We start from the raw sequence: 72,089 nt of genomic DNA, 5'->3' as shown, positions 1-72,089 counted from the left end.
CATAACTAAACAAAACATGATCACAGACATGACAGCTACAAAGTAAAGAAAAACAGAATGCTGGACGACAGCAAAGACTTGACAATGTACATCCAAACATGACATGACAATCAACAATGTCCCCACAAAGAAGGGTAAAAACAACTGAAATATTCTTGATTGCTAAAACAAAGTAGATGTGGGAAATATCGCTCAAAGGAAGACATTAAACTGCTACAGGAAAATACCAAAAAAAGAGAAAAAGCCACCAAAATAGGAGCGCAAGACAAGAACTAAAACACTACACACAGGAAAACGGCAAAAAACTCAAAATAAGTCACGGCTTGATGTGACAGGTCGCTGATGTGTTGGACTTTTACAATATTATGTCAGACCCACTCGACATCCATTGCTGTCGGTCTCCCCTAGAGGGGGGGGGGGGGGGGGGGGGGGTTACCCACATATGCGGTCCTCTCCATGGTTTCTCATAGTCATTCACATTGACGTCCCACTGGGGTGAGTTTTCCTTGCCCGTATGTGGGCTCTGTACCGAGGATGTCGTTGTGGCTTGTACAGCCCTTTGAGACACTTGTGATTTAGGGCTATATAAATAAACATTGATTGATTGATTGATTGAACAGTGCACCTACTTTGAGACAAGAGCTATAGTGATGCATGCTTGGTTATGGTTTAAAGTCATATCCAACAATTGCGACAACCACTTTTTACTGTCTACTGAGTTTTGTTTTTTAATGATTTCTGCTGGTGGTGTGCCTCCGGATTTTTTTCAACGCAAAAAATGTGCCTTGGCTCAAAAAAGGTTGAAAAACACTGGTGTAAATAACTAAGGTAAAAACCGGACTTGATTTGGCATGCCATCCCCGACTTTATTTACCCGGTGGAGCTGTGAGCTGCAGTAATTAGACGGACGCCATAAGGCCCTGCCTCCTGACAAGTGATCAACAAACAATGATTTATGGCACCATCTTGTATCAGGGGGATGACCATTGATTTAAACACACAAAGAAAGCACACACACACACGCGAACGCACGCCACCGATGACCACGCGCATAAATCAAAAAGCGCAGCTATATATTCACTTGTGTTGCTTTATGCTGACCTGTCCCTTTTACCTGCCATTCACTTTGAATAAACATCAAAATTCTGTTTGATGCGCGCTGTGACGCTGTTTCATGCCCCTGCGAAGGAATCATCCGCAAATCAATGCCGTCGTTTTTTTTTTTTCACTCCGTAGATGCTGATTCCACATATTTACAATATTGATTGTCACAGAAGCGGGTAAACATGGCGACGTGACCGTTGCACTGACTTGTGACGGTATGCCTAAGCAAGCTTTCTTGACAGGCAATGTGCATACTTTATCACCACGCCGGCCGCTGGGTCAAAATACATCCTCTCCGAGTCTGAAATCATCGGATCGTATTCCCGCACGTCGCGGAAAAGCCGCGGCTTTTTTGGCTCCTGATTAATGAGTTATGAAACGACTTTTAGTTATTGCAGGGACGAAAACATTAATATGAGATATGCTGAGTGAGACGAACGGCGCTTTTATTATGTTACCAGTCGGTCTCGTCATGTGATTGATCTGTCGCAAGTGCGCCGGCGTCATATGCATAACCCGACCGCGTTCATCATCAGGCAATGGAGCAGTGACAGAAAGAGGACGAGAGTTCCGAAATAGTTTAATTGATACTGATTTATTTAGTACGGTGCAGCAGGAAATGCTTGTTAGTTTCGACGGTGAACGTTAAGTGCCCGGAAGACATTGGACAGTGTGCGGGGATGAACTCTGCATTATTGTCTTCCCTTACCGCCGATTGATCGCCACTGCAGTCAGGTCGATATGTGTCCAAACATGACGTTAATAAGGTGACTTGCCTGATTGTCTGCACCGCAGCGACTGGGCGGTATGATGGTGCGCAACCCATTGGTATGCTTGGTTCCTTTTTGTTTTTATGTACTGTCGTCGTCATTGTAGTCATCCATCCATCCATTTATTTTGTACCGCTTTTTCGCTCTCGGGTGTTGCCGGTGATATCTGTTGGTCACTGGCTTCTGATCACAAGCGGAAGATTCATCCGTCCATCCATTTTCTACCGCTTTTCCCGATCGGGGTCGCAGGAGGTGCTGGAGCCTATCTCAGCTGCATTCGGGCGGACGGCGGCGTACACCCTGGACACGTCGCCACCTCATCGCAGGGCCAACACAGATAGACAGACAACATTCACACACTAGGGCCAATTTTAGTGTTACCAATCAACCTATCCGCAGGTGCATGTCTTTGAAAGTAGGAGGAAGCCGGAGTACCCGGAGGGAACCCACGCAGTCACGGGTAGAACATGCAAACTCAAAAAGATCCCGAGCCCAGGATCGAACCTAGGACCTTCGTATTGTGAGGCACACGCACTAACCCCTGTCCACTGTGCTAACCCCTGAAGTTTCATATACAATTTTTTTTTTGGACAATAAGCCGCTCATTTTTTCCCAAGCTTTGAACCCTGCGGCTCATAAAACGGTGCGGCTAAATTCTGGATTTTGATTCGCAAATGGCCATAATTGTTTTCTATTTAACACACTGAGAGAGAGACACTGAAAAGGGGTGTTATTGTTTGTACTATAGCGCCATCTTTTAAAGTTAAAGTACCACTGATTGTCACATACCCTTGTTCCACCCCCTGGGAGCTGAGGGGAGCAGTGAGCAGCAGCGGTGACCGCGCTCGGGAATCATTTTGGTGATTTAACCCCCAAATCCAACCCTTGATGCTGAGTTAATGGGTCCCATTTCTATAGTCTTTGGTATGACTCGGCCGGGGTTTGAACTCACGACCTACCGATCTCATGGCGGACACTCTAACCACAAGGCCACTGAGCAGGCTTTTGGACGAGTTTACTCACTGCAGCTGCTGCAGGTTGAAAATGTACTTCCTGTTTCGTTCCTTGAACCGGAAGTATAACCCTCCGTAGCTAAAACGTGAAGGTCAAGGTTTCTTTAATGGTACCCAGAGGTAAAATAGTTGTGCAGACTTTTTGGACAATAATCCGCTAATTTTTTCCCAAGCTTTGAACCCTGCGGCTCATAAAACGGTGCAGCTAAATTCTGGATTTTGTTTCGCAAATGGCCATAATTGTTTTGTATTTAACACACAGTTTTCATACAACACCGAGAGAGAGACACTGAAAAGGGGTGTTATTGTTTGTGCTATAGTACTATCTTTTGAACGAGTTTGCTCACTGCAGGTGCTGGAGGTTGAAAATGTACTTACTGTTTCATGCTTTGAACCGGAAGTGTAACCCTCCGTAGGTAAGACGTCAAGGTCAAGGTCGAGGTTTTTTTAATGGTACCCAGAGGTAAAATAGTTGTGCAGACATTTTGTAATTCAGCGTCAAGACAGAATGAAGCAAGCATACACAAATCATATAAAACATTAAAACATTTTGAAAATCCACAAACGATCACCAGTATACAGGCACAATGTAGAAAAAAAATATATAATACCTAATAAACCTAATAAAAATTGAGTCTGTTTAGCTGATTGGAGAGCATCTAGTGCAGGGGTCCCCAAACTTTTTGACTCGGGGGCCGCATTGGGTTAAAATATTGTATTATATATATATATATATATATATATATATATATATATATATATATATATATATATATATATATATATATATATATATATATATATATTTATATATATATATATATATATATATATATATATATATATATATATATATATATATATATATATATATATATATATATATATATATTCCGAGCGCAATGATGTCACAGTATCGATGGGCAAATGCATTTTTAGACAATATGATTTTCCTTAGCAGCTAGGAGACACTGAGAGTAACAAGCAGTAGAAAATGGATTAGAAAGGTCAAATTAAAAAAAAAAAAAAAATTAACACAAATAATTTAAAAAAATAAAAATAAAAATATATATGTATATGTATATTTATATACAGTATATATACATATATATATTTTTATTTTATTATTATTATTATTTTTATATATATATATATATATATATAAATTATAAATGGGTTATACTTGTATAGCGCTTTTCTACCTTCAAGGTACTCAAAGCGCTTTGACAGTATTTCCACATTCACCCATTCACACACACATTCACACACTGATGGCGGGAGCTGCCATGCAAGGCGCTAACCAGCAGCCATCAGGAGCAAGGGTGAAGTGTCTTGCCCAAGGACACAACGGGTGTGACTAGGATGGTAGAAGGTGGGGATTGAACCCCAGTAACCAGCAACCCTCCGATTGCTGGCCCGGCCACTCTACCAACTTCGCCATATTATTATTATTTTTTTTAAGTTGGGACTTCCCGCGGGCCAGATTTTGGATGCTGGCGGGCCTGATCTAGTGGGTCCAAGACGATTCCTTTTTTTTTTTTTTTTGATCATCCGTTTTTACTGCCGTGACACAGGCACTCAAATAAACATATACAATAGTAAATTATAGTCCAGTGCGGCTAATGTATGTAAAAATATTTATTTATTCTAAAATTTGACGGGTGCGGCTTGAATACCGGTGCGCTCCAAAAGCCTATAGATACTGTAGATGTACTGCCCTTTTTCACTGTCACTGTCCTGTATGAACAGTATCGGCACAAAATGGGGAGAAGAAATTGCTTCAGTAATGTTCATTTTGTCAGAGGTGGTGTTACTCCGGATTTCCACAAGATGCGGGATCATACTTGCCAAACTTGAAACCTCTAAATTTGGGGGCGGGTCCGGGGCGGGGATAAGGGGGAGGAGTATATTTATAGCTAGAATTCACTGAAATTCAAGTATTTCTAATATATATATATATATATATATATATACCGTATATATATATATATATATATATATATATATATATATATATATATATATATATATATATATATATATATATATATATATATATATATAAATAAAATAAATACTTGACTTTCAGTGAATTCTAGCTATATACTGTATGTATATATATGCATATGTATTTTATTATACATATTTACATATAAATAAAATAAATACTTGAATTTCAGTGTTCATTTATTTACACATACACACACATAACACTCCTCTCTACTCATTGTTGTATTTGAAAGTGCAATGCTTTGCAGCCAGTAGCACAGCCTTTGAAGGAGCATAGGTATGGGCAGTGTAATATTCTGGGTTGGAGTCAATAACCAGGCGAGGTGATGAAGTTACGTCTCTTTACTTCATACTTCAGAACCGACTCTCACACTTGCCGTCAGGGTGCGCATTATAACGTAAACCGTTGGTTGGCCAAGCGGACGTGACGACAGGCTGTCCTCACTCAGGTCCGCACGGACCTGGAGGGGGCGTGCCTTAAGTCCGGCTGGAAATCGGGAGAAATTCGGGAGAATGGTTGTCCCGGGAGAATTTCGGGAGAGGCACTGAAATTCGGGAGTCTCCCGGAAAATTCGGGAGGGTTGGCAAGTATGTGCGGGATGTCTCCGTGCTTTACAGTCCGTCACTACCCACCGGCGGGAGTCTGTGACGGCACTGACTTGACTTGACTCAGAGACAAGACGAAAGCTTTGCCTTGCAGATCGACAACTTCATTTTTTTATTTACAGCAAGCAACAAAACAACAGCAACAACATTCCTTCTCTTTCAACTCCTGCCCCTGTGTCAGGTCAGAGTTCACACAGGCCCCCAAAATAGCTATCTAGGTTATGCCTGTAACATGATTCTGCAGTTTTGGACCTTCAAAATCAGCATCTCCTTATCCATTGTGTCAGTGGGGTAAATAACATTGGAAAAACTTTGACTTCAGCAGACTTCAGGTCTGTCCCTGCCCATTAGGACGTTTCGAGGTGTAAAATACAATATGCGGTATTTTATTTAGAAAATAAACCAGGTAATTTTTTTTGGTGTTTGTGCCGCTGTCCATAATATAATCTCCGCGTAAATGTGGCACAGGGCTTCGGGCTGGCAGAGCCGTGCTGGTGCTGTGCACCTGTCGTCCACCGGCAGTAGAAACTGCCACGTTGACTAGAATGGAAACATTTCATGACCCTCCATGACAGTTTTTTTTACAGTTTTTTCTGTGTGATGTTAACGCTCGTGTTTTCATGTTTCCACTTCCTGTTCACTTTTGATTTCCTGCCAGTTCTCCTCTGGCCTGAGCACTGCGTAGCTCATCTGTCCTTGATTGGTAATCAGAACACACTTGTATCTGGTTGCCAGCAGGATGCTTTATATTTCTGCCCTGTCCATTGTTACTTGGCTGGATCGTTGTCTTATTGCTTTCCTCTGTTTCGTGTTTGTTGATACCTAAACAAGTGCACTTCCTAGCTACATCAATTCTCCTAGCTGCACTTGTGATCAATAAACAATGTTTTACCTGTGCTAGGGTTGTACGATATACCGGTATTAGTATAGTACCGCAATACTAATGAATAATTCGATACTATACCGTCTCTGAAAAGCACCTTGACCCCACCCCTCCCGCGCCCCCATCGCCGTCACGTCGTGTTATTGCTGGTTTACGAGCAGACGAGCATTTCGGTAGCGCACAATCACGGAGTACTTACAAGCAGACACAGTGTGTAGACAGAAAAGGGAGAACAAACGCATTTCGGCTTAAAAACTAACGATAAAGGTGAAGTTAGAACACTGAAATGCCCTCAGGAAAAGGTGGTTTAAGACATGGCTAGCTAGCTAGCGGCTAAAGTCGATCCGCATGGCAGTGTTTTAGCTACTTCTAAAACCCTAAACCTCGCCTCCATGGCGACAAATAAAGTAAGTTTCTTACAAGTATCTTCCCTGTAGGGCAAGGAATAGCTAAACATGCTTCACTACACACTGAAGCTCACCGGCGTCAAAATGTGAACAAACTCCATTGGTGCATCCACACCTAACATCCACTGTAATGATAGCAAGTACTTGAGCGTATCTAGTCAATACTACAATGATTACGTCAATATTTTTAGGCATCACAACATCTTCTTTTGTTTTTAAAAAATTCATATTATGTTTATAAACTCAGGAAATATGTCCCTGGACACATGGTGACTTTGAATATGACCAATGTATGATCCTGTAACTACTTGGTATTGGATTGATACCCACATGTGTGGTATCATCCAAAAATAATGTAAAGCATCCAAACAACACACAAATAAATTATTATTACATTTTAACAGAAGTGTAGATAGAACATGTTAAAAGAGAACGTAAGCAGATATTAACAGTAAATGAACAAGTAGATTAATAATTCATTTTCTACAACATGTCCTTAATAATTTTGACAAAATAATAGAATGATAAATGACACAATATGTTACTGCATATGTCAGCAGACTAATTGGGAGCATTTGTTTGCTTACTTACTACTAAAAGACAAATTGTCTAGTATGTTCTGTATTTTATTTAAGGACAAACTTGCAATAGGAAACATATGTTTAATGTACCCTAAGATGTTTTGTTAAAATAAAGAAAATAATAAAAACATTTTAGTGGTCCCCTTTATTTAGAAATGTATCAAAAAGTACCGACAAGTAACTAAATAATATTAGTACCAGTACCGGTACCAAAATATTGGTATTGGGACAACACTAACCTGTGCTATGCCTGCCGTCTCTGCATCATGGGGTCACGGTTGCAGCTCCACTTGCCCCAACCTGACATCGGGTTAGCCAATGCAGCAGCCATTAAGCATCTTGTGGAAATCCGGAGTCAGAGCTTTAATAGAAGCAAGAGGTCACCTGTGTGTACCGTTGGGTGAAGTTCAACATCTGAGAGTCAATTGTTCAGAGTTCGGTGCAAAAGACTCTTTCACGCAGAGATGGTGCAAAATTAGTGCATTGGAGCAATGATAGTAGACTCATGATTCATTAGCTTGTGTCTTTCACACAGACCCCAGAAATGCGGGACATTTATACAGTGACACAGCTTCCTTCAATTCAATCAATCAATCAATCAATGTTTATTTATATAGCCCTAAATCACAAGTGTCTCAAAGGGCTGCACAAGCCACAACGACATCCTCGGTACAGAGCCCACATACGGGCAAGGAAAAACTCACCCCAATGGGACGTCGATGTGAATGACTATGAGAAACCTTGGAGAGGACCGCATATGTGGGTAACCCCCCCCTCTAGGGGAGACCGAAAGCAATGGATGTCGAGTGGGTCTGACATAGTATTGTGAAAGTCCAGTCCACAGTGGATCCAACACATCAGCGAGAGTCCAGTCCATAGTGGGGCCAGCAGGAAACCGTCCCGAGCGGAGACGGGTCAGCAGCGCAGAGATGTCCCCATCCAATTCACAGGCTAGCGGTCCACCCGGGGTCCTGACTCTGGACAGCCAGCACTTCATCCATGGTCACCGGACCTGTGCAACTCCCCCTCCCCAAGGGAGAGGGGAGCAGAGGAGAGAAGAAAAGAAACGGCAGATCAACTGGGGTCTATTTAAAGGCTAGAGTATACAAATGAGTTTTAAGATGGGACTTAAATGCTTCTACTAACATCTCTGACTGTTACCGGGAGGGCATTCCATAGTACTGGAGCCCGAATAGAAAACGCTCTATAGCCCGCAAACTTTTTTGGGGCTCTGGGAATCACTAATAAGCCGGAGTTCTTTGAACGCAGATTTCTTGCCGGGACATATGGTACAATACAATCGGCAAGATAGGCTGGAGATAGACCGTGTAGTATTTTATACGTAAGTAGTAAAAGATAATTAGATCCAGGCAATGTCCCTGCTAATGTGTGGTGTGACTGACAACTGCTTTCAACAATCAGCGATCTCAGGTGCCCTAGTCCGAGCAAACCGGATCACCCTGTCAAACAGACATGAGAAGCAGAGAAGCAGATTTATTCAATTCTGTGGTTTTCACACCGATCAAAAAGAGGGAAAACCCACAAGGCTTTAAGACGAATAAAGATGTGGTCATTTTTGCAGGATCTCTCTTAGAAAGAGGCTTCCAGAGTTAGAACCATCGACTGACCTCTCCCTTCCGTTATCTGTGTAGTGCAATAATTGAGTATGCAGTATGAATTCACTATCAGACTCCGCCTCACTCACCCTCAACCCCTTTCAGATGAAGGATGATTGAAAAGCCTCTGGTGTCTTCCCAGCTCTACATGGATAAGCAGTTGTCATAGGAAATATCAATACGTGAATAGATAGACGGTTTTATCCATTGATTAAACACTAAACACATGCACAAACACTCACCCTTTACATCCACACCCAGCCAGTAACTACGCCCTCCTCCATTTTTGTGATTTAGGGTACATTTATGCAATGATCTCTAAGTGCGGTGTCATTCCCCGCATAGCTCGCCATATTTGCGAGAGCATAATCAATAGCTCTCATTTGATGTCCAATACATGTGGATGGAGAAGCGAGGTAGTGAGGAAAGCAATGCTTTACGCTGTTTAATAAGGTCAAGCCCATGTTTCTCCGGTTCGGTGAGCGGGCTCTGGCAATAGCCGTATCAACATTGATAAAGCAATGACGTGTAGGAATTGTGTTTTGACAGGTCAAAAATGAACACTTGGAAAAATAATAATCATTAACAATCAATCAGTCAATGGACAATGGTCAAATTTTGAGCAAGGGCATGTTTAATAGCCTGGGCTTTTGTGAGGATTTAAACATGTATTTATTTCATTCAAATAATTTTGTTTTAAACAATTAAGGTAACAAAAATGTTGCTGTCAAAGTTCAATAATAAGGTTGTTTGAATCAATTTAGAAGAATGTATTACTACCTACTAGTGTTGTCGCAATACCATTATTTTGGTACCGGTACCGGTACCAAAATGTATTTCGATATTTTCCGATACTTTTCTAAATAAAGGGGACCACAAAAATTACTATTGGCTTTATTTTAACAAAAAAATCTTACAATACATTAAACATATGTTTATTATTGCAAGTTTGTCCTTAAATAAAATAGTGCACATACAAGACAACTTGTCTCTCAGTAGTAAGTACGCAAACAAGGGCTCCTAATTTATCTGCTGACGTATGCAGTAACATATTGTATCATTTTCCATTATATTATTTTGTCAAAATTATTAAGGACAAGTGGTAAAAAATGAATTATTAATCTACTTGTTCATTTACTGTTAATATCTCCTTCGTTCTCGTTTAACATGTTCTATCTACACTTATGTTAAAATGAAATAATCCCTTATTCTTCTGTTGTTTGGATGCTTCACATTAGTTTTGGATGATACCACAAATGTGGGTATCAATCTGATACCAAGTAGTTAAAGGATCATACATTGGTCATATTTAAAGAACTCATGTGTCCAGGGACATATTTCCTGAGTTTATAAACATAATATACATTTTTTTTAAAGGAACGAAGATGTTGTGATGCGATGTGTGGCGGGGGGCGGAGGACCGGTACTTTTTAGATGCGGTATAGTACCGGTATACTGTACAACCCTACTACCTACACCCTCAAAAATGCTAAATGGTTCCTTCCTCCCAGTAACGGAAAACCAGGCATCTAACACACAACACAGAAATCTTAATGTCATCAACCTTAATTAACCTTTCTTTATGCATTCACACACAGTGCCGACATTTAGGAACCAGGGTGATGTGATAGAATAAAGGAAAAAATATAAAATATGTATTTGTGGCAGCATCGAAGAAAGTTTCACTTTTCCATCTCGTAGCACATAACTGTGGTGTATTCAAAGACCCTTAATTAAAGATTTACAATCACAAAATCTAGATATGTTAATCTAATCTTTAAAAAGTCAAAACTCAAAATGATGTTTTACATCTGTATTAAAAAACAAGTGCCAACCAAACTAAGTCAATAGTTAGTTATTGTATGTACCTAGTGGTTAGAGTGCCCGCCTTGAGATCGGTAAGTTGTGAGTTCAAACCCCAGACAAGTCATACCAAAGACTATAAAAATGGGACCCATTACCTCCCTGCTTGGCACTCGATCAAGGGTTGGAATTGGGGGTTAAATCACCAAAAATGATTCCCGGGCGCGGCCACCGCTGCTGCCCACTGCTCCCAGGGGGTGAACAAGGGGATGGGTCAAATGCAGAGGACAAATTTCACCACACCTAGAGTGTGTGTGACAATCATTGGTACTTTAACTTTACTTTAAAGATATTGAGTGTATGTACTGTGTGTGGGGTGATGACATGAGGTTTAGGGTGTAAGCCCTCCAGGAGTCTAATAATATAGAATAAGTAATAATGAAGACTTAAATCTTGCCTGATGGTGACATATTTGCGTTGATATTTTTGCACAACAGTGTCCAAAATAATCGGGAGCATGCAGTAATAATCAAAAATCATTATAAAGCCAAAGAAATAGAGCTTGACTGACACTTGGGACTACTATAGGCCGTGGTCAAATAGAACTCCTATTATGGGAGACGCAATCTCATTTTGATGGCTTTTAGACAATCAAATGAGAATAATCTGCCCGAATCTCAATTAGAGACAAAGCTAATTCTCCGGGTGCTCCGATGGCCTTTCAGAGATGAGCGCCGATACTTACCAGGTGTGTTATACTCCCGATGGTGCCTGGGGAGATTTGACGAGGTGTGAATGATCTTTATGATGGCAGTGTAAAATGCCAAAGGCAAATGTTTTGGTCACGAATAAGGGATGTGAAGGGCACCATTTGTATGACTTACAGACACTTCTTAATTAGGCGTTATCTTATAATTAATGCATATGTTTTAATTAGTGGTGTCAACTTTTTTTACTCAGATGATTTAGTCTTTTGAAAATGGATTAATCGTGATTAATCTTAGGTTTATTACTTTCTTGCATATTTTAAAATGACTTTAAAAAAGACCCCGATATTTGGATACACATCCAAATGTGTTACTTGAATGCATGTCATTTATTTGCTTAGGACTTGATAACAGTTTTATCCAAAGTCCAGTCAGGGTGTCTTTCAGCGTTGGGGTCATCATCTTTGTACCGGCGTACGTATGTATCTACCTGATCACTGACCATATAGCAAACGGTGCCGCCTTTCAGGTAACCCGCCGCGGTTAAAATAAATTGTGTGATAAATCTGCATATATCTACATGATTACATGATGTGTCATTTTTGACAGCCCTATTTTTAATTTGTGCTGTCAAATGATAGCATGTTTGCTTAGCATTTGGATTATTATTGATTAATTTAATCTGTAATAATTAGTGTTGTTCCGATAGCAATATTTTAGTAAATCATTTTTGATATTTTTCGGTACTTTTAAATAAAGTTGACCACAAAAAATTGCATTATTGGCTTTATTTTAACAAAAAATCTTAGTGTACATTAAACATATGTTTCTTATTGCAAGTTTGTCCTTAAATAAAATAGTGAACATACAAGACAACTTGTGGTGGTGTTGGGGGGCGGGGGGGGAGACTAATGAATAATTTTCGGTACTATACGGCCTCTGAAAAGTAACGGTCCGCCACCCCCCACCCATTCCCCCCGGGCCCCCGTCGTCGTCACGTCGTGTCATTGCTGGTTTACGAGCAGATGAGCATGTTCGGCAGTGCACAATCACGGAGTACTTACAAACAGACACAGTGTGTAGACAGAAAAGGGAGAACGGATGCATTTTGGCTTAAAAACTAACCATAAAGGTGAAGTTATAACACTGAAACGCCCGCCGGAAGAGGTGCTTTAAGACATGGCTAGCTAGCGACTGAAATCCAGCCCCAGTCGGCAGTGTTTTAGCTACTTCTAAATCCCTAATCCTGGTCTCCATAGCGACAAATAACGTACGTTTCTTACAAGTATCATCCCTGCAGGACGAGGAATAGCTAAACATGCTTCACTACACACCGTAGCTCACCGGCGTCAAAATGTAAACAAACGCCATTGGTGGATCTACACCTAACATCCACTGTAATGATACCAAGTACAGTAGCGTATCTAGTCGATACTACTATGATTACATCGATATTTTTTGGCATCACAACATCTTCTTTCATTTTTTGTTCATTTATATTATGTTTATAAACTCAGGAAATATGTCCCTGGACACATGAGGACTTTGAATACGACCAATGTATGATCCTGTAACTACTTGCTATCGGATTAATACCTAAATTTGTGGTATGATCCAAAACTAATGTTAAGTATCAAACAACAGAAGAATAAGTGATTATTACATTTTAACACAAGTGTAGATAGAACATGTTAAAAGAGAAAGTACGGAGATACTAACAGTAAATGAACAAGTAGATTAATAATTCATTTTCTACCACACCTTAATAATTTTGACAAAATAATATAATTGAAAATGACACAATATGTTACTGCATATGTCAGCAGACTAAATTAGGAGTCTTTGTTTGTTTACTTACTAATAAAAGATAAGTTGTCTCGTATGTTCACTATTTTATTTAAGGACAAACTTGCAATAAGAAACATATGTTTAATGTATTGTAAGATTTTTTGTTAAAATAAAGCCAATAATGCAATTTTTTGTGGTCCCCTGTATTTAGAAAAGTATTGAAATAATGTTGGTACCGGTACCAGAATATTGGTATCGGGACAACACTACTTTCATGTTATTAATGTGCTATTTTAAGATTTGGTAAAAAAAAATTACAAAAAAACTTTGCCTCAAAATATGTTCCATTGTGTTTTTTTGTGCTCAGATTTCCCATAAAAAGCCAGCAAGTTGTTTAGCACCTACCATTTTGTTTTGGTTTTGCAGCATGTCACTGGCAGATCAACTTCCCACGGTAACACTGCTTAAACTAGACTGAGTCATTCTATGCCGTATCCGAATGAATTGTGTTAACATTTTTTTAATCATATTTTTAACGATGATGGATTAAGCTGCATTAACATGTTCATTTTGACAGCCCTTGTCTTAATCCAATGCATGTTTTAGTATGCAGACCTAATTTCTGCATTGACAACAAAGTGTAAACCAGAAGTGACCCGAAGCCAAACGTGCCCTCCAACCGTCTGAAGCGTGCTGTTGTCAAGGGCGTCCGTTTGCGCCGTCCTCGGCCAAAACCGCGGTGGCCGTTGCCCTTAGCATTAACCCTGCTGGCTCCTAGAGGTTAGCACCTCTCTCCTGATTTACAACGACCAGTGGACTCGGCGACCATTAACAAGATGTAAATTTGGGTTGTTTGCACAGAGAGAGGTGCATGAATCCAGTGACGGACCACCCACTCGCTTTGCCTCAAACAACACTTTCCATGGCTGTGGCTCACAAATCAGTGGGTGGGAGTGGGGTGGGAGTGGGGGGGCTTTCATTTCGGGAAGGTCATAGACCTTTTTATCACCTCTTAAAGACACCCGTTGGAGCTATCTCTCATTGCGCACAACTACATGCTGCACATCCTTTTATTGGACAGGACAATTTGTGGCCTCAAACCAATGACAAGTGGCTCTTGTCAATGAAAATATGGATTTAGATTTCTTTCAAATGCCTTAGTGCTAAAAATCCCTTTCATATCACTAACAAACATTTGCATTTAGCCCACAAACGTACGCAGGGTTTGACCAACCTTGACATCTGCCTTTGGCGCATATGTGATGGATGGATTAAATGTCACCTATGCCCTGGGTGATTCCACTGCTTTTTTTCTACAGCGTCGTGTCTGTCAGTCTTGCCCGCCACTCTTAGGCCATGTCTACACTAAGTCGTTTAACCCCTTAGACGAATAATTATTTAGCCTACGGCTCGTTTCAGCCACACCAAACCAGCGTTTAAGGTCCCCCTCCTCGGACCAATTTTTACACGGGTAAGTGCGTCGTGTATTTCTTGAATCTCCGGCTCTTAGCTTTGTATGGACTCATTGATCGTTTACAAACTGAGTTCGGAGAGGAAGTGACGCCAGAAAGACCGCGCCCCACACCGGAAGTGACGCCAGAAAGAACGCGCCACAGCCAGCTTCATAATAATGCGGTTTCGTAACTCGGAGCTAACCACTGGAAATATGGAGGTGAGTCATCCAGACATGCCCGTGTTTCTCTTTCCTCTACATGTACAGACGCTTGTGGAAATCACACATGAATACCTTAAGACGGGGGTCGGCAACCCGCGGCTTTAGAGCCGCATAGCGCCGCCCTAGTGGCTCTCTGGAGTTTTTTCCAAAATGTATGAAAAATGGAAAAAGATGAGGGGGAAAAACATTTTTTTGTTTGTTTTAGTATGGTTTCTGTAGGAGGACAAACATGACACAAACCTCCCTAATTGTTATAAAGCACACTGTTTATATTAAACATGCTTCACTGATTTGAATATTTGGCGAGCGCCGTTTTGTCCTACTAATTTTGGCGGTCCTTGAACTCACCTTAGTTTGTTTACATATATATCTTTCTCCGACTTTCTAGGACGTGTTTTATGCCACTTCTTTTTCTGTCTCATTTTGTCCACCAAACTTTTAACTTTGTGCATGGATGCACAAAGGTGAGTTTTGTTGATGTTATTGACTTGTGTGGAGTGCTAATCAGACATATTTGGTCACTGCATGACTGCAAGCTAATCGATGCTAACATGCTATTTAGGCTAGCGATATGTACATATTGCATCATTATGCCTCATTTGTAGCTGTATTTTAGGTCATTTGGTTTCCTTTAAGTCCTCTTAATTCAATTTATATCTCATGACACACTATCTGTATGTAACATGGCTTTTAATTTTTTGCGGCTCCAGACAAATTTTGTTTTTGTATTTTTGGTCCAATATGGCTCTTTCAACATTTTGGGTTGCCGACCCATGCCTTAAGAGAAAGCAATTGCAGCTATTTCGGATACAACACATCTAAGACGGCAAGACAACTTTCCAATGTCCACGTCTGCTGTGATTCTGCTTACCGAAAAACTTTGTCCATTTGTCAAAGGAGAGACAACGAGAATTTGGGCTCCCGTGGATGTGATAAAAAAGGTAACGTGTGCTCTGTATTACCTGACCGTTGAGGGAAAACTTCGGAAAACGGCGAATGCTTTTGGACTGGCAAAGCAGACTGTATCTGTCACGACGAGGTCGCATCTTTATGCGGGGTCGTTCTCCCAGGAATGCAGAACGGACTACTCCGGACGACAGCGTGAGGTAGGAGATCTTTTATTTTAACTCTAACAAAAAGTGTAAACAAAAGGCGCGCACAAGGCGGGGAACAAACTTGGGTAAGAAACAAAAACTAGCACTTGGGCAAAACTATGGAAAACATAAATCTCATGGGTAGCAGAGGTAACAGAAACAAGAACCAGGAATATCAAAACGTAACAGTTGCATGGAGCAAACAAAGAAGCCAGGACGAGTGACCGGCAAAGGCAGGCTTAAATACTGTCTCTGATTGGAAACAGGTGAGCTTCCCGAATAACAGAGGCAGGTGAAATTAATATGTAACGATGGTGACTAAACAAACTCAGGAAGTGCACAACCAGGAACTGAGGGAGTCCAAAACAAACAGAAAACACAAAACATGATCCAGACCACGGATCATCACAGTATCAGTTATTGTCCGCCATATATGTCGCGGACTCAACGTCTAAGTCCAGATTTTATAAAGTCACCAAAAACGAATGGACAATGAAGGTGAAGGCAAAAGAGTGAGGAGTGTCCTGACCAGATATCTAGATCCCTAGATTAATTGATGTAAAATGTTCTTTATCACATTGTTTATGTGTCTAATAAAGATTTGATTAATTTATGATGGCTCGGGTGTGATTCACCACAATAGGGCCCCACAGCACACTGGATTCCAGTTACCGTATTTTTCGGACTATAATTCGCAGTTTTTTTCATAGTTTGGCCCGGCTCCAGTGCGATTTATATATGTTTTTTTCCTTCTTTATTATGCATTTTCGGCAGATGCGACTTGTACTCCGAAAAATGTGGTAATTGAAATACCACAACACTGCATATTGTTTAAATAAGTTAAATTTAAGAACTTGCACACAAAGCAACACTGGAGGTGACTATGACGTGCGCATTTTCCGCGCACGCGTACTAGGTCGCGTTGCTCCGGCGGACGGAGGGGGGAGAGGGGGTCTTAAACCGTGGCATTGTTGTGTCTGGACTCACTTTTATCCAGGGATTTACCCCGGATAACCTTATCCGGCTTTGTGTAAACGGGGCCTTACCCTGACATTCTTTGCTTACATTCTGCAGCATTTGACACCCTCCCAAAACCACCACCCACCCCCATACCTGTGCAAAGAAACATCCACACACACACGCATGCACACAAATGCACAATTAGACAAGATTAGCTGGGATTCAGTGTGACTTCCTGCAGATTGCTCATCAGATAAGGCCCGGCAGAGACAGACAGTAGAAGAGAGGCTGCCTGCTATAGCCTGGAAGGAAAAGGACCACACGTACAAAAAAAAGCTATTCTGTTGATGTGATGATGGGCTGCAACATCATCCTGTCATGCCGTATTACTTTTGGTTTTTGCACACCTCTGTAGCCCTATCTGATAAATCTAATTCGTCACATAGCCGGGGACGAACACCGTCTTGTCCCATGGGACGTTTGTGATGATGTAAGCTGGGATTGTGGTTAGTAGAAAAAGAAAAGTTCACATCACCAGTGGTGTCTTATTTTCAATGAGCTTCAGCCAACCAATGGATAGAAAAAGTTTGTCAAACCAAATTGAGTATTCATCACCGCTGATAGCAATAATTAGCGTCAGCCTCTTGCAAACAGCAGAAAGTCAGATGCAATTATGAACCAAACGACCCCCCGCCTGTTTGACAAATAAAACTTGGCACTATAGATGATCCCTGTGCACTTTACAGCCTTGTTATTTTGCTGTCAACAATTACATTCAAACTCTAAAAAAACATTGCTACTTAGCTAGCTAGTTGGTCTGAAATGCAATTGATGTCTGTCCGGCTTGTTTATGGATTTAGTGTAACCTCCCCCAAGGCAAAATTTTTACGATAATGAAGGTCCCCAACCTTAAGGTTGCTAGTTCGATTCTCAGTCAGTCATGTCGAGGTATCCTCGAGCAAGACTGAGTTGCTTCTGATGTAGGTTTGGGTTTATTTCGAACATGCCACTAAGGTTACACTGGATCACATTTCATGCTTACAAGTACACAACTCAACATGTAAGTAGTAACAAAAATAAGAGCTTATATAAGAATAATAATAATAATAATAATACCTTTTATTTGGCATAGCACTTTTCAGAGTACTCAAAGACGCTTTACAGGATAAAAAATTTAAATATAAAACAGTTCATCAAAGTAATAATATAAAATACAGGAATTTTAAAAGCAGTACATTGTAAAATACATAATAATACTGGACATTTACAAGACGGGACATTACAAGACACAGATTGGTTGAAAGCAGATCTGAAGTGGTGTGTTCTGAGAAGGCTTTTGAAGGTAGGAATCCTTTCTACCTATCAAAAAAACTGTGTTTAATGTACTGTATTGTTTGCACCATAAGGCACACCAGATTATAAGGCGCACTCTCGATGATCTCAGTGGCCTTGTGGTTAGAGTGTCCGCCCTGAGATCAGTAGGTCGTGAGTTCAAACCCCGGCCGAGTCATACCAAAGACTAAAAAAATGGGACCCATTACCTCCCTGCTTGGCACTCAGCATCAAGGGTTGGAATTGGTGGTCAAATCACCAAAAATAACTACCGGGCGCGGCCACAGCTGCTTCTCACTGCTCCCCTCACCTCCCAGGGGGTGAACAAGGGGATGGGTCGAATGCAGAGGACACATTTCACCACACCTAGTGTGCGTGTGTGTGTGACTATCATTGGTACTCTAACTTTTAACTCAACGTGTAAGTAGTAAGAAAAATAAGAGCTGATATAATCCTATCCTTTCTACCTATCTCAACAACTGTGTTTAATGTACCGTATTGTTGCACCATAAGGCACACCAGATTATAAGTCGCACTCTCGATGATCTATTCTGGCCTATTTTCATACACAAGGTGCACCGCAAAAAAGGGGTCATATTATATATATATATTATTTTACCTTTAAACACTTCCTTGTGATCTACACAACATGTAACGGTGGTTCTTTGGTGAACATTTTGCATAAGTTTTGTTTTGCTTCCTGACTCTTCAGGATGCACCGTTTTGTTTACGTAGCGCCACTTCAACAGCGTCTTCTCTCGTCAAGTTCTAACCTTTCACTGCTTTGGTATTAGAAAAGACAACCGAGGAGGATGCATGTGCATGTGCGAGACATTCTGCCCCACAACAAGAGGACAGAGAAAAAGAAGGAGCTTATTGACAACGGCCCGGACTGCAAAGGCGGACACGCGCAAATTTTCGGGGCTTATGCAGATCCCAAATACACATCAGCGGGTACCAATAAGTAAATAAGAATTGATTTTGCATAATACGGCGAAACAAAACGCCAGATGATATGCCTCCTAGAAGATACCATTTTGGGGTCCTTATACACACATCATAATAATACCCATACGTTGAAGCACAGTACGTCTGAGTATGGTAGCCGTAATGCTCTGACAATCCATTAAGCGGTGCGGCTTCGTAGCTTACCAAATTCGAATTCAAACATTTTGACAGACTTTTGAGCGCCGTCTGTAATGTTTTATACTCTCAATGAAACATAAAAGCTTTGGTCTTGTTTGCTTACCGGTACTTGCTAGCGTCAATTATTAAACAGGCCTCAACCTGCGATCCACACGTATCTCTTATGTGTGACTGGTCGCACTTATCATTACACCATGTACCATAAAACATTGGTTTGAGGTCAGTTAGCCCAACCAGAATTAATACATACACATAGCGTACCGGGTTACAAGGCGCACAGTCGATTTTTGAGAAAATTATAGGATTTTTAAGTGAGCCTTATAGTCCGAAAAATACGGTACTCACATGAGCTAAGGATGTTAAGCCCACGGTTGAAACTCTGGAATGAGGTTGAAAAAAACACACCCAAACTTCCGCAGGCAAACACTACTATCCTAACACTCTTGAATGCACACGTCCAAATGGTAAATGCCCCATGAAGCACCCCTATACGAAGGGATGTGAGATCCATGACCAGGCCGATAGACCTGATGGTCCAATCAGAGTTAGCGATTCATACCGTTCCTTACTGTGGCACATGTCGAATGAGTTAACAGTGTTGCTTTGAGTACCTTGAAGGTAGAACATCACTACACAAGTATAAGTCCATTTCGTTCCTGGCTCTTGGAGAATTACAAACATGGGTGCCTTGACACTTTTTGGTCTGGTTAAAACGGGCTTGAGGCTGTTTGCTATGCTTGTATGGTTCATTTGTACAATTGTGAAGGCAGTCTACGACGAAAAGAACCCGACCAAACAGAGGGATTGAAATCCCCTGGGAGATGGGTCTTGGTCCGTGTGCCAGCAGACTCTAGTCTTAAGTAAGACTGCACTAACGGATCAAAACACAGGATACAATGTCACAACAAATGTGACCGTAAGTAAACGATGAACAGAAACATACCAAAATATCCACCATGTGCACAAAAGTCCTAAGAGTGCGTGATGTCGTCAGACAATGTAAAACTTATAGTTCACATTGACTTTATGCATTTCCTTAACCGAAATAATTATTTGGCCCACTGACAAAAATATGAGTGTGAAAGCAAACCAGGCCGCTTAAAAAGTGACCGCCAAGTATTTATTTTAGGGCTGTCAAAGTTAACGGGATACTAACGCAATAATTATATGTTCCCTTAACGGCGTTCATTTTTTTTAACCCGCGATAAACACGCATGGGTCTTGACTACTTTTTGATCCCCAGTCCATTCCGTAACGTGGGAAATGTAGTGAGGTTCAGTTACTGTTGTGCCAAAGCTCGAAAATAGCAAGCAGAAATGCACAAAAAAGGGGGGTATTATGGAAATCGCATGTCCAAAGCCATGGCAAGTCATTCTCCCGACAAGACGTGACCATTTTATCTTTGATCGGCGACATCATCGCAGCAACTGCAATTACTTTTGTGTTTGGATTACGGTTGAGTGCATTAAAGACATTAAATGTAGATTGTTACATTAACTGCTTTAGTAATAGGGAATACAAGCTCAACAGAAAAGAAAGACGTTAGCAGTAAGCCTGAAAGTTATTTTTATCCGTGACTTTCACGTCGTCAAAACATGTCAAGGCACCCCTTCTTATAACAATCACACATTTCCGGCGTCACAATAATAGCGCTACCCGTCACATCGGTATAACTACCATAACAAAAAAATGGTTTTATCTCATGATCATGCTTCGTTTATGTTTGTAATATAATCTTTGATATTTCTACCTAGATAAATGTTTTATGGCAGATTGAAATAAAGAGTATATTATTTTATAACCTGTTTTGATAGTCCGCTGTTACAGAAATTTTAGCAGGCTAAATATTACATTTGAATAATAAACAGAGACGGTTAAGACATTGTCATGCAAATATATGAATATCGATAACTTGTACTACATGTAATGTATAGAATATCAGAAGCATTTATTCAGGTAGAAATATCACAGATTACATTACCAAACATTTTTGACAATCCATGCATGATCATAAGAATCCACATTGTGTGTTATTAATGTGTAAATGTTATGTTTTTTTGTATTTTTATATTTTTTTGTCATAAAGAAATACAATCATGTGTGCTTACGGACTGTATCCCTGCAGACTGTATTGATCTATATTGATATATAATGTATATGTTGTGTTTTTTTTATGTTGATTTAATAAAAATAAAAAATAAGAATAAATAAATTATTTTTTTATTTTTTATTTCTTGTGCGGCGCGGTACCAATCAGTCCACGGACCGGTACCATGCTGTGGCCCGGTGGTTGGGGACCACTGTTCTAGGGTACACTTATTAATGATTAAAAATTCTGTCTATCTGCAATCAATTTTGATTCATTTTGAATTAACTATGAACAAACTGCGATCAATCGCGATTATATGCATTTGTCACTTTCAAAAAAACAAACAAAATGATGGCTAGTTGAGCAATAATTGTGTTCCCATGTTTAGTTTTTACAAATTTTTACTAATTGGTTTTTATCTAGTCTGCACTTTGTCTGTGTTATTATTATTATTGGCTTTTATCTAGTTTGCACTTTGTCTGTATTATTACTATTATCATTATTATCGACTCATTCTATTTTTATTTTCCTATTTTAATTATGTTGGATCTGTGTTGTTGTTTTTGTTGTTGGGGACAAGTGTTGTAAATACACTTTGGCTACAAACACTATGATGCATACATCGGATAACTGTTTCAGATGTCTATGTTTTTGTATCTGTCCCTATTTCAAATAAACCTCTATAATAATAATAATAATAATATTTTGTAATCGTTTGACAGCCCTAAATTACTCATTAATTTTTTGGGGACAAAATGGCCAATCAGACACTAAAGATGATGTGCTAGCTGTCCAAAGTTGGGACCCAGGGTGGACCACTCATTTGTGCATCAGTTGGGGACGTCTCTGTGCTGCTGACCTGTCTCCACTCAAGATGATCTCCTGCTGGCCCCACTATGGACTGGACTCTAACACTATTAACTAGATCCACTATGGACTGGACTCTCACAATAGTATGCTACATCCACTCAACGTCCATTGCACCGGTCGCCCAGGGAGGGGTCCCCACATCTGCGGTCCCCTCCAAGGTTTCTCATTGCCATTCCATTGGGTTGAGTTTTTTCTTGCCCTGATGTGGGATCTGAGGATGTCGTTGTGGCTTGTGCAGCCCTTTGAGACACTCATGATTTAGGGCTATATAAGTCAACTTTGATTGATTGATTGATTGACAAATTCAATGCACATATTTTTCCCGTGATATTTGTTTACATTTTTGAATTGTATGACTTTGGTTTTGCAGTAGTTTTTTGAATAGAGCCGCTCACACATGTGTTCTGAAGAACCCATTAATGATGATTGTGTTAACAAACAGCAGAGTATTCTTAAAAGTATCCTTTACCCAACAGATCTCAGGACTGTCAGGACTAAAGAGATGAAGTGGGCAGAATTGGCTCAAAGGGGGGAAAAAGCCAGCCATGGTGTGTGAAGTGTCTGCCACCACAGCATCATTAACACCCAGTGGTGCTGGAGCAAAGGGAGGGAGACCACAAACGGGGGCCTCCAAACACTCGGAGCAAAATTGCAAACCCAAGGTTCCTGATACAACCTGTTATTATTTTTGACACAAGCCATTTACAATAGCTATGAAGGTGGCAATGGAAAATGTAATATTGATTGTATGCCCTCAAGGCTTTGCTCCCCCTGCCTTCTGAAACGTCACACATCTCACATACTCTATGCTGGGCGTGATGATATGTTTCTCCCTTATTTTTGTTGTTTAGTTCGCTCAACCCCTCCTTTCCCTCGATGCCTTTTCCTTGAATTCCTACTTTATCTGCTTTTTTTGATAGCTTTTTTGATGTGGTAATTATACCGGTTGATTGAGAGGGTGCAAAGGTGGTGCTTTTTTGAGTAGAAGAAATACGAAATACAATATTTGATATCAGGCCAAAGTGGCAGGTCTTAATGTGGCCGGAGGCAATCAGTATTTCATCTTGCTTACTTGAATTATTTCCAAAATCTTTTCAAGAAACATAGAATGGGTCCTGCTGTAGCAGTGGTTCATTCTTGTTTATAGGCCGGTGTTTGAACAACGACAGTTGTTTATGATTATGCCTTTATACACCAAAGCAATCAAGAACTCTCCTCTGTAATTTAAGAGTTTTCACATACAGACGCCATTTACCATCTTGGAATTACTGCAACCTACCGCGTTTAAGGTGTTCAGTGCTCATAGAAATGGTTTTGGCAAGGAACACAGTGGAAATTTCAAGATGGCTCAAGACACAACTGAAGACAAATGTTTCCAAATGTTTCATGGGCTGATGAGTGACTCTCGCCCAGTGTTAGGCTATGTCTACACTAAGCCGGATGACCCCTTAAACGAATAATTATTTAGCCTAAGCCCCGTTTCAGCCACACTAAACCAGCGTTTAAGGTTCCCCTCCTCGGATACATTTTTACACGGGTAAGTGCACTGTGTATTTCTTGAATCTCCGGCACTTAGCTTTGTATGGAATCATTGATCGTTCACAAACTGAGTTCAGAGAGGAACTGACACCAGAAAGAACGCGCCACAGCCAGCTTCATAATAAAGCGGTTTCTCGGAGATAACCACTGGAAATATGGAGGCGAATCATTCAGACATGCCCATGTTTCTCCTCCTTCTACATGTACAGATGCTTGTGGAAATCACACATGAATACCTTAAGAGAAAGCGATTGCAGCTATTTCGGATACAACACTTCTCAGACGGCAAGATAACTTTCGAATGTCCTGGTCAGCTGTGATTCTACTTACCGAAAAACTTTGTCCATTTGTCGAAGGAGAGTCAACGAGAATGCGGGCTACCGTGGATGTGATAAAAAAGGTAGCGTGTGCTTTGTATTACCTGGCCGACGAGGGAAGACTAACTACGGAAAATGGCCAATGCTTTTTGACTGGCAAAGCAGAGTGTATCAGTTATTGTCCGCCATGTATGTCGCGGACTCAAAGTCTAGGTCCAGAGTATATAAAGTCACCAAAAATGAATGGACAATGAAGGTGAAGGCAAAAGAGTGAGGGGTGTCCTGACCAGATATCTAGATCCCTAGATTGATTGTTGTCCAGTATTCTTTGTCTCATTGTGTACTTTTGTGTCCAATAAAGATTTAAATAATTTATGATGGCTTAGGTGTGATTCACTACAATAGGGCCCCACAGCACACTAGATTCCAGTTAATTGAAATACCACAACACTGGATATTTTTCAGACAAGTTACATTTGATAACTTGCACACAAAGCAACACTGGAGGTGACTATGACGTGCGCATTTTCCGCGCATGCGTACAAGGTCGCGTTGCGCCGGCTGACGGAGGGTGTCTTAAACGGCTGTTGTGTGTGTGTGGACAAGGATATGGTTAGGTGGGATTTACCCTGGATAACCTTAGTGTAAACGGGGCCTTAGGCTGTGAGCGGCCCTTAAAAAACAATTGGATAGGATGGATTTTTTTTCCTCTAATTGCCACAACGTTTTGTGGTCAATAGTTTTCATTAAACCCAAACAGAGGACTGAAATGTTGTGTTATTATTTGTGCTATGGCGCTATCTTTTGGACGAGTTTGTGTACTGCAGGTGCTGCTCGTTGAAAATATACTTCCTGTTTTGCCCTCAAACCTAAAGTAAAAACGATCAATAGTGTTTCTGCTCGAAAGGATTCTTCACTCCAAGCAACGTTTGTAAGTTTTACAATTTGATTAAAACAATTCAAACTTACTAAACCGTCCCATATGTGTTTCCATGCATATTTGTCCATGCTAACGCTAATCGTAGTTAGCATTGGCTCATATGCTAACACGTCTACAAGTGTCTGTGTTAGTATTATTAACTTACAGTTGCATTCATTTTGTATTGTTTCAGTTTCACAAATTTCTCAGTAAATTCACCAAAACGTCACCATTTGAGTCTGTTTAGCTGATGGGAGATTCAGGTTCCAAAGCTACAATGACGTCTTTTGTGCTTGATCAGCCGTTTTACTGCCCTGTTACAGACACTGTTTGAAAACAGTTAAGGTATGTAAATGAAGATTTACAAAATATTTATTTGTAAATAATTAATTTCACAGTGTATTTCTCTGCCGCTTGGTTAGGTTATATATGTAAAATAATTAGTTCTTCCAAAATGTAGTAGGTGTGGCTTATATTCCAGTGTGCTCTATAGCAGTGGTCCCCAACCACCGGGCCACGGCCCGGTACCGGTCTGCGGACCGATTGGTACCAGGCCGCGCAAGAAATTTACAAAAAAAAAAAAAATATATATATATATATATTTTTTTTTTTTTAAATTAAATCAACATAAAAAACACAATATATACATTATATATCGATATAGATCAATACAGTCTGCAGGGATACAGTCCGTAAGCACACATGATTGTATTTCTTTATGAAAAAAAAAAAAAAAATCTCTGGGCTGGATCAGTGCGGGCCACCATTTCCAATCAGAAAGTATGGGCTGGCATTATTAAAGATGAGCAAGTTGGGACATTTTCAGGTTGAAGGACGACACTTTCTGCAGATTCTGGTAGAGCAAAAAGTCTAGACCTATCAAGAAGACCGAACATTTTTTTTAAATGCAGGAACATGTTTGTAGTCATTATTTATTTATATTTGATGTTTTTTCCTCACCTGACCTCCATGCTATTGAAACTTGGCATTAGCCATTTATGAAATACAGTCTTTGTTATTCACGTTTTTCCATTCTCAGAGCATTTAATCGATCGCAACTGGACTGTTATGATTGTCTTGGAAAACCTTTTGCCCCTTATCCGCCGCTTTCAATTTACGCCTCTCAGTAGTTCATGCTCACAGACTTAAGTGTAGATCTAGTCTGAGGCCCTGTTGCAGGATCCAAAGTATGTATCCTCTACGTAAAGCTAAAAGCATACACTTCAATCACATACTGGTTGTTTTATTTCAATGCCATTGTGTGTCTAAAGTCACATATGTGCAGCCTCATATACAGACCCTATAATGTAAATACGGCTGTCCATTCCCAAGATAGCTGGTTTTGGAATCCCCTGCCTCCAGCTGTCATTGATAAACAGCTGTCAAAAGCAAAAACAAACATGTTTAACAAGACCCTCAAAGGATTGTAGACAATTATTCAAGTCTGTGTGAGGTGCAGTAGAAATGACTGAGAGGAGATTGTAGGGGTTGTCAGCCATTGTCTACATTACACATTGGTTTCTCTCTCTCTTCTCTCTTTCTGCTTATTCCTAAAAACAAATTATTGAGTCCTAAGATGTACCTTTAGAAGACTGTTCACTAAGAACAATTTTTCCCTATTATGAAATGCATTGGGTAGTATCCTCACAGACTACTAATATGTTAATTGGGCAGATGGAATGACAGAGTCTTGGTTGTGTACTGTTTGTAGCTCAGTTTTAATTCGGAAACATTTCCACAGTGGAACAATACATTTAAAATTATGCTTTGTATATGTCCAACTGACATATATTATCCTCTTATGTACAATTAATTAAAGTCTATAATTGTTCGCAAGGGTGTAGAAATACAACAGAACCAGTGTGCATGCTGTTGTAACCCTAACAAGTAGCTAATGTTTAGAGGATGTAATGAGCAGGGTTTTTACTCTCTGGGATCACATTAACATGAAAAACTTGACACTGTTGCTCGACCCTAATCAGTCAACAATTTCCTTGTGGCCTTAAAAGCTTACTTCCTGTGAGACTACATGCAAGGGAATCCACATGTCTGATGCATTGCTGCTGCTGATGGTAACAACAAAACTATGGGGCTGCTCTTTAAGCCCTGAAATGTCTGGTTTCTTGCGTCTGCTGCCAAAAAACCAAAACCAGTGAAGTTGGCACGTTGTGTAATTCCTAAATAAAAACTGAATACAATGATTTGCAAATCCTTTTCAACTTATATTCAATTGAATAGACTGCAAAGACAATATATTTTTAATGTTCGAACTGAGAAAACATCATTTTGTTTTGCAAATAATCATTAACTTAGAATTTAATGGCATCAACACATTGTAAAAAAAAGTTGGCACAGGGGCATTTTTACCACTGTGTTACATGGCATTTCCTTTTAACAACACTCAGTAAATGTTTGGGAACTGAGGAGACCAATTTTTGAAGCTTTTCAGGTGGAATTCTTTCCCATTCTTGCTTGATGTACAGCTTAAGTTGTTCAACAGTCCAGGGTCTCCGTTGTGGTATTTTAGGCTTCATATTGTGCCACACATTTTCAATGGGAGACAGGTCTGGACTAAAGGCCAGGCCAGTCTAGTACCCACACTTTTTTACTATGAAGCCACGCTGTTTTAACACATGGCTTGTCATTGTCTTGCTGAAATAAGCAGAGGCGTCCATGGTAACGTTGCTTGGATGGCAACATATGCCTGTATGTACCTTTCAGCATTAGTGGTGCCTTCACAGATGTGGATGTTACCCATGCCTTGGGCACTAATACACCCCCTTTACCATCACAGATGCTGGCTTTTGAACTTTGCGCCTATAACAATCCGGATGGTTCTTTTCCTCTTTGTTCCGGAGGACACGACGTCCTGAGTTTCCAAAAACTATTTTAAAAGTGGACTCGTCAGACCACAGAACACTTTTACACTATGCATCAGTCCATCTTAGATGAGCTCGGGCCCAGTGAAGCCGGCAGCATTTCTGGGTGTTGTTGATAAATGGCTTTCGCTTTGCATAGTAGAGTTTTAACTTGCACTTACAGATGTAGCGACAAACTGTAGTTACTGACAGTGGTTTTCTGAAGTGTTCCTGAACCCATGTGGTGATATCCTTTACACACTGATGTCGGTTTTTGATGAAGTACCGCCTGAGGGACCAAAGGACCGTAATATTATTGCTTACGTGCAATGATTTCTCCAGATTCTCTGAACCTTTTGATGATATTACTGACCGTATATGGTGAAATCCCTAAATTCCTTGCAATAGCTTGTTAAGAAATGTTCTTAAAGTTTTCGATAATTTGCTCACACATTTGTTCATACAATGGTGACCCCCTCCCCATCCTCATATGTGAATGACTGAGCATTTCATGGAAGCTGCTTTTATACCCAATCATGGCACCCACCTGTTCCCAATTAGCCCGTTCACCTGTTCCAAATAAGTGTTCGATGAGCATTCCTGAACTTTCTCAGTCTTTTTTGCCACTTGTGCCAGCTTTTTTGAAACATGTTGGAAGCATCAAATTCTAAATGAGCTAATATTTGCAAAAAATAACAACGTTTTCCAGTTCGAACGTTAAGTATCTTGTCATTGCAGTCTATTCAATTGAATATAGGTTGAAAAGGATTTGCAAATCATTGTATTCTGTTTTTATTTACAATTTACACAACATGCCAACTTCAATGGTTTTGGGTTGTGTAGATTCCTGCACCATTAGAAGTACAATTAGAGATGGGGCCGATCCAATCCAGTATCGATGCCCGATACCAGTGCAATTCATAGATCGTAAATGTCAGATCCAACCTGGAGAGAGTTCAGACACCATGCACCAAGTTTGCTGAAATGATTCTACATGTACTTCCCCTCCTGCTGCTCAGCTATCTTTCTGAAAACTGTGGAACGGATTTACGCAGTAGAGAAGTGTATTAATTAAACGAGGAGTAATGAGTCACTCATCCGTTCCAAAAAAAATATTCCACAGTTTGCAGCCAGCTAGCAGGCGGGAATTTTACCATGAATTGATTAACGTGGACCCCGACTTAAATAAGTTGAAAAACTTATTCGGGTGTTACCATTTAGTGGTCAATTGTACGGAATATGTACCGTTCTGTGCAATCTACTAATAAAAGTTTCAATCAATCAATCATATATTGTGAACATTTCTTCTGACACAGAAAGAAGCGCATGATATGAATGTCCTTTTTCGTATTTTGCAATGTAAACATTGGAGAAGTGAGTAGTGTGTAGAACGCCAGGCTCCGTTCGATTTGTGAAATGAAGTCAAACGTCACTAGCGCTTATATTGGATTGGTTAAAGTCATGTGTTGGAAGAAATCTCTCTAACAAACCAAATTAATGTGTCTTTGCAAGTAGTACTCAATAGATTATAAATACGTGTCATGACGATGTAACTAAATGTAGCAATCACTTTATTTCGAACATGCATACGGTACAATGTAATGCATAACACAATTCCAGTTGTTTCATTACAGCACGTCCGAAAAGGAGTAAGAAGAGGCAGAGCTTATTTAATCCTACACATTTTCATACCAAAGCAATTGTATCCAATTTCCTTGTTCTCTGTAACAGAACAGTGAATAAATGAATAATAAATAATAAATAAATAATATACCATTGTAAGCAAATAAATATTGAATACATAAATAATCTTTGTCTCAATAAAAGAAAAAGAAAAGGGTTCAAGATATTCATCATAATTCTTGTTCTGTGTACTTTGTGAACACTTGTAGTTTGAACAGTCTCTTTCACTGAATCATATTGGTGCTTTGTTTGATTTCTTCACCTAATCCATTCCATAATTGAATTCCACATACTGATGTGCTAAAGGTTTTAAGTGTTGTACGAGCATACAAATGTTTTAAATTAGATTTCCCTCTAAGGTTATATTCCTCCTCTTTTGTTGAAAATAATTGTTGTACATTCTTGGGTAGCAGGTTATAGTTTGCTTTGTACATCATGTTATCTGTTTGCAAATGCACCAAATGGTTTGTATGTTCTCTATATCCAACATTATGTATTATTCTAATTTGATCTTTTTAGTGAATGAAGCGCACATTTGTAGTTGATCAGAATTAAACTTAATACAACAAAGTTAAAGTAGCGGTTTTAACTTTTTCAACCTCAAAACATACAAAGAAAATGGATACAACTGGTGGATGACGACTGCAAAATAGCACAAAAGCAAAGAGCCAACTGTTTCAAACTTCAGCCTGGCACGGCGGATTAATACGCTGATTTGTGATGATTAGAAGCCTGTGTTGGCTAAAGAGATCTGTAAGTCTTTGGAGTGGAAGAGCCTGTCAAAGTGGATTGATTCCAGTCATATATTATTCAATTCCTCTTTAAAATGACTGAACTCTTGCAAGGGAGCAGCAGAGGCTCATGGCACTCGCTAAAATGAGGATAACCGTCTGTCTGGGAAAGAATGGTCTTTAAATATTGGAAGAAGTGTTTCAAGTGTTAATGAATATTTAGCGTTCCAGAGCTTTCATCGTGTGAAGCTTAGCCTCCTATAGTCTCTATAGTACCACACCCCCCAACACACCAACACCTCCTGTTCTCATCAGGTGTCTCCTCGGTTGCGCATGTCGTCTGTTTCAGCAACGCGCAGGATTTGATTTGCTCGGAGGCTTCCCATGGCGAGCGGGCCAGAAAGTTTTGATGAAAACTCGAGAAAGGGCTGTGAAAGGAGAGACGATCAAATTAGCGGCTCCACCGACTCCCGTAAGTGCTGATCCCCCCTGAGAGAGCTTGAGCAACCACAATACTTCACATAAAACAGCGGGAACCAGGCCAGCCACTCTGAAAGGGACCTGCTGAACTGGAGAAGGGAGAGGTCTCTGGTATACACAGGTTGAATGAGGTTCTTAGTGGTCAAACCTATAGAATCGGGGCAGAGATGCTCGAGTGGGAGGTGGTGTGTTGAGGAGAAGGGGGGCCTTGTCGGTCATTATATGGAGCCTAAGTACAGCAGCAGCTCCTCGTTCTCCCACTCCTGAAGGTTCATGTCCCTGCTGTGTTTACCACAAGCCCCCTATGGATTTACTTAAATCAGACAGAAATAAGAGGCAAGTCTATGTACTCCCACTACCTCACATTTACCTGAGGCTTACCCCTTTGACCTCAGCTCAGCAGGCCTCTCAATGGGACAAATCATATTCCCAAGTCAGATCTTTTATCTTTTCATTATAAAAATCGTGTTAACACATTTGACAACAAAAATGCGTCCCTGACACTTTATAATGTGCCCCACCAAAGGTGGGACATTTACGATGTACTTCTATTTTTACTGCCTTTTTTTGTGTGTATTTGGAATGTCATTACTGGAACGGAGTGATTCCACACTCCACACAGAAAGTTGATAACCATGTCAGACAATGCAGATTTCTTGACGTCCACAGAATGACTGAACAAACATTTCATTTGAAAAAAGTGTTCTGGTATTGGGGACACACAAGGATTGAGGTGACTATACATACAGTATTTATTATTCTCAAAAGTATTTTAGTGTCCTAATGACAACTGTTCTCAATGGTATTTATTACTGTTCAGATGTTTTCTAAATATCCTTGATCAACTTTGGCCAAAAAATGTACAATTTGTTTTAAAGGAAAACTTCCCTTGGCGGGGGGGGGGGGGGGGGGGGGGTTGTGCCCATCATGCACAATCCCTATGCCATACAAGAACACACATGTTTCCCTTTTATGTGAGTTTTAAATAGTGAAAAACTGCTACTCTGATGATTATCTTGTGTGATGACTGTATTATGATGTTAGTATATATTTGATAGTATATATACCCCGACTTAAACAACTTGAACAACTTATTCGGGTGTACCATTTAGTGGTCAATTGTACGGAATATGTACTTCACTGTGCAATCTACTAATAAAAGTTTCAATCAATCAATCAATCAATAGTACAAGGCGCCTAACAACCGGTAATTTGGGTTTATCTATTCCATCTATAAAGTGCTATAAATCCTGCATTTACATGCAGTGACCTGAATATTAACCAGGCTATAGCGGCATTGTTATTGTAAGAGCGTCAGGCCCCTCCTACACTAAGCCGGCTAAGGTTATCCTGGGTAAATCCCACCTAACCTTGTCCACACACACACAATGGTCGTTTAACACCCCCTCACCACCTCCTTCCGCCGGTGCAACGCGACCTAGTGCACATGCGCGGAAAATGCGCACGTCACACTGAATCCCAGCTAATCTTGTCTAATTGTGCATTTGTGTGTGGATGTTTCTTTGCACAGGTATGAGTTTGGGTGGTGGTTTTGGGAGGGTGTCAAATGCTGCAGGATGCAAGCGGAGCATGTCAGGGTAAGGCCCCGTTTACACTAAGCCGGATAAGGTTATCCAGGGTAAATCCTACCTAACCTAACAACCTAACAAATTACAGTAATGCTAAAAATGATGTCATCATGAATGTAACTACATTACATAGATGCATATAGAATGTAAATCACACTCAGATTAAAGCTGATAGGTTCTTTCTTTCTTTCTTTAGTTTATTTCGAACATGAACACACTTACATCATAATACATCACACAATTTCATATCATTTCATTTTACATCATGCCCGAAAAGGAGTAGGAAGAAGCGAAGCTTATTTAATCCTACCCATTTCCCACTTCAAAGCGTTTACAAATATATAGAATCATTTACTGACCTTTTTATATAATAAAATAACATCTATGAATTAGTATATACAACAGTTTTATAATATGTAATTAATTAATTCAGTCATTATTAACATACTGAGATGAAGAATATCTTATTTTCAATAAGGTTGTAAGTATTTCTCATATTTCTTCTTCTTTGTACTTTGTAAGCACTATTATTTTGAACAACTTCTTAAACTGGATCATATCAGTACAATTTTTAACTTCTTTACTTAATCCATTCCATAATTTAATTCCACATACTGATATGCTAAAAGTTTTAAGTGTTGTACGTGCATATAAATGTTTTAAATTATTTTTCCCTCTAAGGTTATATTTCTCCTCTTTAGTTGAGAATAATTGTTGTACATTCTTGGGTAGCAGGTTATAGATTGCTTTGTACATCATTTTAGCTGTTTGCAATTTTACCAAATCACCGAACTTTAATATTTTTGACTTAATAAATAAAGGGTTTGTATGTTTTCTATATGCAACATTATGTATTATTCTAACTGATCTTTTTTGTAACACGGTTAACGAATGTAGCGCACATTTGTAGTTATTTCCCCATATTTCTGCACAATAACTCAGATATGGTAACACTGGCGAGCAGTAGAGAATATCAAGTGATTTTTGGCCCAGGACGTGTTTTGTTTTATTCATTATTGAAATGTTTTTTTCCACCTTATGTTGTATGTTTTGTATATGAGATTTCCAGTTCATTTGATCATCTATTAATACTCCCAAAAAGGTTAGGACAGGGGTGCCAAACGTACGGCGAGCCAGATCAGGCCCGCGAACAGGTTTTATCCGGTCAACGGGATGACTTTGCTAAGTATAAAAATTATTCTGACATTTTTTAATGAAAGAAACAGCTGTTCTAAATGTGTCCACTGGATGGCGAAATAGCAATTATTTGTATCTTTGTAGATGATGCTACATATGTACAAAATAAACCACATGATGTTAGTACATCAGTCGGGGAAAATTATCAAACTACATAAATAACATACTGTAATTTGATTTTGATATTTTTTATTTATCTTGATAGATTGAAAATTAACAGCAATGAGTTGACTGATGAACATTATCACATAATTTATTCAAAAAGTATAAATAACGACAAATAAAGGTAGAATACTGTTAACCACAACATATAAGTGTAAAAAACCCCCAACAACATTATGATTTCGACAAATGAAGAATGTGCTTGTTCTATTTTTAAACAAAGAAAACAATCTGAAGTTGTCTTTATTTTTAAGTTATCGTGCCGTGACTTTACCAGCCCGGCCCACTTGGGAGTAGATTTTTCTCCATGTGGCCCCCGATCTAAAATTAGTTTGACACCCCTTGGGTTAGGATGTTCACAAACCCAAAAACCACCAAAATGTAAGCCTGCCATGAACTATTAATTGCTGTCCACGGTAAAATCAGTTTCGCACATTGCCATGGAATGGCAGCACGGTGGAAAGGGGTTAGTGCGTGAGCCTCACAATGAGAAGGTCCTGGGTTCGATCCCCGGGCTCGGGGTCTTTCTGTGTGGAGTTTGCATGTTCTCTCTGTGACTGCATGGGTTCCATCCGGGTACTCCGGCTTCCTCCAACCCCCAAAGACATGCACCTGGTTGATTGGCAACACTAAATTGGCCCTAGGGGAATGTGAGTGTGAATGTTGTCTGTCTATCTGTGTTGGCCCTGCGATTAGGTGGCGACTTGTCCAGGGTGTACCCGGCCTTGAATGCAGCTGGGATAGGCTCCAGCACTCCCCGCGACCCCGAGAGGGAGAAGCGGTAGAAAATGTAAGAACATCGCCATGGACTGAGATGGTGATGACTCAAAAAGAAGCCCTTGCTTCCAAATCAATACTTTCAAGCTTGACTGAAATTTGCAGCTGCCCACATAGACAAGCCAAATGCTTTCTGGACCAAAGTTTGATGGTCCGATTAGACACAGATTGAGCTATTTGACCACAATGACAAGAAGCACGTTTGTCCAAACTGGTTTTTGGAAAGGATAAAGCGGGCTGAGCTTCTGGAATGTCATTTCCTAAGCCCCCAAACTTAACCCTATTGATTTGTGGACTATGCTTAAAGGTCGGGTCCAAACCAGGAAACTTAAGCAATTGAAATATTTTCAGGGCATTGAATCGATCCCAAGTGGACTGTTCAGATCGTCTTAGAGGATGTTGCCGCTCTCATTCGAGAAAACTTAAACATTTTTCTTGTTTAAAAGCTACATACAATATTAACTGTTCTTTATTCATGTTCACATAATAAATAGTATTAAAGTGTTTGGATGTATTCAATAAATCCAAGTATTCTTGGTTGCCAAAAAGGGATTCAAATTAATATTTTGATATTAACACATATCATATATTCATAAATTCTTAAAATAACCTTAGGAAATGCACAGAAGAGATGTGTCAATATCAATATATTATTTTGAATCACCTGCTCAGTGTCCGCCCTGAGACTGGAAAATCGTGAGTTCAAACCCCGTCCAAGTCATGCCAAAGACTATAACAATGGGACCCATTGCCTCCCTGCTTGGCACTCAGCATCAAGGGTTGGAATTGGGGGTTAAATCACCAAATGATTCCCGAGCGCGGCCACAGCTGCTGCTCACTGATCCCCTCACCTCCCAGGGGGTGAAGTGCAGAGGATAATTTCACCACACCTACTGTGTGACTATTGTTGGGACTTAAACTTTTAACTAAGTTGTCGTTTGGGGTTGATTCCAGCTTTTCAAAGGGTACTTCAACAGGTAAGCAGTACAGTATGTACTTTTGCTTGATTGATTGAGACTTTTATTAGTAGGTTGCACAGTGAAGTACATATTCCGTACAATTGACCACTATATGGTAACACCCGAATAAGTTTTTCAACTTGTTTAAGTCGGGGTCCACTTAAATTGATTCATGGATTTAAGATGGCGGCGCTTCACGGCAGCAGCCTCTTGCATGCGCTCTTGGAAGTGTAGACCGATTTGGCAAAATTACCCGTCAATTCAGTCAATTTCATGGCTGGCTCACAGCGTGTTCACTCCGTGATCACTTACGACCGACTTACGATTCTAGATGTGGAGAGATCGGGCCATTTTGGGCTGAAAGATGCGTGTACGGTGGACCTACTCGCTAGCTTGGGAATTCTTCGCGAGCTACATCCAGCAGTGGCCTTTGAAGCAGCGGCGTCCACTACCAGCGGAGACCGTCAACGAAAGAGACGTAAGCGGTGCGCTCGGAAGCAGAAGCGGGGCTAACAACAAAGCTAAAGGCGTTGTTGTTAGCGGGGCTAACGAAAAAGCTAAATGCTAATCCACAAAGAAGCGCTAATAAGGAGTCTGTTAAACTAGAACTAGCCAGCGCCAGGCTGGATAATCCTTGCACACATAGCAATTCTCTTAGAACAATATACAATTCACATAATGTTTTTTCTGCGTCAGAGGTGGACATGCATTTTACTGAGGTGGCAAACAATCTAAAAATTCCTGTCATATCAATTCCTAGATATGGTCGAAATTATTTAAAGTGCACTACGCATAATAAACGTAACATTATTAATATTGCTACTACGGATACTTTCAACAAAAACTCCTCAAAACAGCCCACTACCTATAATATGGGCTTTTTAAACATAAGGTCATTGTCTTCCAAAACGTTATTAGTTAATGAAGTCATTAGAGACAACAATCTTGATGTCGTTGGTCTAGCCGAGACCTGGCTCAAACCAGACGATTTTTTTGCGCTGGGTGAGGCGTCTCCTCCTGGCTATACGGGAACGCATATTGCCCGTCTCATTAAAAGGGGTGGGGGTGTTGCTCTAATATACAACAAAAACTTTAGCCTTACCTCGGACCTAAATAATAAATATAACTCGTTTGAGGTGCTTACTACGAGGTTTGTCACACCGCTGCCTCTGCACCTGGCTGTCATCTACCGCCCCCCAGGGCCCTATTCGGACTTTATCAATGAATTTTCAGAGTTCGTTGCTGATCTAGTGACGCACGCCGACAATATAATCATAATGGGAGACTTTAACATCCATATGAATACCCCATCGGACCCTCCATGCGTGGCGCTCCAGACTATAATTGATAACTGTGGTCTTACACAAATAATAAATGAACCCACACATTGCAACGGTAATACGATAGATCTAGTGCTTGTCAGGGGTGTCACCACCTCCAAAGTTACAATACTCCCGTACACTAAAGTAATGTCCGATCATTACCTTATAAAATTCGAAGTTCTGACTCATTGTCAACAAACTAATAATAATAATAATAACTACTATAGCAGCCGCAACATTAATGCTGCCACAACGACGACTCTTACTGACCTACTGCCTTCGGTAATGGCACCATTCCCAAATTATGTGGGCTCTATTGATAACCTCACTAACAACTTTAACGAAGCCCTGCGCGACACCATTGATAGTGTAGCACCGCTAAAGCTAAAAAGGGCCCCTAAAAGGCGTACCCCATGATTTACAGAAGAAATGCAACGCAAATGGCGTGCGACTAAACTTGAGGTTTTCCATCAAGCATGACGTGATAGTTTAATAACTTATAAACGCATGCTTACCTCAGCTAAAGCTAAATATTACTCAAATCTCATCCACCTCAACAAAAAATTATCCTAAATTTTTGTTTAGTACAGTAGCATCGCTAACCCAACAAGGGACTCCTCCCAGTAGCTCCACCCACTCAGCAGATGACTTTATGAATTTCTTTAATAAAAAAATTGAAGTCATTAGAAAATAGATTAAAGAAAATGCATCTCAGCTACAACTGGGTTCTATTAACACAGATACGACTGTATATACGACGTACACTGCCCTCCAAAATAGTTTCTCTCTCTTTGATGAAATAACATTGGAGGAATTGTTAAAATGTGTAAATGGGACAAAACAAACAACATGTTTACTTGACCCAATTCCTGGGAAACTTATCAAGGAGCTTTTTGTTTTATTAGGTCCATCAGTGTTAAATATTATAAACTTATCACTTTCCTCTGGCACTGTTCCACTAGCATTCAAAAAAGCGGTTATTCATCCTCTACTCAAAAGACCTAACCTCGATCCTGACCTCATGGTAAACTACCGGCCGGTGTCCCACCTTCCGTTTATCTCGAAAATCCTCGAAAAAATTGTCGCACAGCAGCTAAATGAACACTTAGCGTCTAACAATCTCTGTGAACCTTTTCAATCCGGTTTCAGGGCAAATCACTCTACGGAGACAGCCCTCGCAAAAATGACTAATGATCTATTGCTAACGATGGATTCTGATGCGTCATCTATGTTGCTGCTTCTTGATCTTAGCGCCGCTTTCGATACTGTTGATCATAATATTTTATTAGAGCGTATCAAAACGCGGATAGGGATGTCAGACTTAGCCTTGTCTTGGTTTAACTCTTATCTTACTGACAGGATGCAGTGTGTCTCCCATAACAATGTGACCTCGGACTCTGTTAAGGTAACGTGCGGAGTTCCCCAGGGTTCGGTTCTTGGCCCTGCACTGTTTAGTATTTACATGCTGCCGCTAGGTGACATCATACGCAAATACGGTGTTAGCTTTCACTGTTATGCTGATGACACCCAACTCTACATGCCCCTAAAGCTGACCAACACGCCGGATTGTAGTCAGCTGGAGGCGTGTCTTAATGAAATTAGACAATGGATGTCCGCTAACTTTTTGCAACTCAACGCTAAGAAAACAGAAATGCTGATTATCGGCCCTGCTTAACACCAACATCTATTTAATAATACCACCTTAACATTTGACAACCAAACAATTACACAAGCCGACTCGGTAAAGAATCTGGGTATAATCTTCGACCCAACTCTCTCGTTTGAGTCACACATTAAGAGTGTTACTAAAACGGCCTTCTTTCCTCTCCGTAATATCGCTAAAATTCATTCCATTTTGTCCACAAACGATGCTGAGATTATTATCCATGCGTTCGTTACATCTCGTCTCGATTACTGTAACGTTTTATTTTCGGGCCTCCCTATGTCTAGCATTAAAAGATTACAGATGGTACAAAATGCGGCTGCTAGACTTTTGACAAAAACAAAAAAGTTTAATCATATTACGCCTATACTGGCTCACCTGCACTGACTTCCTGTGCACCTAAGATGCGACTTTAAGGTTTTACTACTTACGTATAAAATACTACACGGTCAAGCTCCTGCCTATCTTGCCGATTGTATTGTACCATATGTCCCGGCAAGAAATCTGCGTTCAAAGAACTCGGGCTTATTAGTGATTCCCAGAGCCCAAAAAAAGTCTGCGGGCTATAGAGCGTTTTCTATTCGGGCTCCAATACTACGGAATGCCCTCCCGGTAAAAGTTAGAGATGCTACCTCAGTAGAAGCATTTAAGTCTCATCTTAAAACTCATTTGTATACTCTAGCCTTTAAATAGACTCCCTTTTTAGACCAGTTGATCTGCCATTTCTTTTCTTTTCTTTTCTACTCTGCTCCCAACCCGGGCTGGACCGCTAGCCTGTCCATTGGATGGGGACATCTCTACGCTGCTGACCCGTCTCCGCTCGGGATGGTTCCTGCTGGCCCCACCATGGACTGGACTTTCGCTGATGTGTTGGACTTTCACACTATTATGTCAGACCCACTCGACATCCATTGCTTTCGGTCTCCCCTAGAGGGGGGGGGGGGGGGGGGGTACCCACATATGCGGTCCTCTCCAAGGTTTCTCATAGACATTCACATTGACGTCCCACTGGGGTGAGTTGTCCTTACCCGTATGTGGGCTCTGTACCGAGGATGTCGTTGTGGCTTGTACAGCCCTTTGAGACACTTGTGATTTAGGGCTATATAAATAAACATTGATTGATTGATTGATTGATTGATGATACAGATATATACTATCATATATACTATCATCATAATACAGTCATCACACAATATGATCACATTGAATTATTTACATTATTTACAATCAGGGGTGTGGAGGGGGGGGGGGTAGGATATGGACATCAAGTAGTGGACATAGAGAGAGAGAGAGAGAGAGAGAGAGAGAGAGAGAGAGAGAGAGAGAGAGAGAGAGAGAGAGAGAGAGAGATCAGAAAGCATAAGAAAAAGTATCTGCATTTGATTGTTTACTTTTGATTATTAGCAATCCGGGGAGGGTGTTAGTTTAGGGTTGTAGCTGCCTGGAGGTGAACTTTTATTGCGGTTTTGAAGGAGGATAGAGATGCCCTTTCTTTTATACCTGTTGGGAGCGCATTCCACATTGATGTGGCATAGAAAGAGAATGGGTTAAGACCTTTATTAGTTCGGAATCTGGGTTTAACGTGGTTAGTGGAGCTCCCCCTGGTGTTGTGGTTATGGCGGTCATTTACGTTAAGGAAGTAGTTTGACATGTACTTCGGTATCAGGGAGGTGTAGCGGATTTTATAGACTAGGCTCAGTGCAAGTTGTTTAACTCTGTCCTCCACCTTGAGCCAGCCCACTTTAGAGAAGTGGGTAGGAGTGAGGTGGGATCTGGGGTGGAGGTCTAGAAGTAACCTGACTAGCTTGTTCTGAGATTCATTATCATATATGTAACTCTTGAACGAATGCATCCAAACACATTTTTAATATGTATTATGTGCATGAACAAAGGGCAGTTGGCTTCTAAGCAAGAAATAGGTTTTACCACATCAACATTGGACTAACAACAGTCCTTTACAATCTCTTTAATACCTTAGAAATGGCCAACTCTGTCATTTATTGGACACAATAAAGGCTTAAATAATTTCAAACACATATCCTTACAATAACTATGAATATAAGTGTTTGTCTTACATGCAGTAATCAGTTGTGGACAGACGAAGCCCGAAAGTGATATGCGCTCCTGTGGCGCGGCGACGGTAATCAGTTTTTGCCACAACACCGATGGCAGCAAATAATAGGTTAAATATACAGTTGTTTAGATGTCTCGATCCCTGACACTTCTGCTGATGACATCATAGTGGTCAAATTTAAATGTGTCCTCTTCACTTTATCCCAAGTGTACACATATCACTATGTGGAACATGTTAAATCCACACATTTTGTTTTTGGTGGTGACTTCCTCATTTCGCAAGAAAAAACATCTGATTGGTTGTCGTTCATAATTCACCCACACACCTCTTTCAATGTAAGTAATTTTTATTAATTAATAACAATTTTTATTATTGTTAATTTTTAATTTTTCATTACATGGTCACTACTGCCTAGTTTCTCTTGTTATATTCTTATTGTACTGTTATATTTTTATTCTCTTTGTTGCTTTTTATTTTTATTCTATTGAAATATTTTTCTATTTTGTTTCCATTTATACCCCCTTTATTTACTTTTTACTTTTTAAATTCGATCTCAATTTTGTACACTGCTGCTGGAATTTTATTTTTCCTGAGGGAACTCTCCTGAAGGAATCAATAAAGTACTATCTATCTATCAATGTATTTAAGAGCTATGATTTGACATATTGCGAACTTGTCCCACCCATCAACAAGACAAAAATAAAACAGCCTAAAGATAATAAACAAAAAACAGCTTCCGGCCCATAGCAGGCGTGGCTTACTCTGTGTAGCTCACTGACCAGGATACAGAACTACAACGAGCCACGGGCTGCAGACACAAACTCCATCTGTACATGCACAAGGTGACCCAAAAAAACTAGAACCCATACATTTTTTTTGTTTTAATCTGTCGACTTTGTGCATGAAATAATGGAATTTTAGGCTTCCCCAACATGTCATGATCAACCAAAGAAAAATATATTTTGCTCGGTGGCAAATTTCTCCAAAAAATCATACATTGTGGCTGAAATTTTGACTGGGTCTGGAAGTTCAGAGTAAGGGACTTTTAAAATCTTAATTCTAAAAAAGAAAAATGTGTTCAAGTTCAAGTTGTTCATTTGAAGGATGTTTTGGAAAGTACATGACTTTTATGCCAAACCACCAAGAAAACTGAAACTTGGGGAAATGATTGTACACAGACTGAAGTTTAAGGTCAAGAAATTGAATCTTTTTTTATGGGTTCCGTGTTTTTGGATCACACTGTGCAATTGACAATACAAAAATATTCATACTTTGCGTTCTTTCTTGAATTGGCCGCATGGGATTTTTTTGTATTTGTACAAAAAAAAAAGCATATACATTTGTGGTGTAGCTGTGTTGAAAGAGAAAATCTTTATTGTCACATATTCAACGTATGTAGAGTGAAATGTAGTCTCTGCATTTGACCCATTCTCTTTTAAGGAGCAGAGGTGTTAGCAAATAACTACAGAGTCAACCAGTGATGACATCATAGAGGGTTGACAAGAATGACTGGGGTGGGGGATTGAAAGCTGGCTAACACAGGAACTTTTAATAAAGACACATTACGAAACGCGGTTGGACTTACTTAGAGCTAATAACGCAACAAGACTGAGGCCCCTTCTACACTAAGCCCACCTAACCTTATACTTGTCCACATACACACACATAATACAAGGGTTAAGACCCCCTCCGTCCGCCGGCGCAACGCAACCTAGTACGCATGTGCGGAAAATGCGCACGTCATAGTCACCTCCAGTGTTGTTTTGTGTGCAAGTTCTTAAATTTAACTTATCTAAAAAATATCCAGTGTTGTGGTACTTCAATTAACTATTTTAGTGAATCACACCTGAGCCATCATAAATTAATCAAATCTTTAATGGACACAGGAAAGTAAACAATGTGATAAACATTTTACAACAATCAATCTCGGAATCTAGATATCTGGTCAGGACACTCTTCACTCTTTTGCCTTCACCTTCATTGTCCATTCCTTTTTGGTGACTATATATAGTCTGGACCTAGACGTTGACTCCACGACATACAATAACTGATACAGTCTGCTTTGCCTTTTTCCGTAGTCTTCTCTCGACGGCCAGGTAATACAGAGCACAGGCTACCTTTTTCATCAACATCCACGGGAGCCCGCATTCTCTGTGTCACTCTTTCGACAACTGGACAAAGTTTTTCTGTAAGTAGAATCACAGCTGACCTGGACATTCGAAAGTTCTCTTGCCGTCTGAGAAGTGTTGTATCCGAAATAGCTGCAATCGCTTTCTCTTAAATTATTCATGTGTGATTTCCACAAGCGTCTGTACGGACGGAAGGAGAAACATGGGCATGTCTGGATGACTCGCCTCCATATTTCCAGTGGTTAGCTACGAGTTACAAAACCGCTTTATTATGAAGCTTGCTGTGGCGCGTTCGATCTTACGTCACTTCTTGTGTGTGGCGCGGTCGTTCTGGCGTCACTTCCTCTCCGAACTCAGTTTGTAAACGATCAATGAGTCCATACAAAGCTGAGAGCCGGAGATTCAAGAAATAGACGGCGCACTTACCCGTGTAAAACATTATCCAAGGAGGGGAACATTAAACGATAGTTTTTAATTCATTTAAGGGGTTATGTGGCTTAGTGTAGACATAGCCTGAGTCACCATTGCGTAGAAGTCTTTGGGCAGTCGATTCCATGGAGTTTTACACGGCCAGGTGGACCAGTTTGTTAAGCGCAATGTTCAGCCGTACCTGAGATGTTATATGAAAACCAATGCAAACTGTGAACTGAACTAAAAGTGGGGTGTACGAAAACCACTGTCTATACTAACACTTCTATCTACTAAATGTCAACGGTGTAACATTTGTACTGTTCATGCCATTAACTGTCTTTTTTTTTCAATTGTATCTTTACCGCTCATCCACCTTTCTGCTCCATTAAGAGCCTGGTGTTTAAAGGCCAGGACCCAGTGTTCACTGAATGTGTAGGATCAAGTCACATCATGGGTGATCTTTGAACCCATGATACACACCGGCTCTTGGCCTCAATGTGCAGCTGTGGTGAGAGTTTAGATTCCGAGCCTGTAGGTCAGGACACCATTATTCCTCAATGTAAAGAATGCAACACCATGTGTACTGACAATAACAATCTCCATGTGGCAGAACGTCCACTACTTAGGTGCTTCGTTGTCCCATCAGCCTTTAAAGTACATGCTTGCACATTTTAGCCCCTGAAGCTACATGATAAAATATTTTGATTAATTATTTTAAAGCCCAGGAAAGGTTCACAGTCTGGTTTGTTGCACTCAGTAATGAGCTTTTAATGGCTTTTGACGAGCAAAACACATGTCCAAAGTAAGTTGCAGCATGTCGGTTCAACTGTGGTCAGTCATGAAACATATGGCACCCTTGCTGCGCTGCGTCTTAGGCAGTGGTTCTCAAACTTGTTTCGCCAATTACCACCTCAGAAAACAATTGGCTCTCCAAGTACCACCATAATGACCAGCATTAAAACACAGTAGCGTAGTAGGCCTAAGTATTCGTTGAAACAATTGCAGAGGTTTTATTTAACAAGTACGTATGCCACTGTCTGAACAGTAGCATTGTGGTGAATATAGGAAAATAAACATAACTAAGTCACTAATCACTTAATTAAGTGATTATTTGGTGTACAGCTAGATGGAGCCTGTGTACCACAGTTCAAATCAAACAAAAACATTCTGACCTTTAAGAATCATATTGTCTACAGTACACTAGTCTGTCTTAATTTACATTTACAGTAAATGTATCTTTATATATATATGCACAGACGCATACATATATACAATTACTATATATTTACCATACCGTATTTTTCATATCATAGAAATGGCAACAGCGGAGGATGAACGCCACACAACAAAGTAGAATAGAGAAAAAGAAGAAGGTTATTGACTACGGAGTGGGCTACAATGGCGGATGTGCGCACATTTTCGGGACTTATGCAGATCCTACAGCAGGTTGGTTTTGCATAATAGGTCAAATCAAAATGCCAGATATGTCTTTTAATAGGTGCCATTGTGGGGTTCTGATACACACACCATAATTACACTTTGTATGTTGAAGCTCAGTACGTCTGACTATGGTATTTGCTAATGCTCAGTGTTCCATCGAGTGCGGCTTTGTAGAGTACCAAATTCATACTAAAACATTTTGACAGATTTTTGAGCGTCGTGTGTGGGCTTACTTGCTACGTCATTTATTGAACAGGCGCCAACCTGCAGTCCACACGTATCTCTTATGTGTGACTGCCATCTACTGGTCACACTTATTACCACACCCTGTACCAAATAAAATTACTTTGAGGTCAGTAAGCGCAACCAGCATTAATATGTACATTAGGTGCACAGGGTTATAAGGCGCACTGTCGATTTTGGGGAAAATTAAGGGATTTTTAGTCCGAAAAATACAGTATATAATATCCAATATCATAATTATTCATATAATGTTATATCTCATTTCCACTTTGCCCAGAGAGCTGCTGATAGCCAATAGCAGTCTTGTTGGCCTTACCTGCTCAGTGGCCTTGTGGTTAGAGTGTCTGCCCTGCGATTGGTAGGTCGTGAGTTCAAACCCCGGGCGAGTCATACCAAAGACTATAAAAATGGGACCCATTACCTCCCTGCTTGGCACTCAGCATCAAAGGTTGGAATTGGGGGTTAGATCACCAAAATGATTCCCGAGCGCGGCCACCGCTGCTGCTCACTGCTCCCCTCACCTCCCAGGGGTTGGAACAAGAGGATGGGTCAATTGCAGAGAGTAATTTCACCACACCTTGTGTGTGTGTGGCTATCAGTGGTACTTTAACTTTAACTTTTAGTGCAGCGCTGAGAGTCTGATGCTTGTGTTTCTGTTGTCTTTTGACGCCGCTTGCATCAAAGGCTCACCAATGTGGAGATATGTGGAGATAACCCCTAACTCTAACCCTAATCCGAAGATAAAATTCCATCAAAAAGTTGTTCAGCCAAAAGTTGGTTAACTTGATTGTCATGGTGATTTGCCGCCTGTTGTTATTGTCACGTTTGGTGACTATTTTTATCAATCGCCACAACATAATAGAAAACGAGACAAATACTGCACTAGGGTTGTACGGTATACCCGTATTAGTATAGAACCGCGATACTAATGAATCATATTCGGTATTATACTGCCTCTGAAAAGTACCAGTCTGCTCCAATATGTTACTGCATACGTCAGCAGCTAAATTAGGAACCTTTTTTGTTTACTTACTACTAAAAGACAAGTTGTCTAGTAATAATAATAATAATAATGGATTAGATTTTATATCACGCTTTTCTATTGTTAGATACTGAAAGCGCTCACAGCTAGTATGTTCACTATTTTATTTAAGGACAAACTTGCAATAAGAAACATATGTTTAATGTACCGTAAGATTTTTTGTTAAAATAAAGTCAATAACGACATTTTTTGTGGTCCCCTTTATTTAGAAAAGTACCGAAAAGTATCAAAATGATTTTGTTACCGGTAACGGTACCAAAATATTGGTATCGGGACAACACTATCCTGCACTGCATGTGCCACACAAATAAGACTTACTTTTAACACCAAAATATATAGATTATGCTAAAAATGCATCGAAAAGTATGCATTTTTTTACTGTTGGTGTGGACTGCCTAACTTTTTGGAATCTTTTCTATAAATATCACGTTGTAGAATATTGTAACTTAACTGCTGTACTCTTTCTTTTACCAGACTTGACTGATGAGTGATTTCTAAGCCTGGTGGGATGTTTTTTAGCCACATGTGGCTGCAGGGCTGTCTGTACTGGAATCTGTTTTGTTCCAGTCTGGGAAATAGAACAGACCTCATAGTTTTCTCCGAGCCTTTGAAATGCTGTTTTTGGGATCGATCGGCGGACCGGTGGGGGTAAACCCGCAGGAGCGAACCCGCTACTCGCATGCTCCAGGGAAGATCGCTGCTTTTGAGACGTGTTGATTCGTCCAGGCCAGCTCTACGGGCTTTGAGTAGAAGACGCTGGCTCACTCTGAACTCTCTGCCAATGTGTGTCACAAGGGGACATACCGTCTTATTGTTTGCTTTCTTCTATCCAACCAAGCCATCATCCTTCCATACCAATCTAATTCACTTTTCTTCTCTTATCAACTTTGTTTTCTTAACTTTTTACTTCCTTTGTTATTCTGCGTGACCTTGTACCCTTTTTTTAAAATCAATCATGACATCAAAAAAAGACCGTCCTTGCTGGTGTCTGCCTTCCCTTAACAGCAGGCTATTAGGCCTGCAACCCCAAAGCCTGTTCAGCTGTGCTTTGCCTTTGATCACTTTTGACTAATACTAATGGTTTGTTTTTGTCGGGGGGGAATCTCGACGAGCAGGGATTTTCTACTGAGGAGGACGACGTGTGTGTATTTGTTTTGTTTCAGATGGAGAACCAGGCGCGTTTGAGCGCCGAGAGAATGAACATTGCGGCGACAGTAACAAGATACATGAGCGCTTTCTGTCGCTTATCAGTGATCAATGATTATGTCGCTTAATCCCTTGTGTACTTACAACCCTCGTATCTCACTTAATGCATACACACAAGTCTGAAAACCCTGACCCTTTATTGTAGTTAGTGGTAGAGGGAGTAGCTATGTTATATACATTCTTTACGGTCTTCTTAAGAGCAAGTTTTAAATTGTAAATCTTTTGTGCAACTTGCTCTATTGATATTCTTAGTTCTCTTTTTATTTTTCGTTCATCAGCATAATCGACTAATCCATCAATTGATTGACAATATAAGACTGACAGACCGAAGACAGCACGTGCGGCTGGGGAAGATTGTCTCGGACAGTCGAACCACAAACACTGGTACTCCTCAAGGCTGTGTACTCTCCCCCTGGCTCTTCTCCCTGTATACAAACTGCTGCACCTCCAGTCACCAATCCGTAAAACTGCTCAAGTTTGCGGATGACACCACCCTCATCGGGCTCATCTCGAATGGCGATGAGTCCGCCTACAGGAGAGAGGTGGACCGGCTGACGTCCTGGTGCAGCCTCAAGAACCTGGAGCTGAACGCCCAGAAAACAGTGGAGATGATCATGGACTTCAGGAAAGTCACAGCCCCACCATCCCCCCTCACCCTGATTGACTCTTCCACCCCCGTCCCCATTGTGGACTCCTTCCATTTCTTGGGCACCACCATCACCCAGGACCTCAAGTGGGAGCAGACCATCAGCTCCCTCATCAAGAAGGCCCAGCAGAGGATGTACTTCCTGCGGCAGCTGAGGAAACTTAAGGTGCCGACCGAGATGCTGGTGCAGTTTTACTCAGCCATCATAGAGTCCATCCCGACCTCCTCCATCACAGTGTGGTTCCCCGGCGCCACAGTCCAGGATAAGAATAGACTGCAGCGCATCGTACGTGCTGCTGAGAAGGTGATTAGCTGCAAGCTCCCATCCCTCCAGGACTTGTTCTCCTCCAGGACCAGGAGGCGTGTGGGTCGGATCACAGCTGACTCTTCTCACCCTGGACACACACTATTCTCCCCTCTCCCCTCAGGCAGGAGACTACGCTCCATCCAGACCCACACCTCCCGCCACCTGAACAGTTTTTTCCCCTCGGCCATCAGGCAAATGAACAATAACTCCTAACAGTAGCTCCTTGAATTCCTTGAATTCCTTTTAAGTCTATCTGATAGCTCAGTTACAGCTCTTTTTATTACCAAATATGTGTTATATGTGTTTTATGTTGCTCGATTGCACCAAGAAAAATTCCTAGTTTGTGAACCCGTTCTCAAACAATGGCAATAAAACTATTCTGATTCTGATTCTGATTCTGATTCTTAATAGTGATGTCGGTTGTGTGCAGCTGATTGTTGGTCAATGGTGTCTTGAAGCAACTAAGGCCATGTCTACACAAAGTCGTTTAACGCCTTAAACGAATAATTATTTAGCCTGAGCCCCGTTTCAGCCACACTAAACCAGCGTTTAAGGTCCCCCTCCTCGGACAAATTTTTACACGTGTAAGTGCGCCGTGTATTTCTTGAATCTCCGGCTCTTAGCTTTGTATGGACTCATTGATGGTTTACAAACTGAGTTGGGAGAGGAAGTGACGCCAGAAAAACCACGCCCACACAGGAAGTGACGTCAGAAAGAACACGCCACAACCAGCTTCATAATAAAGCGGTTTCGTAACTCGGAGATAACCACTAGAAATATGGAGGCGAGTCATCCAGACATGCCCGTGTTTCTCCTTCTTCTACATGTACAGACGCTTGTGGAAATCACACATGAATACCTTAAAAGAAAGCGATTGCAGCTATTTCGGATTCAACAATTCTCAGACGGCAAGAGAACTTTCCAACGTGCAGGTCAGTTGTGATTCTACTTACCGCAAAACTTTGGCCATTTGTCGAAGGAGAGACAACGAGAATGCGGGCTCCGGTGGATGTGATAAAAAAGGTAGTATGTGCTTTGTATTACCTGGCCGTCGAGGGAAGACTAACTACGGAAAACGGCGAATGCTTTTGGACTGGCAAAGCAGATTGTATCAGTTATTGTCCGCCATGTATGTCGTGGACTCAATGTCTAAGTCCAGAGTATATAAAGTCACCAAAAAGGAATGGACAATGAAGGTGAAGGCAAAAGAGTGAGGAGTGTCCTGACCAGATATCTAGATCCCTAGATTGATTGATGTAAAATGTTCTTTGTCACATTGTTTACGTGTCTAATAAAGATTTGATTAATTTATGATGGCTCAGGTGTGATTCACTACAAGAGGGCCCCACAGCACACTGGATTCCAGTTAATTGAAATACCACAACACTTGATATTGTTCAGATAAGTTAAATTTAAGAACTTGTACACAAAGCAACACTGGAGGTGACTATGACGTGCGCATTTTCCGCGCATGCATACTAGGTCGCGTTGCGTCAGCTGACGGAGGGGGCAGGGGTCTTAAACGGCGGCATTGTTGTGTGTGGACATGGATAAGGTTAGGTGGGATTTACCCTGGATAACCTTATCTGGCTTAGTGTAAACAGAGCCTAAGGCGGGGGTCAGCAACCCGCGGCTCTTTAGCGGCGCCCTGGTGGCTCCATTGAGCTTTATCAAAAATGTATGGAAATGGAAAAAAAATGGTGTGAAAAATATATTTTTTGTTGTAATATGGTTTGTGTGGGAGGCCAAACATGACACAAATCTTCCTAAGTGTTAGAAATCCCACTCTTTAATATGTCGTTTTGTCCTACTAATTTCAGCGGCCCTTGAACTCGACAGTTTCTTTACATGTATAAGTTTTTCTGACGCTGCCACAGAAAAACGTGTTTCATGCCACTCCTTCTTTGTCTCATTTTGTCCACCAAATGTTTTATACTATGTGTGTGAATGCTCAAAGGTGAGCTTTGTTGATGTTATTGACTTGTTGGAGTGCTAATCAGGCACATTTGGTCACTGCATGACTGCAAGCTATTTAGGCTAATACATATTGCATCATCATGCTTCGTTTGTAGGTATATTTGAGCTAATTTAATTTCCTTTACTTATGTTGTCTTTGTATTTAGTTTATTTTCCATGTTTCATACCACATTATCTGTATGTAATATTGGCTGCATTTCTGATAGTTCTTTGTGTGCCATGTTGTTCCAGACCACAGCAAACGTTACCCAGCTTGCAAAGAGTGTAATAAATCCATTAGAAGAAGACAGCCTGCCGTTTTCTTTAACTTGGACACACACATCTATAACTTTGGCCAGTCTAAGACAGTCATTTCCAGGAGTTATCTCACCCTCTAAGAAGTTTTACTAATGTTTTCTAATGTTGTAAAAATGTGTAAAATAAATATTAGATTTCAACATTTCTGTCAACGAAGATATGCATCAGCCTGCGACACATAGTCATTTTGATAATAGGCTAATATAGCTAATTATCCACTTACATCTTGTGTTGTCTTCATTATAAAACTTATCAAGTCATTTTGATAGGAGGCTAATATAGCTAATTAGCCACTTACATCATGTGTTGCCATCATTATAACACTTATATAAGTCTTTTTGCGGCCCCCAGAAATTGTCTGCCAATAATTTAGCCTGCTTTGTAATGGTGCAGATTGTCACAGTGCTATGCTCGCACTGCTTTCGCCAAGTCAGCTACACGCACACCTCGGTCATCTTTTTTGATGATTTATTATTTTAATTTGATGTCTATCATCCAATTTTTCTTCTTAGCTCTGTACTTCACACGCAATGTATTTGTTCACATCGTTGGAATAACAATGTCGATATATCTAAATATAGATAAAATAAATGTTTATATTTGTTAATTAAACTGGTTTATAAATGCATTGTATGTATGATTACAATATTTGTAAAACATTTTACTCAATAGAAATCACTATATTTGCCCATTTGCTGATCATATATTGATATGAGGCTGCCATACATATATGTGGACTTACCAATTTTTTGTGCAACGCTTTATTTCATATTAAGAGGAGCCAGATGAGGTGGTTAGGGCGTCTAATCAGGATTCCCCCCGGACGCCACTCTGGGGAGGTGTTTAGGCCACGTCCAGTCGGTAGGAGGCCATGGGAAAGACCCAGGACACATTGGGGACACTATGTCTTTAAGCTGGCCTGGGAACACCTTGGGGTCCACTGGGAGGATCTCGACAATGTGGCTGGGGGGAATGAAGTCTGTGTTTCTCTGCTTAGGCTGCTGCCCCCGCGACACTACCTCAGATAAGCGGAAAAAGGTGAATGGATGGATGGCTTTATGTCCTAAGTGCACTGAATGAATACAACATAGAAAAAAAGGCAGTGCTGAGTATGGGTTTTTCTAAATGCGGCCCTGATTTACTAAAAGCCTGTATGTACTTAAACACGTGCACACTTGATAGAACACACAAAACCTATTTACTAAATGTGTGCAAAGTTGATTGCGTATGTTAAGTGAGCAGAATAAGGCATGCAATCCAATTTGCTTCTCTGTCTTTATTAATATGCAGAATATATGTTGATCATATCAGTATTTGTGGCCATCAAAAAACGCCCACAACAGTAGGAGTAGAAGCTGCAACTACATTATTTAGCACCCGCAGTGTGATTTATCAACGCTCATCACCGTTTTCCGAGCACTATTTAGCGTTATATTTAGCATGTCTGAAAAGTGCGTGCAAACTGGCAGTTCCACACACGGCTGCAGGATCGGTGCTCGTGCTGCAAAGACAGATGTTAGACAGAGAACTGTCCGTCCTACGTTTGTGTGTCAACACATATATACTGTCAGAATAAAACAATTATAGAACATATCAATTCAGCAACATCATTTTATATTTTAAACTGCATGCTGGGTTACTGACGGGGCTGATTAAAACAAATTAAATTTGTGTATTTTTTTTGTCTTTATTTTTTTTTAATGGTGTTTTTTTTTTCCACATCGAATATATATTGTTAACATATCCCCCAATAAAATGTGGGTTACATTTTGATAGATTTTTGAGCGCCGTGTGTAATGTTCTATATTTTCAATGGAACATATAATATGTTGGTGTTGTTTACTTGAGTCATATTGCCATCATATTGCAATATTCACGTATCTCTTATGTTTGACTCCCATCTACTGGTCACACTTATCATTACACAATGTACCAAATAAAATTGCTTCGAGGTCGGTAAGCAAAACCAGAATTATTCTGTACATTAGGCACACCGGGTCATAAGGCGCACTGTCGAGTTTTGAGAGAAAACAATGATTTTAAGTGCGCCTTATAGTCCGGAAAATACGGTAATTAAACAGTTATACTGCAATGAGGTGGCGACTTGTCCAGGGTGTACCCCGCCTTCTGCCTGAATGCAACTGAGATAAGCTCCAGCAACCCCCGAGACCCCCGCGACCCCGAGAGGGACAAGCGGTAAAAGAATTTCATGGATGGATAAACAGTCATATTTCGATACCTTTTTTGCATGTGGTGTCACGTCCGGTTGCAGCCCCAGCTCAAGCACTTGGCCGGGAAACAAGCAGTAAAGCACTAAAAGTGGGATCAGCCTAGATACCTTTTAGGTAATGTTACAATTTTCCATGCCGATAAAGCAAGAAGAAGGCGTTCAAAAGTACAGTAAGATAATCTGACTCCCTCCCAGAGGAAAGTTATTTCTTCAAGCTCCTGCTTGGCTCGCCAGAAGCAAAGGGCTTGATTTCAAAATTGGTGTGCTTTTTCTCACACAAACATGCACAGCCTGATATTGAATTTAAACAAATGTGGGAAGACGATCTCAACATCACTATCCAAGATGAGATATGGGAACTAGCTTTAAATGACATTCACCATTGCTCAGTCAATGCTAGGTTACAATTGATGCATTCCAAAGTTATACACAGGTTTCACTACTCGAAGTTGCATAAAATCTTTCCCCAAACTTCCCCCTTGTGTGACAGATGCAAGAGATCAGATGGCACACTTGCACACCAATTGTGGCTATGCCCTGAGATTAAAGATTTCTGGAGTTCGATTTTCAGATGGTATGCTCATGTACTTAAAGTCAGTCTGGATCCTGACCCTGAAACTGCTTTGCTTACATTTCTAAGACTTTAGACAAGATGGGTCGAAATGTGCTACACAGTGGTGGCCTATGGTATGGTCATAGCAACGAGATTCCTTTTGAGAGTGTGGACATCTGACTCACCATTCTAGAGGCTAACCTTTCCTGTGACAAAATGGCAACCAAGGTAATCAAAAAGGTTAACCAACGAACGAGATTTCTCTACAGAATTTCCTCTCTGGTCAAGAAAAGCACCTTGAGGATTCTGGCGGGAACTCTCGTTCAACCCTTTTTCGATTATGCATGCACCTCCTGGTACCCTAGCACCCCCAAAACCCTCAAATCTAAACTCCAAACATCTCAGAACAAGCTAGTCAGGTTACTTCTAGACCTCCACCCCAGATCCCACCTCACTCCTACCCATTTCTCTAAAGTGGGCTGGCTCAAGGTGGAGGACAGAGTTAAACAACTTGCACTGAGCCTAGTCTATAAAATCCGCTACACCTCCCTGATACCGAAGTACATGTCAAACTACTTCCTTAACGTAAATGACCGCCATAACCACAACACCAGGGGGTGCTCCAATAACCACGTTAAACCCAGATTCCGAACTAACAAAGGTCTTAACTCATTCTCTTTCTATGCCACATCAATGTGGAATGCGCTCCCAACAGGTATAAAAGAAAGGGCATCTCTATCCTCCTTCAAAACCGCACTAAAAGTTCACCTCCAGGCAGCTACAACCCTAAACTAACACCCTCCCCGGATTGCTAATAATCAAATGTAAACAATCAAATGCAGATACTTTTTCTTTTTCTTATGCCTTCTAAACTCTCTCTCTCTCTCTCTCTCTCTCTCTCTCTCTCTCTCTCTCTCTCTCTCTCTCTCTCTCTCGCTCTCTCTCTCTCTCTCTCTCTCTCTCTCTCTCTCTCTCTATGTCCACTACTTGATGTCCATATCCCCCCCCATCCCCCCCCTCCACACCCCTGATTGTAAATAATGTAAATAATTCAATGTGATTATCTTGTGGGATGACTGTATTATGATGATAGTATATATGATAGTATAGTATATATCCGTATCATGAATCAATTTAAGTGGACCCCGACTTAAACAAGTTGAAAAACTTATTCGGGTGTTACCATTTAGTGGTCAATTGTACGGAATATGTACTTCACTGTGCAACCTACTAATAAAAGTCTCAATCAATCAATCAATCAAAAACCACCTAAGTTTGAAGCCTGGTTGAGGGAGCTAGTGGGAATCCTCCACATTGAAAAACTGAGATATGAGATTCCTGGTAACTTACATACATTTCGTGATGTGTGGAGACCTATCTTGGAATACCTGAAACTGTAGTCAACCCCCCCTAAGAAGTACCTGTCTTGGCATAATTGATGTGATTGATAAAAAGTGGACATTCAACTGATACATGCAAGCCTCTTTGTATGTATTTTGTTTTGTTATAATCTGTGTAAAAAAACTTCATTATTTTTATTTTCATATTTTCTTATTTATTTACTTTATTATATGTGTATATGTTTGTAGGGACGGCGTGGCGAAGTTGATAGAGTGGCTGTGCCAGCAATCGGAGTGTTGCTGGTTAATGGGGTTCAATTCCCACCTTCTACCTTCCTAGTCACGTCCGTTGTGTCGTTGGGCAAGACACTTCACCCTTTGCCTCTGATGGCTGCTGGTTAGCGCCTTGCGTGGCAGCTCCCGCCATCAGTGTGTGAATGTGTGTGTGAATGGGTAAATGTGGAAATACTGTCAAAGCGCTTTGAGTAGGGGGGGTTGGCAAGTATGGCGATGAGGTAGTGACTTGTGCATGGTATCCCAGCCTACCGCTCGAGTGCAGCTGAGAGAGGCTCCAGCCCACCCGCAACCCAGATAAGGACAAGCGATAGAAAATGGATGGATTGATTGATTGATTGATTGAGACTTTTATTAGTAGGTTGCACAGTGAAGTACATATTCCGTACAATTGACCACTAAATGGTAACACCCGAATAAGTTTTTCAACTTGTTTAAGTCGGGGTCCACTTAAATTGATTCATGATACAGATATATACTATCATATATACTATCATCATAATACAGTCATCACACAAGATAATCACATTGAATTATTTACATTATTTACAATCAGGAGTGTGGAGGGGGGGTGGGGATATGGACATCAAGTAGTGGACATAGAGAGAGAGAGAGAGAGAGAGAGAGAGATCAGAAGGCATAAGAAAAAGAATCTGCATTTGATTGTTTACATTTGATTATTAGCAATCCGGGGAGGGTGTTAGTTTAGGGTTGTAGCTGCCTGGAGGTGAACTTTTATAGCGGTTTTGAAGGAGGATAGAGATGCCCTTTCTTTTATACCTGTTGGGAGCGCATTCCACATTGATGTGGCATAGAAAGAGAATGAGTTAAGACCTTTGTTAGTTCGGAATCTGGGTTTAACGTGGTTAGTGGAGCACCCCCTGGTGTTGTGGTTATGGCGGTCATTTACGTTAAGGAAGTAGTTTGACATGTACTTCGGTATCAGGGAGGTGTAGCGGATTTTATAGACTAGGCTCAGTGCAAGTTGTTTAACTCTGTCCTCCACCTTGAGCCAGCCCACTTTAGAGAAGTGGGTAGGAGTGAGGTGGGATCTGGGGTGGATGTCTAGAAGTAACCTGACTAGCTTGTTCTGAGATGTTTGGAGTTTAGATTTGAGGGTTTTGGAGGTGCTAGGGTACCAGGAGGTGCATGCGTAATCGAAAAAGGGTTGAACGAGAGTTCCCGCCAGAATCCTCAAGGTGCTTTTGTTGACCAGAGAGGAAATTCTGTAGAGAAATCTCGTTCATTGGTTAACCTTTTTGATTACCTTGGTTGCCATTTTATCACAGGAAAGGTTAGCCTCTAGAATGGAACCTAGGTAGGTGACCTCATCTTTCCTGGTGATGACACTGTCATCTACTTTTATGGTGAAGTGATTGACTCTCTTAAGTTTGATGTGGGACCCAAACAGGATGGATTCTGTTTTACCCAAGTGTATGGATAGCTTGTTGTCAGCGGGTCAGGTGCAAGTTCTACAGAGCTCAGCACTGAGGATTTTCTCCACCTGTGACTTGTCCTTGCCGGATACCAGCAGGGCAGAGTCATCCGCAAACAAAAACAATTCACAGTCACATGCCGATGACTGATGGATTGATGGATTTCACCTACCTTACAATCAAACAGCTGGCGTGTAAGAAATACAATATTTACAGTACCGTATTTTCCGCACTATAAGGCGCACCTAAAAACCTCCAATTTCCTCAAAAGCTGACAGTGCGCCTTATAATCATGTGCGCCTTATATATGGACCAATATTGAGCCACAATAGGTCTCGCAACTACGGTAACTATGCCGACTTCATTTTCCCCCTTCTACGGCTGCTTACCGTAGAGGAAGAAGCACTTCTTCTTCTACGGGGGAAAATGAAGTCGGCGGCTGCTTACCGTAGTTGCGAGACCTACACTTTATGTTAAGACCCAAAAATGGCTCCTATTAAGAGACACGCTTACGACGCAGAGTTTAAACTCAAGGCGATCAGTCACGGTCTAGAACACGGGAATAGAGCAGCAGCGAGAGAATTTAACATTAACGAATCAATGGTGCGGAAATGGAGGAAGCAACATGATGACTTGCGCCAAGTAAAGAAGACTAAACAGAGTTTCTGAGGGAACAAAGCGAGATGGCTACAGTTGGAGGACAAACTCGAACAGTGATTTGTTGAACAGAGAGCAGCAAGTAGAAGTGTCAGTACAATCACTATTTGTTTTGTTGACATTCCCTTTAGCGCAGCTCCATCTAACAGATGCATAACGTAAGATGCATAACGTAACCCCAGCCTCTACTGTAGCGTCTATTCTATGCGCCGTATAATGCGGTGCGCCTATATACACTACCGTTCAAAAGTTTAGGGTCACCCAAACAATTTTGTGGAATAGCCTTCATTTCTAAGAACAAGAATAGACTGTCGAGTTTCAGATGAAAGTTCTCTTTTTCTGGCCATTTTGAGCGTTTAATTGACCCCACAAATGTGATGCTCCGGGAACTCAATCTGCTCAAAGGAAGGTCAGTTTTGTAGCTTCTGTAACGAGCTAAACTGTTTTCAGATGTGTGAACATGATTGCACAAGGGTTTTCTAATCATCAATTAGCCTTCTGAGACAATGAACAAACACATTGTACAATTAGAACACTGGAGTGATAGTTGCTGGGAATGGGCCTTTATACACCTATGTAGATATTGCACCAAAAACCAGACATTTGCAGCTAGAGTAGTCATTTACCACATTAGCAATGTATAGAGTGTATTTCTTTAAAGTTAAGACTAGTTTAAAGTTATCTCCATTGAAAAGTACAGTGCTTTTCCTTCAAAAATAAGGACATTTCAATGTGACCCCAAACTTTTGAACGGTAGTGTATGAACAAAGTTTTAAAATAGGCCATTCATTGAAGGTGCGCCTTATAATCCGGTGCACCTTATAGTGCGGAAAATACAGTATGTTGAGTTTGTAGAACTCAACAAAAGAAAAAACTGTAATATTCAACTTATTGACAAACACTACTTCCTCGTTAAGGATTTAACATCTTGGAAGTGCAACTGCTGTAACTGTTATTATATGTGAGGGGTGGAAGGGGACGACACCACGAGGAAGATCAGGTTTACAGGTTTATTGCAACCTTTGATGAGTGTGTGTGATGTGTATGCTACTCTGTGTTTGGTGCAGGATCATGTGTAAATTTAACAGTGTGAATGTTACCAAGGGTTGTTGTGAGTGCGTGTTGGATGGATCCTTCGTCAGTCCAGAGGGGCGAGGCAACGAGGGTGTCCGTGGGCAGGCGAGCGGTCGAGGGCTGGAGAGGAGCAGCGAGGTCCGTGTCCAAGCGAGGGTCGAGGATCGGGGAAAGCAGTCCAAAGTCCGGAGGGAGGTCGAGATACACTACTTGAGCACACGGAACAGGGAGGGTACTGTGGGAAGCACAAAGGACATGAGACGTGTGAAACAAGGACAACAGGAAGAGCAAGTACACGAGAGGGAAGCCAGAGACGGAATGCTTACTGCGAAGAGTTAACGACGTTCCGGCGTAGGCTCCAAGGGTCCACTGGTTTTTATGCTGCAGTCTTGATTACTTCCAGGTGCACAGATTGCTGATAGTCTGCAGCTTCGTCTTTGCGTGGGCGTGAAGTGCCTGGCGCATGCGGGGGCGTGCTCTGGCATGCTGCCAACATGAGTGCTGGAGAAACTTGCTGCAGGAAAATTGCGGGTTCGAGACCGTGTTGTGACAGTAACGGTACAGTGGAGAAGGAGACGGCACGGAGACAGGGACGTCGCTTAGCTTGCAGCGTATTTATTAATACAATAGAATTATGTGTGTAATTAATCCAAATACGTGTGGTGTGACTATGTGAAGCGATTATATGTTGAGTGTTACCGGGTGGTGTTGAAGGTGCGTGTCGAGAAAGATGCGGAAGTCCAGAAAGGGCAAGGCAGGCTCAGAGGTCCAGGGACAGGCAAGTGGTCAGGGGCTGGAGCGAGGCGTCGTAGTCCGGGGGTCTGGCGAGAGGTCGAGATCCGGGGAGGCAGCAGGAAGTCCAGAGGGAATTCAGGGAGACGAGACACACTGCTCAAAACCAGGGAATGACGCGGAGCTGCAGGATGACGACACAGGACAAGACACGGTGAGCACAGAGGAAGGGAGACACAAAGAGCGAGGAAGCACATAGGCGAGGAAAGCCCGAGGCGTGTAAGGCTTACTGTACTGGTACAAGTAGCTACGTTCTGGCACTGGAACGCAGGACACGTTGGCTTAAGAAGGAAGCGGAGTCCTCATCAGCGTCAGGTGTGTTGATCACAGATTGAGTGCAGCCGCGCGGAGGAGACGACCGCCCCTGGCGGCAGGTGGTTGAGCCGTAACAACTGCATGCAAAGTTTACTAACCTACTCAGTGGCCTTGTGGTTAGTGTACGCCCTGAGATCGAGTCATACCAAAGACTATACAAATGGGACCCATTACCTCCCTATGGGTCAAATGCAGAGGACAAATTTCACCACACCTAGTGTGTGTGTGTGACAATCATTGGTACTTTAACGTTAACTTATATTACAGTACAGTACTTACAAATGAGGCACAGAAGTGTAACAAAACAAGAGAAGAACTAAAAAAAGATAATCTAATTGTATATCATTAACATCTGTTGCCACATTAAAACACACACAAATAGATACTGTTGAGTACCGCTATCGATTCCCAGGTACCAGGAATTGGTACCGTGTCGCTTCCAATGTGAAAGGTACCCATTCATAATTTTAATGTATTGTACCTCTTTTTTCATTACTGAAACTTTTTCCACGCTGAAGATGCACACCCCCTTTTGCCGTCGGCGCTTGCAAGCCATGAGAGAAAACGCACCTGCGATATAAATATTCCCTGCGATTATCACTCACTGAATCAATTAATTAAATCTAGTTAAAATATTTATGCCGCCTGTTAGCACGCGATCCCAAAACAGGGAGATGGATTACAGGTGCTTCCTGTAGGCTACAAGGGAGAGGGGAGGGGGTGGGGGAAGCCAGATTAAAGAAGAGCGTCAAGTGTTTTTTCCTTCCACTTCTTTACCCCTCATCCCTCGGTTCTTATCATTTCTCCTGGAACCTCCCATGCTGTTTTGGTTGTACACTTTGACCAGTTGTGTGCCGTCAGGGCCAGCAAGGCCCTTCTCTGCTGGCCTAAAATAACCAGAAATCATGATCATAATTAAAGATAAAATTATTTTATAATTTATTTTCCCTTAATATCTAAAATTATTTATATTCTCTTCATGTCATATTATGCTCCTTCCAGTGCTGTTGTTTTTAGTTTTAGTTTGTATCCAATCAGAATTCAGCTAGTTTATGTTGCCATGCTGTACCAAATCTGCCCCGGGCCTTCAGAATCAACAATGCAGGCGTCCGTGCACTGTAAGTGAACGGGGACATACAGTTGATAGACAGTTGCGATAGCCAATCAGATCACAAGTTGTTGTCAATAAGGCCTTCTCACTGGCCTCATGTTGAACGTGACATTTACGCGTCCTGTGATTGGATGCTCATCGGGACCGTTAGCGGATGAATTTGAGAACTCATAGAGTTGAGAGACAGTTGCGATAGCCAATCAGATCACAAGTTGTTGACTGTAGATGTTCTGTTACAACTAGAAGTTGTAAACGCTTGTTGTTAAAGTGTGTCATGCTTGTCATTTAATTAACATTGTTACATGTGTGTTTGTCGCCATCATGTGGTCAGGGCAGTTAATATATCTTTGAGAAGTGTGTACTTTGAATCAAACTTTATTGACCAGAAGTTGCATAAGCCAAGCAGCGAAATGTACGGTATATGTTTTAATGGCTGATGCGTTTTAATTGATTTTTAAATGCGCCAGAAAATAACCCACACTGACAAAGCTCAATCTATTGTTAATATAACAATCTACAAGGTTAATATAGGTTGCTTCTCTTTCTTCCCCTCCATTTTTCTGCATTCTTTCGAATCTCTAGTTAGTAGGATGATGTTTGATAAGAAATTATCGAGTTCGAGCCTCTTATCGAATCCTCTTATCAAACCGATTCCTTATCGATTATCTTATCGAGTCCAGATTGGTTGTTGTATATGGAAAAAAAACACACAATATTTGGTTTAAAAAAAGCTCACTTTTATTATATAAGAAAGAAATAAAATCTAATAAATAAATAAATATTGACTGTTGTTACCCAAAGTATATTAAGTGGGATTTTTAAGTAAAACAAATATATACAGTAACACAAAAACAACCTGTCTCTGTGATCACTATAGGTGTATAAATAATACTATAGTGTTAAATAAAATCAGTGCCTTGGGCACAAAACTGAAAATAATACAGCTCTCCAAAAAGTGCACTTCTGCTGCTATTTGACATAACTGTTTGTTATGATGCGTTGACATTTTTGCACTTTATTTCTTTATTGAAAGAACATTCTATGAAGAGAAAAGTTGTTTGCAAATGTGGTTATAATGCTAAAAAATTAAAAGTTAAAGCTAAAAAAAGAAATACGCTTTATTGAGTTAACATTATTTCTTTATAGGGGGAAAGATGGGATGTTATGAGCTAGGAATATAACAACTACACTACCCAGCATGCAACACTAGTGACGAGCATGCATGGTAGCCCCGAAAAGTGTTGTTGCATGTCACCACCCAGCAGCTAAGAATGAGGTTATGAGCACGCTGTGAAAGTAAACGTCAAGAACTAAGCCAACACGCCTCGTCTGCATTATTTATAATTAGACAGACAACACATATACAGTGTGATTTTGTTTTGTGTACAAGGAAAGAAAAACAAAAGTTAAAAAAGGGAGATGTCATATATGTATGTACTGCGGTTGCTTTAAGAACGTTGCGACAGCTGCCGTAAAGGAGGTGCGTTGCTAGCCTGGTTGCTATGTTTCCGGTTGGTCGTAAAAGTGTTCGTCATGTGTTTGTACCCTGCTCAAATCTCTCAGTAAAGTTATTCATTGGATTATACCTTTTGTTTTGAACTTTATTACACCTTGGAGCGCTTTTTCCGGTCCATTGTTTTTCCTGCTTTCGCTATCTGCGCCTAATGACTGAGCTACGTGACGTCATTTCTTGTGATGTCACACGGAGCATTTCTGGTCGGGATGGGATTCGAATAAAGAATCAACTCTTTTTCTTTACTATAGTGGTCTCGATAACGGGTACCGGTTCTCAAAAAGGGATTTGAGTCCGAGGACTCGGTTCTTTTCTTATCGAACAACCGGGAAAACCGGTTTCGAGTATCATCCCTACGTATATGTATTGTTGCATTTGAACAACTGGATTGTTGATATTAAAGGTAAATTATTGGTATTGTTCATCATCAATAGCGCTATTTCTATTGGTATCTGTATTGCTCCATTTGTAGTGTAATAATGCTCATTGTCATTTTTGTATTATTTTTTATTTTCGCTAACTGCTTATTTGCTATCACTTTTACCATCATATTTGTACATGTCGTATTTGCTGATGTTGCTCTATTTTTGTTGTTGTTGTTGTTGTTTTTGTTGTGTTTGCTGTTGTTGTTTTTGTCTCTCTGTCTTATCCCCCTCGTGTCCCCACAATTTCCCCCTCTGTCTTCCTTTTTCTCTCTTTCTATCCCCTCCTGCTCCGGCCCGGCTGCACCAAATGATAATATAAATACATTTAATAAAATCAAATACAAATAAGGCAACAAGAGAAGTATCCTACACGTCTCTTTTGTAAAGTAAATCTGAACAGCTGATATGGGCATCTACATCAACTATATGATTTGCCTGAGAAGCTGGACAGGACACAAAAAAAAAGTTTAAAAAAAATAAAAAATAAAAATAAAAAAAAGAAAGAAAATAACCCGTTTTGTAAACTGTTGATGTGCAGTAGTGAGCAAATGTGTTCCTGTATAGTATTTCTCCAGCAATGATCATGTGGTGACATCAATTATGGTATTGTGAGAGGTAATCATTGAAGTCGGAGATCACTGTAGGCCTAGGTGGGAAACGCACGGCCCGCCACTGACTTTGACATGCCACTGAGGGACATTCCCCTCGAGTATTCAACGGCGCGATGAAAATCAACAACAAAAACTAATAACTCATGCTAAGTTATCTCTCGGTGAAAGCAGCAGAGAGACAGCTGATGGGGACATGTTTAGACAGTTGCAAGAAGGCAGCTCGGGCATTCCTCACGCTCTTTCAACACACACACATTGTCCACGACTGCCCTCTTGTCCATTAGGACACACATTTATATACCGACACAAGATATCGGGGAAGGGTCCTAAAGTCGTCCATTACCCCCACGCAAATATGTGGGCACGGACATTCTGGCTGGCATGCCAAGGCTCTCATTCACACATACATACAAAAACCACCGCGCACACATAAATAAGAGCGTGATTGGAAAGCTGTGCTTGTTTGACAAATGGCACAGTGTTCATATTTTGCCTCTGGCATGGCGGCGGTAATGATTCCATAATTGTCCTGAGCGCTCAACACTCACTTCCAATCAGCATCCAGGACGGCTCTGCAGCTGGCTACCCACGTCTCTGTAACCTGCAACAACAACACAAAAACTACAGATAGCGAGGCACACGTTCGCACAAAGATACGGTTGCAAGAGTGGTTAATGCGAGTCATGAGAAGAATGCGGTTCTGCTCAGTCCTCCTCTGTTGCTTAGGCATTTGCTGTGTGATTTGGTGTCATCGCGCCGACAACGCGGGGAGAGATGAATCCGACACATTGACAACGCAGCTGTGTGCCATAGCGACCGTGCTTTAAACAAATCTGTTTTTATTAGGAGGACGCTGGCAGACTGTGTTCACACTTGTCAAGTTCGCTTGGGTTCACAAATGGCTCCTAAATGTACTTCCTTCGGTCAAGTGTGAAAGCTATGCGAGTGGTCTGTTTGAAGACATGACTCTCCAGGTGTGTTTACACTGTGATCCGGATCAAAATATACATGGTGCATATTTTTCGTCTGATCAAAACAGCATTTTTGTCATGCCAAAAATTCTCAGATGGTTTTTGCTGTCATTTTAACACTGGTTCATCTCACATATCAAAAAAAATTCCACCTGCCAGCAGACCAAGACACACCTCCAAAGTGGTCTTAGTTGGGTTGTCTGGTGCTCACCAGAATCCGGATAACAGAGTTCACATTCGACCAAGTAGCAGACCTTTTAGGCCTCAGTTATGCTTGAGTTCTATTACAGTGGTTCTCAAAGTTTTTCAGAAAGTACCACCTCTGAAAACACTCTCCAAGTACCACCATAATGACCAACATTAAAATACAGTACTCATTAAAGTACAGTACTCATTAAAAACAAGGCAGAGGTTTTACTAAACAAGTATATTTCATATTTTGGCCACTGTAACATTATGCACAGTTTGAACAGTAACACTGTGTTTGAATATTTGATTACGTGATTTTTTTTCACCACAGTTTAAGAATCACTGTTCTATTCTATTCCAGTTCACTTTGGTTCCATTCTGCACAAACCAACGGCTTAGGCTGGTATACAAATTGAAAACAGCGGCACAAAAATGTGCACACAATCGCTCACACGTTGTAATGCTATCGTTCCTCAACAGTTATTCAGACCTGGGCTTTTATTTTGATTCAGGGACCACATTGACAGCAAAATATGTGCCTGGGCTTCTGGCGAGCTTCTGGTTGAATTGTTGACCACTCTCCTGAAGGAATCAATAAAGTACTATCTATCTATCAATCCTCTTGACAAAATTGGTGCAGTTCAGCTAAATTTGTTGGTTTGCTGACATGGACTTGTTTCTTCAGCATTGTCCACACGTTTAAGTCAGGACTTTGGGAAGGCCATTCTAAACCCTTAATTCTAGCCTGATTTAGACATTCCTTTACCACTGTTGACGTGTGTTTGGAGTCATTGTCCTGTTGGAACACCCAACTGCACCCAAGACCCAACCTCAGGGCTGATGATTTTAGGTTGTCCTGAAGAATTTGGAGGTAATCCTCCTTTTTCATTGTCCCATTTACTCTCTGTAAAGCACCAGTTCCATTGGCAGCAAAACAGAGCATAATACTACCACCACCATGCTTGACGGTAGGCATTGGTGTTTGTTATGATCCGCTGCCCGGATCATAGTCTGTTTACGTTTTGTAGTCACTTGTGTTTTCAGCACCTCTTGATTTTCTTTGTTTCAGTTGCCATGACGGCAGATTGCACACACCTGCCTCTGGTTAGTGTTCGGGACGCTCACCTGTTGTCCGGGCACTAATCAGAGGGCTATTTAGTCTTTGCCCTGGCCTCACTCGGTCTGGCTTTCTAGTTTGCTTTATGCTACAATTGACGACATTTGTTACTTGCTCTGTACCTGCTAGCTTCCACGCTGGGCTCTTTTTACTTGCTAGCTCCCACGCTAGCCCATTTAGTTTTTGCCTTAAGTGCTATGAGCACGTTTTTCTTTGTTCCTTCTGATTTATTCCTTAAATAAATCATTTTCTTACCTGCACGCTGTGTCTGAAGCCCGTCTGCATTCCTGGGAGAACAACCCCGCATCACGATGCGACCAGGTCGTCACAGGTGTACCTGGGATTAAAGGCTTTACCTTTTCTCCTCCAAACATATTGCTGGATATTGTGGCCAAACAGCTCAATTTTGTTTCATCTGATCACAGAACTTTCCTCCAGAAGGTCTTATCTTTGTCCATGTGATGTCAGTGTGGGTCTTGGGTGCAGTTGGGTGTTCCAACAGAACGATGACCCCAAACACATGTCAAAAGTGGTAAAGGAATGGCTAAATCAGGCTAGAATGAAGGTTTTAGAATGGGCTTCTCAAAGTCCTGACTTAAACGTGTGGACAATGCCGAAGAAACAAGTCCATGTCAGAAAACCAACACATTTAGCTGAACTGCACCAATTTTGTCAAGAAGAGTGGTCAAAAATTCAACCAGAAGCTTGTGGATGGCTACCAAAAGCACCTTATTGCAGTGAAACTTGCCAAGGGACCAAATATGAATTAATTATTTCAGTAGAGCCATAATAAATTCATAAAAGAACCAAACTTAATGAATGTTTTTTTGTGACCAACAAGTATGTGCTCCAATCACTCTATCAAAAACAAATGAGAGTTGTAGAAAGTATTGGAAACTCAAGACAGCCATGACATTATGTTATTTACAAGTGTATGTCAACTTTTGACCACGACTGTATATGATAAAAGCTTCAATATAAAGGCAACTTGTTTTTCCACTCCACTGGTACTCTAAAGTAGAACTGGAATAGAACAATACAGCAATCCAGTGGCAACAAGGAACTGATACCAAATGTGCTGTAAATCATAGAAGAAACACTTTGAATTGTTGGTGAGCAATTCCTTCGTAAAACGCATCAGTGTCTGAGAAGCTAACTTTTTATAGCAATGAATTTGCCCCAAGCAGGCCGCACATAGCTGCTCCAGAAAGTTGTGCCGTGCGCCAACACTTTCGAACTGACCTGTCTGAGCGGCTGCCAAGAATATCAGAAATACCGGTCGTGCCGAATCGCCTTCCCCAGTTCCCGCTGGGCCGGGGGTGCTTGAGTGTTTCTGCTATTAGCAGTGCCCTCTGCAGGAAGCCTGGATTCCGTATGATGATGTAAGCACTTTTTTTTCTTCTGCTGTGCAACTGCCTGTGGCTATGAGGCCGTGCAGGACGGCTTTTACTTGAAGCCTCGGCTCCAAGTCACTCCTTTCGCTGCAAGTACAAGAACTTCGATCCATTTTTAGTCATTCAAGAACTCGCTAACATGGAAAACTTAAGTTGAAGCCTTCAAAGTCTGTTGATTTATTAAAAATAGGTCTCGGTGGTTTTCCCTGTTAATGAACTAATTACTTTGGTAATTGGACGTGTTCAATATGATCCCCTCCCCCATAGTTCGCCTGCGCCTGAAGACATCAACACAGTCAAATCGAACAGGCTTCAGCAAACCGAGCAGGAGGATATTATTTTTAATGTGAGCAAACTCATTTTAGCTCAGGGGCCACATATAGAAAATCTATTCCCAAGTGGGCCGGACTGGTAAAATCATGTCATGATAACTTAAAAATAAAGACAATTTTCAGATTGTTTTCTTTGTTTAAAAATAGAACAAGCACCATCTGAAAACATACAGATGTTGATGCTTTTTTTTTTTTTTACACTTACATATTTACACATACTTCATAGTAGTCTATCTTCATTTGTCATGATTTATAATTTCTGAATACATGATGTGATAATATTCATCAGTCAATTAGAGTTTTAAAATGCTCTCATTGGTGTAAAAAAAATAATCTATCAGAAGATGTAATAAATAGTAATATCAAAATCAAATTACAGGATGTTCTTAAAGGCCTACTGAAATGAGATATTCTTATTTAAACAGGGATAGCAGGTCCATTCTATGTGTCATACTTGATCATTTCGCGATATTGCCATATTTTTGCTGAAAGGATTTAGTAGAGAACATCGACGATAAAGTTCGCAACTTTTGGTCGCTGATAAAAAAGCCTTGCCTGTACCGGACGTAGCGTGACGTCACCGGTTGTGGAGCGCCTCACATCTGCACATTGTTTACAAACATTCCCACCAGCAGCAAAAGCGATTCGGACCAATAAAGCGACGATTACCCCATTAATTTGAGCGAGGATAAAAGATTTGTGGCTGAGGAAAGTGAGAGTGAAGGATTAGAGGGCAGTGGAAGCGATTCAGATAGGGAAGATGCTGTGAGAGGGGGGTTGGACCTGATATTCAGCTGGGAATGACTAAAACAGTAAATAAACACACGACATATACATACTCTATTAGCCACAACACAACCAGGCTTATATTTAATATGCCACAAATTAATCCGCATAACAAACACCCCCCCCCCTCCCGTCCATATAACCCGCCAATACAACTCAAACACCCGCACAACACACTCAATCCCACAGCCCAAAGTACCGTTCACCTCCGTAACGTTCATACAGCACATACAATATATTTCCCCAAAGTTACGTACGTGACATGCACATAGCGGCACGCACGTACGGGCAAGCGATCAAATGTTTGGAAGCCAAAGCTGTACTCACGGTAGCGCGTCTGCTATCCAACTCAAAGTCCTCCTGGTTGTGTTGCTGCAGCCAGCCGCTAATACACCGCTTCCCACATACAGCTTTCTTCTTTGCTGTCTTCATTGTTCATTAAACAAATTGCAAAAGATTCACCAACACAGATGTCCAGAATACTGTGGAATTTTGCGATGAAAACAGACGACTTAATAGCTGGCCACGATTGTGTCCCAATACTTCCACACAATCCGTGACGTCACGCGCAAACGTCATCATACCGAGACGTTTTCAGCAGGATATTTCGCTGGAAATTTAAAATTGCACTTTACTAATCTAACCCGGCGGTGTTGGCATGTGTTGCAATGTTAAGATTTCATCATTGATATATAAACTATCAGACTGCGTGGTCGGTAGTAGTGGGTTTCAGTAGGCCTTTAATGTAATTTACTCATTTTCCTCAACTGATGTACTAACATCATGTGGTTTATTCTGTCATATGTAGCATCATCTAAAACAAAACCGGTGAATTTGGACTCATTTCATGAATCACACATGAAGTTAGAAGGGGATACATGTTATTTCAGCATATTTATGTGCGCCCAGATAATGTGTCCCCAGTCTTCTATCTCAGTATTTTTCAACCACTGTGCCGCGGCAAACTAGTGTGAGATACAGTCCGGTGTGCCGTGGGAGATTATCTAATTTCACCTATTTGGGTTAAAAATATTTTTTGCAAACCAGTAATTATAGTCTGCAAATTATGTGTTGTTGTTGAGTGTCGGTGCTGTCTAGAGTTCGGCAGCGTGTCTGACGTTCGGCCCGAGGGCCGGATCAGGCCTGCGAACAATTTTTATCCGGCCCGCGGGTTGAGTTTGCTAAGTATAAAAATGAACTTGACATTTTTTAATGAAAGAAACAGCTGTTCTAAATGTGTCCCCTGGATGTCGCAATCAGTCGAGGAAAATGATCAAACTACATAAATAACATACTGTCATTTGATTTTGATATAATTTTTTTTATATTGAAAGATTGAAAATTAACAGCAATGAGTTGACTGAACATTGTCACATAATTTATTCAGAAAATATAAATAACGACAAATAAAGTATATATTACAATTACCGCAACAGGTAATTGTAAAAAAAAACAAAAAACTTAAGATTTGTACAATTTCAGAATGTACTTGTTCTATTTTTAAACAAAGAAATCAGTCTGAAGTTGTCTTTATTTTTAAGTTATCGCGCCGGGATTTTACCAGTCCGGCCCACTTGGGAGTAGATTTCTCTCCACGTGGCCCCCCATCTAAAATGAGTTTGACACTCCTGGTACAAATCATAATGTTATTGGGTATTTTTTACACTTACACGGTGGGGTTAATAGTATATATCAGAGGTTCTTAACCTTGTTGGAGGTACCGAACCCCATCAGTTTCATATGCGCATTCACCGAACCCTTCTTTAGTGAAAAATAAAATGTTGTTTTTTTTCAAATTCAAGACAAAGTTATATGTTTTTGGTAATCTTTTAGTATGGGGAACATATTCTAAGTAACAAAGACTTAATTTAGAGTTTTTTGGACACTAGGAGAACATATTCTAAGTAACAAAGACTTAATTTAGAGTTTTTTGGACACTAGGGGAACATATTCTAAATAAAAAACACTTAATTTAGAGTTATTTGGTTAGGGTTAGGGTTAGAGGGTTAAGGTTATATTAAGGCCATACTGAATAAGGCATTAATAAGTACTTAATAATGACTAGTTAAGAGCCAATATGTTACTAATTTGCATGTTACTAAGCACGTAATGGTGAATATGTTCCCCAAACTAAAGTGTTACCATGTTTTTTTACTGGTGCACAAAATGAACCGTGCATGAACATCACCTTGTTCAAACAACAAAACCAACACAGTGCATAAACTCACAACAAATTACACACCTGCAAATCAGTGTGACTTCTGCTGTTGCCGTGTCCGTAATACGCCGATAGTTTTTATTTACACGATGAGTCGGGTGTGTCTTGACCTCCGTCGAACCCCTGAGCCCGACTCACCGAACCCATAGGGTTCGATCGAACCCAGGTTAAGAACCACTGGTATATATACTTTATTTGTTGTTATTTATATTTTCTAAATAAATGATGCGATAATGTTCACCAGTCAACTCATTGGTGTTAATTTTCATTCTATCAAGATAAAAAAATGATATCCCAATCAAATTACAGGATGTTATTTATGTAGTTTGCTCATTTTCCTTGACGTTCCCATTTCCTAACATCATGTGGTTTATTTTGTACATATGTAGCATCATCTACAAATATACAAATAATTGCTATTGCGACATTCAGTGGAAACATTTAGAACAGCAGTTTCTTTCATTCCAAAATTTCAGGTTATTTTTTATACTTAGCAAACTCATCCCGCGGGCCGGATAAAACCTGTTCGCGGGCCTGATCCGGCCCCCCGGGCCATACGTTTGACACCCCTGCAATACACTAAAAGATCGATATAACGCGGTCGTTGAGGTCCATAAAATACCGATTGTGTTATTCCCAAGATCGTGTTGTATAGAAATCCTTAATTTGTACCCTTTTGTTTTCGAAAAATTTAATAACATGATCCCCAAACAGAGTGTTTTATTGGTAAAGTTTGTTAAATGTGCAACAAAAAATTCATCTTTCATTGTAGACATTTTATGATTGGCACAGCCACCCCTCACTGTACGCAGATTATGCGCTGTGTTTAGGGCCCCACCAGCCAGAGGGAGGCCCTTATTTTTGTGACTAAGTGTATGCAAAATAAATGCAAAATAAATGACATATGAAATGTTAACGCATATATATTCCTGGCCCCTTCCTGAACCATCCATCCATCCATAAGAATATAATTATGATTTTTCATTGTGATTTCAAATAAATACAGCACTTTTTCTCTAGAAGCTACATTTAGATGATGGCACTGGGAGCAAAGTAGGTAAAGTGTCTTGTAGGGTTGTACGGTAAACCGGTACTAATAAAGTACCGCAGTACTAATTAATTAAAAACGGTACTATACTGCCTCTGAAAAATACTGCTACTATTTATTTGCTTCTTACGGACACGTCGTGACATTTTTGAGCAGAGGCGCATGTTCAGCAACACACACGTACGGAGTACTTGCAAGCGGACACAGTGTGAAGACATAAGAGGCAGATAGGACGAATTTAGGCTTAAAAACAAAGGATAAATGCGTAACTATAAACAACAAAAATAAATATATATTAAAAAAAAAGAGGAGCTTTAAAACATGGCTGGCTAGCTAGTGGCTAACTACCATCCACAGTCGGGAGTGTTTTAGCTACTCCTAAATCACTAATCCTCGCCTCCATGGCGACAAATAAAGTAAGTTTCTTACAAGTATCATCCCTGCAGGACGAGGAATAGCTTCACTACACACCGCTGGAGGATAAAATAGCTAACCGCTAGCCTTAAGCTAGCGCTCCTCAATGTAAACAAATGGGTGGATCCATACATACATCGACTGTAACGATACCAAGTACTAGAGCCGAATCTAGTCGATACCGCAATGATTACGTTGATATTTTTTATTTTGTGAATAATATTTTTTATAGCGTTTTTCTCTAAGCGCATTACATTGTGAAACCCATTCTCTAAGTTACATTTAAACCAGCGTGGGTGGCCTTGGGAACAGGACACAACAGCAGTGATTAGTATGGCTGAAGCGGGGATTGAACCTGGAACCCACAAGTTGCTTGCACGGCCGCACAACCAACCAAGCCACACCACCCCATTTGTTTAATTGTTTATAAAGTCAAGAAAAACATGCCTAGACACATGAGAACTTTAATTATGACCAATACATGATCCTCTAACTCAGTGGTCCCCAACCTTTTTGAAGCTGTAAATTGTCCCACGGACCGGGGGGTGGGTATTTTTTATTTTATTTTATTTTGTTCATAAAGAAATACAATCATGTGTGCTTACGGACTGTATCCCTGCAGACTGTATTTATTGATCTATATTGATATATAATGTATATATTGTGTTTTTATGTTGATTTCATAAAAAATAAATACAACTTTTTATTTTTTTTATTTCTTGTGGGGCCGCAGCCCGGTGGTTGTGGACCGCTGCTCTAACTAACTGGTATTGGATTGATACTAAAATGTGTAGTATCACTTAAAACTAATGTAAAGCATCCAAACAACAGAATAACAAGTTTGTGT

The sequence above is a fragment of the Entelurus aequoreus genome, linkage group LG03, assembly GCF_033978785.1.
Source record: "Entelurus aequoreus isolate RoL-2023_Sb linkage group LG03, RoL_Eaeq_v1.1, whole genome shotgun sequence".
NCBI lineage: Eukaryota > Metazoa > Chordata > Actinopteri > Syngnathiformes > Syngnathidae > Entelurus > Entelurus aequoreus.
The sequence above is the reverse complement of the archived record's forward strand: the minus strand, read 5'-3'. Positions refer to the sequence as shown.